This window comes from Morus notabilis, unplaced genomic scaffold (assembly GCF_000414095.1).
Source record: "Morus notabilis unplaced genomic scaffold, ASM41409v2 Scaffold1633, whole genome shotgun sequence".
In the NCBI taxonomy this organism is placed as follows: domain Eukaryota; kingdom Viridiplantae; phylum Streptophyta; class Magnoliopsida; order Rosales; family Moraceae; genus Morus; species Morus notabilis.
This window is the reverse complement of record NW_010357002.1, coordinates 146674-218508: the sequence shown is the minus strand read 5'-3', so window position 1 is coordinate 218508 and position 71835 is coordinate 146674. Positions and strand designations below refer to the sequence as shown.

The 71835-nt window shown below is 34.0% G+C and overlaps 7 protein-coding genes across 9 annotated transcripts; 6 read left to right on the top strand and 1 right to left on the bottom strand.

Annotated features, from left to right (window-relative positions):
* Positions 1 to 12010: 12010 nt before the first annotated feature.
* On the top strand, positions 12011 to 14799 carry LOC21392759 (subtilisin-like protease SBT1.7). The gene has a single exon (XM_010088991.2). The coding sequence runs from the start codon at positions 12228 to 12230 to the stop codon at positions 14484 to 14486; it is 2259 nt and encodes a 752-aa protein (XP_010087293.2). The 5' UTR covers positions 12011 to 12227; the 3' UTR covers positions 14487 to 14799.
* Positions 14800 to 21344: 6545 nt separating this feature from the next.
* LOC21392757 lies at positions 21345 to 21648 on the top strand. Its single transcript, XM_010088989.2, has one exon. The coding sequence runs from the start codon at positions 21359 to 21361 to the stop codon at positions 21644 to 21646; it is 288 nt and encodes a 95-aa protein (XP_010087291.1). The 5' UTR covers positions 21345 to 21358; the 3' UTR covers positions 21647 to 21648.
* Positions 21649 to 26132: 4484 nt separating this feature from the next.
* LOC21392756 (putative uncharacterized protein DDB_G0292292) lies at positions 26133 to 27403 on the top strand. The gene has a single exon (XM_010088988.2). It carries the CDS (start codon positions 26167 to 26169, stop codon positions 27391 to 27393), a length of 1227 nt encoding a protein of 408 aa, XP_010087290.2. The 5' UTR covers positions 26133 to 26166; the 3' UTR covers positions 27394 to 27403.
* A 4829-nt stretch (positions 27404 to 32232) lies between these two features.
* Positions 32233 to 35985, top strand: LOC21392755 (probable protein phosphatase 2C 63). The gene is made up of 4 exons (XM_010088987.2): positions 32233 to 32549; positions 32791 to 33161; positions 34642 to 34878; positions 35401 to 35985. The coding sequence occupies exons 1-4, from the start codon at positions 32288 to 32290 to the stop codon at positions 35665 to 35667; spliced, it is 1137 nt and encodes a 378-aa protein (XP_010087289.1). The 5' UTR covers positions 32233 to 32287; the 3' UTR covers positions 35668 to 35985.
* An 8087-nt stretch (positions 35986 to 44072) lies between these two features.
* On the top strand, positions 44073 to 46685 carry LOC21392754 (probable esterase KAI2). The gene is given in 3 exon segments (XM_024164028.1): positions 44073 to 44622; positions 45899 to 46057; positions 46059 to 46685. Coding segments are annotated over 3 exon segments (795 nt in total). The 5' UTR covers positions 44073 to 44233; the 3' UTR covers positions 46306 to 46685.
* Positions 46686 to 53709: 7024 nt separating this feature from the next.
* LOC21392753 (suppressor of RPS4-RLD 1) lies at positions 53710 to 63725 on the top strand. 3 transcript variants are annotated; one of them, XM_024163982.1, is made up of 24 exons: positions 53710 to 54071; positions 54180 to 54289; positions 55159 to 55802; positions 55891 to 55935; positions 56096 to 56197; positions 56286 to 56366; positions 56840 to 56906; positions 57350 to 57450; positions 57556 to 57663; positions 57843 to 57913; positions 58025 to 58081; positions 58720 to 58828; positions 58912 to 58992; positions 59206 to 59292; positions 59658 to 59864; positions 60123 to 60436; positions 60526 to 60612; positions 60740 to 60839; positions 61033 to 61124; positions 61297 to 61335; positions 61472 to 61562; positions 62450 to 62547; positions 62661 to 62969; positions 63450 to 63725. In XM_024163982.1, exons 1-23 carry the CDS (start codon positions 53950 to 53952, stop codon positions 62947 to 62949), a joined length of 3102 nt encoding a protein of 1033 aa, XP_024019750.1. In that variant the 5' UTR covers positions 53710 to 53949; the 3' UTR covers positions 62950 to 62969; positions 63450 to 63725. The 3 variants fall into 3 exon arrangements, with proteins under 3 accessions (XP_024019750.1, XP_024019755.1, XP_024019757.1); XM_024163987.1 differs by lacking the exon at positions 63450 to 63725 and having other exon boundaries at positions 62661 to 63243; XM_024163989.1 differs by lacking the exons at positions 62450 to 62547; positions 63450 to 63725 and having other exon boundaries at positions 62661 to 62823.
* A 1450-nt stretch (positions 63726 to 65175) lies between these two features.
* On the bottom strand, positions 65176 to 67776 carry LOC21392752. The gene is made up of 2 exons (XM_010088984.2): positions 65968 to 67776; positions 65176 to 65659 (listed from the first exon to the last, which is right to left on the bottom strand). The coding sequence occupies exons 1-2, from the start codon at positions 67718 to 67720 to the stop codon at positions 65484 to 65486; spliced, it is 1929 nt and encodes a 642-aa protein (XP_010087286.1). The 5' UTR covers positions 67721 to 67776; the 3' UTR covers positions 65176 to 65483.
* Between the last annotated feature and the right edge of the window lie 4059 nt (positions 67777 to 71835).

The following is a 71835-nucleotide window of genomic DNA, read 5'->3' as shown; positions in this document are numbered from 1 at the left end:
TGAACACACAATGGTCAGATGAAGTCCTAGTGTACCCGTGACTCATCATGAAAGAGTCAAACTTTTTATACCACTGTCTTGGTGCTTGTTTGAGCCCATACAAGCTATTCTTCAACTTGCACACAAGATGCTCTTTTCCCTTAACTTTGAACCCTTATGGTTGCTCCATAAAAATTTCCTCTTCTAAGTCACCGTGAAGGAACATAGTTTGCACATCAAGTTGCTCTACTTCTAAATTCAAGTGGGCAGCTAGACCAAGAAAAACTCTAATGGATGACTTCTTCACAACAAGAGAAAATATTTCTTCAAAGTCGACACCTTTCTTCTGACCGAACCGCTTCACAGCTAACCTTGCCTTGTACCTTAGTTGTGAGCTATTGTTCTCAGTTTTTAACCTGTAAACCCACTTGTTCTTAAGCACTTTCTTGCCTTAGGTAACTTCACCAAGTCATAACTGTGGTTTTCACACAAGGATCTCATCTCTTATTGCATGGCTTTAAACCATTCTTGCTTCTTCTCATATAAAACAGCTTCTTGGTAAGTTTTTGGCTCTCCCCCATCAGTGAGCATCACATACTCATTAGTAGTGTATCAACTAGGCGGACGATGCTCTCTTATAGATCTTCTCACCTGAGACTCAACTAGTGGTGCTGACAGTGCTTGTTAAACTGGCTCTACATCATCAACTGGATGGACTTCATCATTGACAGCATCACCACCATTTTCTTGGACATCTCCCCCTTGATTAGTATTCTCTACATGTGGAGAAATTGGATCCAAATTGATAGGAATTTCAGCAGAAGAACAAGGCTTTTCACCCTTGTTACCATCATCAATCACTTGGTCTTCAAGGAAGACAACATCTCTACTTCTGACAATTTTCTTGTTCACCGGATCCCATAATCTGTACCCAAACTCCTCGTGACCATAGCCTAAGAAAATACACGGTTTCGCCTTATCATCAAGCTTGGATCTCTCATCTTAAGGAATATGAACGAACACCTTGCAGCCAAAAACTCTCAAGTAATCATAAGAAACATCTTTCCCAGTCCAAACTCTATTTGGAACATCACTATCCAAGGCAACTGCTGGAGAAAGATTAATCAAATCGACTGCGGTTCTCATGGCTTCCTCCCAAAAGGACTTAGGAAGCTTTGCGTGAGAGAGCATGCACCTGATTCTTTCTTCAATTGTTCTGTTCATTCTCTCCGCTACACCATTAAGCTGAGATGTCTTAGCTGGAGTCTTCTCAAGCTTGATTCCATGGAGTTTGCAGTAATTCTCAAACGGTCCCCTCTACTCACCCCAATTATCAGCGTGAACTGATTTAAACTGTTTTTCTGTTTCTCTTTCAATCTTGGCATGAAATTCTTTAAAGACATCAAGCACCTGGTCTTTAGTTTTCAAAGAAGTAGCCCAGACCTTTCTTGAATGGTCATCAATGAAAGTCACAAAGTAGAATGCACCTCTAAGAGTTTTTACTTGCATAGAACAGACATTAGTATGAATCAAATCAAGAATATTTGATCTTCTAGATGGAGGGTGTGAATGAAATGCAACTCTATGTGTTTTTTCAGCTAAACAATCAACACAAGTTTTAAGAGGCATACCTTGCAAACTAGGCAGGAATTGCTTTCTAGCAAGATGTTGTAGTCCTTTCTCACTGACGTAGCCAAGCCTCTTATGCCATAGATCAATGCTTGCACCCTTCTGAACAACATTTATCTCTCCTTTGTGAAGCTTAGCTTGCATGACATAGAGTGTAATCATTTTCTTTCTTCTTGCAACCACTAGAGAACCTTTGGTAAGCTTCCACTTACTTTCACCAAAATAACTAGTAAAACCCTCATCATCAAGTTTGCCTATGGAGATCAAGTTTAGGCGAATATCCGAAATATGCCTAACATCCTTGAGTACCAACTTGCTTCCAATATTAGTTTCCAAGCAAATATCTCCAATGCCCACAATTTTAGAGGCACCACTGTTTCCCATTTTGTCATTGCCAAAATCACCGGTAGAGTAAGAAGTGAAGAAATCACCATGAGGAGTAACATGAAACGAGGCTCCAGAATCAATCACCCAATCACTTTCCAGGCACACAAGACTAACACAATTGTCATCACAAATGATGGTAACATCACCTTTGGCGGCTACTGTATTAGTCTCTTTCTCATCTTTATTTCCTTCACCCTGTTCTCTTTTCCAAATTCTACATTCTTTCTTCATGTGACCTATCTTGTTGCAGTGATAACATTTGACATTTTTCATGTTTTTAGATTTTCCCTTGAATGTATCCTTTTTGCCATGACCCTGAGGATGCCTACTTTTACTTCTTCCAAGCCTTTCTTGTTTTTCAGAAACAAGTGCCTCAGAAGAAGATTCACCATTTTCCTTTCTTATGGCTTCTTCACTCAACAAACTTTCTTTAACCATCTCCATGGTTAGCTTTCCTCCAGGCACTGAAGTGCTTAGTGATACCACTAACGTTTCCCAACTGTCAGGCAAGGAGCTAAGAAGTAACAATGCCTGCAACTCATCTTCAAGAGGCATTTTCATTGTGGCCAATTGGTTCACCAAGCCTTGGAAATCACTAGTATGCTCAATCATACTTTTTTTATCTTTGTACTTCAAATTCACAAGTCTTCTAATGATTGAGGCTTTATTTCTAGAGGTATTCTTCTCATACATAGCCTCTAATTTCTTCAAAAGTGCATCGGCTTTCATTTCTTCAGAAATGTGATTAAAAATATTAATATCAACCCATTGCCTAATCGTAGCAATAGCTTTCATGTGTAATATTTTCCAATCCTCATCACTTATTTTTTCTGGCTTTGACTTGCCCATAACAGACCCATACAAATCTTTAACAATAAGCAAATCTTGCATTTTGCGCTTCCAAATGGAATAATTCGATGAGGTTAATTTTATCATCCCATACGAATTTTGTTCTTCCATCTCAACACACAAGAATTAGCATCTAGCCAACCAAACGCTCTGATACCAGTTTGTTGGGAAAACTAATACTAACAATTGCGGAATAAAAGTCTTCCTTTTTGTGTGCTAAAATAGGATCTCAAACAAAATGTCAACAAGGCCAAACAACCAATACACCAATTAATCAAAATAATCAACCACAAATTAAACACTAATTTTTAGCGTGGAAAACCTCTCAAATTGAGAGTAAAAACCACGGGACCCTTAGGCCACTTAAATTTCTTCCACTATATTAACAATGGGATTACAAAGTTTCTCTCTAGAATCAAACTAGAGACTCACAACAATAATATAATCAAGAAACACTATTCTTGGTTCACCAACAATATAGACATCATCATCAAAGATGGATAACAATAATAACACCAAAGAAAAGGTTAGGTCTCACCAAATTAGGAGTACTCAAGAGAGGCTAAATGAGAAATCAAGTCTGGTAGATTGGAAAAGCTCGCCACAAGGATTCTCTAGGTCAAATTTGAGCCGAAACCGAGAATGTTTTGCCAACCAATCGAAACATAAACACCAAAACCCTACCCCTTTTCTCTTTCTCTCTCTCTTTTTCTCTGGTTTTTTTCGGCTGCTCCCTCTGCTGCCCGATTCTCCTTCTTCTTTTCTTTTCTATTTCTTCTGGTTTGCTGCCCACGTGAGCAGCGTGCCTATCTTTTATTTTTGTTGGCATTTGGCCTTGAAGCCCACTTGTTGTTCCAGCCCACAAATGGGGTGGAACCCAACACTTTTATATATAATAAAACTCAATAAATTTTTATATATTATATTTAAACAATCTCAACACTATATCTATAGGTTTGGACCTCTCTACGTCATAAACAAGCTTTGGTTAGCATCTTTAATCCGTAGGTCATAAACAAGCTTTGGTTAGCATCTTTAATATGTAGGTTAGATGTCCAATAGAAGATCGCGTTTTAGCTTAGGCGAATTAGACAATCACATTCGTTAGGTTATATTTAGTCAATGACAACAGCCCACACAAGGTTGTGAGTTGTGACTCGTAATGGACACTGGGGTCAAGTTTGCTGTCAAAGTTCTATTACATATACATACAAAACCATGTTTCTTTCGTCAATCAGAAAACCAATAAAAGCAATACTGAGTCATCTTTAGGAATAATAATTCATATAATCGTGACCCGGGTCCCTCTCCATGCATGTCTGTTTGCCAACAAACAATTAATAATTATTACTATTTTCATATCATATGATAATTATTTTCAGCGAAAACTAAACGCTAATAATATATACAATTATAGTAATAAAAGTTTCCCTTAATATATGTTAAAAGGAGTTTTTCTAGTATGATTGAAAAAATAAATTGTCAGTAGTTTTTTATTTTTTAATCGTTAAATTTGTATAAAAAATTACATGTTTTGTATATTTTTTTAATTTGATGAGATTTTGATAAAATCTAACGGTTAGAAACTAATCATACATATAAAGAAACTTATAAAAGAAAGTATTGTTCGTTTTTTTTTTCCTGCGATGACAAGTGATTATTACGATTTGTTTGCTTTGTTAATTGTTAATTGTTTTTTGTTTCAATGATATGAAATGACCCGGGCTAAAGCTAGGCATAAGCTTTGTGATCTCATCTCGAGAGAGTTGTTTAGGGATCTGCACAATGGTTCAGATTTCATTTTCTCTTTCTACTGTGATGAGCAAAGTGTCTGGAGTATGGCCTAGAATAGGAAGATTAAGTGCATGATTTTGCAACCTGTAAATGAGCTGATGATGAAGTGTAGCTATGTGTGAATACGAAATTTACTTTGCACTAGTGATTTGGAGTTGGGGGATTAGTTTTGTTATCTTCTGCTTCACTAGCCGAGAAAGTATACAAGAGACAATTAAGGCTTCATTTATTCCATCGATATGAGTTTTCAGTTTTAGGTTTTTACAGTTAAAAGTTCTTAAAAAATGTCACATTTAACTTTTTTACTATAATTAAAAACTCTCAAAAAATATCACATCTCAACTCAAATTGAAAACTTAAATCTGTGAAGCGAACGAGACTTAGAGTTTCCTTTATGATTCCTCCAAAAAAACAAACAAACAAACAAACAAACAAAAAAGCTTACGTCATTACATATGATATGATATACAGACGAGTTTTGAACTCTTATGCCTTCGAAGTATAGTTAATTTTAAGTTTATTACATACGATACAGACGAGTTTTGAAAAAAAAAAAAACAAAAAAACTTGCGTCATTACATACGATATAATATACAGACGAGGTTTGAACTGTTATGATTTCGTAGACGAGAGTTTTGAGTTGTGCCCTTGAGCCTAAGGCAGATTGCCCCTGGTAATCGACAACCAGCCAACAATGACGACGATACTATTAGCAATGACACTCTCTTATCAACCTTTCGCGATCACTCACGAAACAAATTTAGCAAAGGACCTTTGCTAAAAACTATTTAACAACTATACGTTTTCTTTATTATTATTTTAATTAACTCGTTGTGTTGAAAACCCTATTTCTTGTAGTGGTTTTCTGTGTAATTTTCTCTTGAAAATATTATACCCAAATTCTGATTAGATTTTCTGTGGAGAGCAAATAAGAAAGATTTTTGTGTGGTGGGATATATATATATTGATATGAAATTGTTTTCTTAATCTAATAGATCAATGTCACAATTGCCGAGCTAGATTTGGCAGGAAATTGTGGCAGGGATGAGTTAATGTCCCCAGTTAGTGTCATCTGTTTTGTCCAATCTACTGGAGACAGTTGAGATATAAAGTCAGGAAAATATCGTACCTATCACGCTTACACTTTTTTTTGAAAAAAAAAATGAAAATCAGGCTTATTCTATTGAATTATATTGAAGTTTATCCAGTGTTATATTAGTTAAAAACGCGAATTCCGCGCGCGTGATACATTTAAACAGCAATTATACAAATTGCTAAAAAAAAGGGACATAAAGACATAGAGACAAAAATGGGTTAAGCAAGAGATAGAAAAAAAACCTAAAAAAAAAAAAAAAAAAAAAAAAGTTTCAGCTTGTAGTGGGGAAAAAACCTCCTCATGTGCAAAACGTTTTACAACATCTAAAGTGATGTGCGAGGACGTTTGGTTAAAGGATTCAAATCATGTGATTTAAATTATTTTCAATTTACGTGTATTTTTTATGAGAAAAAATACTGTAGCGAACTATGAATCATGATTCGAATCAGGGAACGAATCCCTCTACCAAACATAATGTTTTTAATTGATTTAGGATCATTATTTGTAGTTCTATTACAGTTTTTTTACTTATAAAAAATTTAAATTTTAAAATTTTGAATCATGAACCATGAACCATGATTCTAAATTTATGAATCAAACGTCACTTTAGATTATGCCTAGTGCATCCCACAAGGCGCTAGCATTGGTATAAACCCAAACGGTCATTTGAAATTTTTTTACCTAATTTAAGAGAATAAACAAATAAGGAGATATCTGTAGTAGTTGGAAAGAAAAACAAATCTCTTTAACATGCGTATGATGAAATTTTGATTATTTAAAACGGCAAAGTATTTGTTATACACCACCACACAATTTTTCAACAAATAAATATGAGCACTTTTTTTTTTAAGAAAGAAAGTCATATTGGCAATGGAGTAAACTAGTTTCAGCTATATTTTTGCATATCCTGTTTGATTAAAATAACTAATTGAGTACTTATAATTAATTAGAAAATTTTATGTTAGTTGATTTGATAAAGCAATTTAATTCAATTCGTTAAAAGTGAGCTTTTAGTTACTAACTTTAAGATGATTGATAAATCACATAAGAAAAAGGTGAAATAGACATGATTTAAAATTAGCAAGTAGTCCATCCATAACATTGATTTTTCTGTCAGCTTTTTTATTATGATGATAAAAATGTGTGTAAAGTTCACGCATCATACATTCATCCTGTGATAATTGATTACAAGAAACTTGTCATAGTTGGGTAGCACTAATGTTTTTCCTTGTTGGCAGAAAAATATGTAAAGTTCGAATCCGTTTTATAACTCCCTCGAGTTTGAAGCATACGCAATTTACCACCACAATGAAAATAGAAATTTGTACAAAAATAGAAGAGTTTCAGTCTGATAGTATAAACTCCGTTTTTTTCGCTGATTCAAGTTTAAAATTTGAGTTTTGCTATAGTAAATAATTTTCAGAAACAGTCACGTTTAACTTTTTTGTTACAGTAAAAAGCTCTCACACAACATCACATCTCAACTTGAATTAAAAACTCGAATTAACGAACCGAACAGACATATTTATTAATGTTGCGGCATTTAGAATTTCAAACAACACGTCATAATTTTTATGAGTGAGAGCTAATAAAGAGAGAATTAATAATTACAACAAGAATTTAAAAGGTATAAAATTATAGTTTAATTTTTCAGAGGGAGTTTTGTTCAATTTTTTAAAAATATTCTTATTTAAATATAGAAAAAAAAGGAAAGAAAAAAGAGTCACTTTAATTATATCAGAGTTACGTTCTTGATAACATGTACCCATTAGAAATTTCTTTTATATTCTTCAATAAAATAAAAGAAAAATAGCACATTGTGTCATAACATAACTACGTCACTGACAACACGTACCTGTTAGAAATTTCTTTCATATTCTTTAAAAAAAAAAAAAAAAAAGAGCCCCTCTAGTGATAACATAACTACGTTCTTGACAACACGTACTCATTAGAAATTTCTTTCATATTCTTCAAGAAAATGAAAGAAAAAATAGCCCCTCATGTCATAACATAGCTACGTCCCTGACAACACGTACCCATTAGAAATTTCTTTCATATTTTTCAAAAAAAAGGAAAGAAAAAAGAGCATCTCTAGTCATAACATAACTACGTCCCTGACAACACGTATTCGTTAAAAATTTCTTTCATATTCTTCAAGGAAAAAAAAAAAGAAAAAATAGCCCTTCTAGTCATAACATAGTTGCGTCTCTGACAACACACACTCGTTAGAAATTTCTATCATATTCTTCAAAAAAATGAAAGAAAAAAGAGCATCTCTAATCATAACATAGCTACGTTCTTGATAATACGTACCCGTTAGAAATTTCTTTTATATTCTTTAAGAAAAGAAAAGAAAAAAAAGTCTCTCTAATTATAACATAGCTACATCCCTAACAATACATACCCGTTTGAAATTTCTTGCATATTCTTCAAGAAATTCTCATAAATTAGAAAAAGTTTGTTGATGAAGGTCTCATTTATTTTACTAATTTAAGTTTTTAATTTTAATTTTATTATAGTTAAAAACTCTCATAAAAAATTATATTTTATTTTTTATTACAATAAAAAATTTTCATATAAAATTATATTTTAACTCAAATTAAAAATTTAAATTTATAAATTGAATCAGGCCGAAATAGGACTGTTCATGGGTTGGGTTGGTGCGGGGTAGGATTTTTTGTTCTCCGCCCCAAAGGGTGCAGGTTGCACATATTTAGCCCCAACGATGCTAGAAAAATTTCACAACCCAACGATGTTCGGGTTGGGTTGGGGCAGTGCGGGGTGGGTTGGGTGGTCGGTTTCAACATTCAAAAAATTAAAGACTTAAAGTTCAATATAATATTCAAATTTCATCATTAAATAGAAATAGCAACCATCTTTATCAGTCCATATAACATCAAACATGAAGCAAAATAGTCCATCCAACATCAAATACAAAGCAAACATAAATTAGTCTACACTTATAAATTAGTCTTAACATAAAACAAATAGCTTAAGCAAAGCAAACATAGAGGCTTAAATATTAATTCAAATCCATCCAAAGCAAACATTGCAACATCAACCATCTTTATCAATCCACACTCATAGGCTCCTCAATGGTTGTAGTAGGACATGAAGTTGAGTTATCTACAAGAGAAATGAAAATAGTTTAAGTAATAATTTAGATAGTTTAGAGTTCATATAATAAAATAGATTAAGATACATACAAATTATTGTCTTACCTAGAGATGTCTTACCTAATGTCAGCGAGCCTAGGGTAGAACTTGGGCAGGTTGGACTTAGGCCAAAAGCTTGGAGGTATGTTGTGCGGGTTGAGTTGGAAATTACGAATTGTTATGGGCCTAACCCGCAATCCGCCCCAAACACTTCAAGTCAGAGATATAATAAGCCAAAAATTTAAAAATAATAATGCATATTACTTTTTTTAACTTGAGTTGAGACGAGATGAGTTAAATTTACAAATTAAATTTACAAATTATTCGGGTTTATAAATAGTCCTAGCCGAAAGCATGTGATGACTTACAAGAGCATCATTTTTTTATAATAAGTAGACAAATTTGAGGCTTTGCATTTATCCATTTGCTAATAATTCCAATCTCACCCTTTCCAATGGATGCATGTGATCTCTGGTCCCACCGCCGCATACCATTCAAAACGTAATCCTTGTGTCGTCTCAACTCAACATTGGAAACTTGTTTTTGTTAAAAAAACAAAGCCATGAGATTTTTTATACAGATTAAAAAAATACGTAAAATAAGGAAATTCTTTTTCGTGTTCATTATTTTTTTTAATAGCTATTAAAGAAGGAAATTCTTTACAAGGAAATTCTTTACCGTATAAACTCATAAGTACTCTATTGATAGAGTAGTCTTTTATTATTAAATTATTTTTTAACAGTTAAATTTATAATAAAATGATTATGTATAATTTATTGTAAATTTTAATATGAATATGTGTGAATTTTATCATTAAAAAATTAATCTAACAATAAAAGATAGTGTTTCATCAGTGGAACACTTATTAAGGTTCCACAGTAAATAATCCTATTAAAGAAGAGAGTTTTTTTATAGGACTAAAAAAATAAATTATTAATAATTTTTTATTTTTAGTGATTAAAACTATATAAAAATTGTATATTATATATCTTTTTTAATATGATATCATTTTAATAAAATTTAACATCAGAAATTGACCTTACTAATACGGAGGGCTTATTGCAAAAAGTTCCACTAAAGAAATTCCATTCTTTTTTAATAGAGAAAAAGGAGACAAACCCTTTAATATATACAAGTTTAATATCTTTTTGATCAAATAATTATATTATTTTAAAATATATATTAATAAAAATAAATGATAAAAATTTAGATTCATCGGCTACTAAGTTTAACAATTGTCTCTTTTTTATCCCTTTGCTAAATATTAAACCCGTGAGATTACTTGGCCCGTTTATTACGGTGGGAAGAGAAAAATATTGCAAGATAGGTTGGTTGGTAGGTAGAACATCCTCGTCCCATATCATCACTCACCCACTCTTTATAATTAGAGTTAAAAATCACAAGGGACACACACCCGTGAGTGTGATTAAAAAAACGCGTAGCATTCAAGGCTTTTCACGTAGAGATATTGTTTTGTTTTAATTTTTATTGACGGTGTTTTTCCGTCAACTCGTGATTATCTCTCCAGAAACAACGCGCGTTGACACTCACGGTATACTTAAAGATTAAGACTGAAGAACAATGTAGAGAATACAACAATTTTATAGTGGTTCGGCAATAATTCTTTGCCTAATCCACTTGTGCATGCACTAATCTTTTAATCGGTTACAAGCTCTCTTTCTTTAATAATGAAATGGTCTCTAATCCTTTTTTGGGTTCTTTTCGCTCTATTTATAGGCAGTTACAAACAACTAAGCCTTCTCCGTTCCCAAGGAGGAAGCCATCTCACATTCTCGATATTCGGGAGGGTAAGTGAGTTTTAATGATGACAACCTCAGGAAATGCGGCTGACCCCTCTCATCTGCCGCACGATCCACTGACTCCTGCAGTAACCGTTGGATTGATGCTTTCTTCCCTGAGTTGACAAGACGGCTGACGGGCTTGACTCGGCGGGATGCCTCGACGCTGTGGCTCATGAAGGTCAAGTCTCTATCCTCGGCGACTGTCTCCACGTCTCATCTCTCGGCGTAGAGGGAACCTTAGCTACAACCACTCCTCCGACCCAAGCGGTCGATTCAGAACGGGGAGTCCTCGGCGCCTAGTATCGAGAGTGTGGTCGATTCTTCGACCATGGTGTAACAATTTTTTTTAATTATTTTTAAATATATCTAAGCTTTCCGCAATTAGTTAGCCATCACTGCAATGTTTAATTATAATAAATTATTTTGTGTAGTGTTAGAGACACCAATTTTAATTCTAATTACTTTATACCAATTTATGTAATATAGAGTTAGTCATTACTATTTTGTACTAACTTAGTGATATACAGTTATTATTCTTTTTTCTGATAGATATAGTTGACATGATAATCTTTTAAACAATTAATAATAAAATTGATATTAAATCGATGAAAGTTATTTGAATTTGATTGGAAACGTTTTCATATATAAGCTCGTTTGACTTGATCTAGGGAAAAAAGGCTCGTTTGAAGGAGAATTTTAACATCATTTACATGCAATATTTCATTAATTAAAAGAGTAATTACCACGCTTAAAAAAATTTAAAGACAATTTGTCAACTTAAACAAAATCTAAGAGATAAAAGTGTCAAAAGACTCAAAAAATATTCACTGGTAATCTAAGATAAAACTTGGAAGTTATTACTTTGTCAGATGGTAGACCGGTGAGAGGATTTTGGTTCGCAGTTTGGGCAATGACTAAGGAAATTCTTGTCAAGTGGATCCCACAAGAGAATTAATTGGGCATTAAAAAGTGCAAAAATAAAAAAATTATCACACAACACCTCTAAGAAAAGAGGTAAAGGATTGGCACATCTTTCGGTTCTGATGAAACTGAGCAAGATGTTCACAAGGACCAAAAAGAGAGAAGTTTTAGCTAGCCAACGAATCTGAGAAGACTGAAGACAGAAAAGGGTTAAAAGAAAAAGCCTGGAACGCACGTGACTAAAGTTAATCAAGCCCTCAATTGGGGTCTCACTCTTTTTGTCATAACGCAATCATTCTAAAAATAGTTTTTTTTTTTTTTTTTTTTTTTTTTTTTGAGAAACAAAAGCAAATGAGCTCTATAAGGCATAAGCAGCTAGCTCCGCATCATCTCACACTTCCAGCTATACACTCTCATTCAATTGAAAGACAACCTCACTCTTTTCTTTTTATCCTTTTTTTTTTTTCTATCAATTAATTTATTTTTCCTTTTTTATGTGGTGTCTAACTTTTAAAAAAGAAAAAAAGAAAAAACGTTTCTATATATCTCAACTCACTAGAGCAAACACAGAGGAACTGATCAGATTTCAGATCAAGACCATTACACTAAACAGACATGTTTAATCTCTTACTGATTTTTTTCATGCTTCTGGGCATATCCCACGCCCAGAATGAGAAAACGACATACGTCGTCCGCATGGCGAGCCACCAAATGCCGAAGGCCTTCGAGCGCCACGCCCACTGGTACGCCGCGTCGCTCAAATCGGTTTCCCCATCGGCCGATATGCTCTACACCTACAACAATGTCGTGCACGGCTTCTCCACCAGACTGACCGACGACGAGGCCCGATCTCTCCAGGGCCAGCCCGGAGTCATCTCCGTCTGGCCGGAGCTCAAGTACGAGCTCCACACCACTCGGACGCCGGAGTTCCTCGGACTCGGCAAGAGCACCGACGCGCTCTTCCCCGAGACCGACTCGGTCAGTGACGTAGTCGTCGGAGTACTCGACACCGGCGTTTGGCCGGAAAGCCACAGCTTCGCCGACGACGGGCTCGGCCCGGTTCCGGCCAGCTGGAAGGGATTCTGCGAGGAAGGGACGAACTTCACTTCCTCGCATTGCAATCGGAAGCTCATCGGAGCGAGATTCTTCTCCAGAGGCTACGAGGCGACGCTGGGCCCCATCGACGCTTCTCGCGAGTCGAAGTCGCCTCGGGACGACGACGGCCATGGGACCCACACGGCGAGCACGGCGGCGGGATCTGTCGTGGAGGGAGCCAGCTTGTTCGGGTTCGCTGCCGGGACGGCGCGTGGGATGGCCACGCGCGCGAGAGTGGCCGTGTACAAGGTCTGCTGGCTCGGTGGCTGTTTCAGCTCCGACATATTGAAGGGATTAGACCAAGCCGTGGAGGACAACGTTAATGTTTTGTCCATGTCTCTCGGCGGCGGAATGTCCGAGTACTACAGAGACAGCGTGGCGGTCGGAGCTTTCGCGGCGATGCAGAAGGGGATATTTATATCCTCCTCCGCCGGTAATGCGGGTCCCAGCGATTTTAGTTTATCAAACGTGGCGCCGTGGATCACTACGGTAGGCGCGGGCACACTGGATCGGGACTTCCCGGCTTACGTCAGCCTCGGCAGCGGGCAAAACTACTCAGGCGTGTCGCTGTACAAAGGTGACGCATTGCCCCACGGGATGTTGCCTCTTATCTACGCCGGTAACGCCAGCAATGCCACGAACGGAAATCTTTGCATGATGGGGACGCTGATTCCAGAGAAAGTCGCCGGAAAAATGGTGCTCTGCGATCGAGGACTCAACGCCAGAGTCCAGAAAGGCGCGGTGGTCAAAGCCGCCGGCGGACTGGGGATGGTCTTGGCTAACACCGCCTCCAATGGCGAAGAGCTCGTTGCCGACGCCCACCTTTTGCCGGCGAGCTGCGTCGGCGAGAAATCCGGTAACGCCATAAAGAAGTACCTTTTCTCCGATACGAACCCGACGGTGACGATTCTCTTCGAGGGGACGAAGGTCGGGGTCCAGCCGTCGCCGGTAGTGGCGGCGTTCAGCTCGAGGGGGCCGAACTTGATCACGCCACAGATTCTCAAGCCCGATATCATCGCGCCAGGTGTCAACATCATAGCGGGATGGTCGGGGAAGCTGGGTCCCACCGGGCTGGCCATCGATTCACGACGCGTGGCGTTCAACATCATCTCCGGGACGTCGATGTCGTGCCCTCACGTCAGCGGTCTCGCGGCGCTTCTCAAAGGGGCCCACCCGGAGTGGAGCCCAGCCGCGATCCGCTCGGCTCTTATGACCACGGCGTACTCGTCGTACAAGGACGGCCAGATATTGCTCGACATTGCCACCGGGAAGCCGTCCACGCCGTTCGATCACGGTGCCGGACACGCGGATCCCGTGGCGGCCCTTGATCCCGGTTTGGTATACGACTTAACCGTCGACGATTACTTGGATTTCCTCTGCGCTTTAAACTACACCGATGATCAAATAAGTGGGCTTACGAGGAAAGAGTTCTCCTGCGACGCGAAGAAAAAATACAGTGTGACCGATCTTAACTACCCTTCATTTGCCGTAAATTTTCAGAGCAATGGAGGATCTAGCGTGTATAATTACAGTCGTACACTGACTAATGTGGGCCCAGCGGGGACGTACAAGTTGTCGTTGAAATCGGAGACCCAATCGGTAAAGATCTCGGTTGAGCCCGAAACGCTGTCGTTTAGTCACGCGAATGAGAAGAAAAGCTATACGGTGACGTTTACTGCGGTCGGTTCGATGTCGCCGGACTCGAAAAGTTTTGGTCGTATCGAGTGGTCGGACGGTAAGCACATTGTTGGCAGTCCAATTGCGTTTAGCTGGAGCTGACAAGAGGAAGAATTAGGAGAAGCTAATTAAGGTTTAATAATCAATACTAATTCATCCCACTCAAAGAGGGGTTTGATCGCTTTTCCAAAGTTATATCTATGATGTTCTTTCCTGCTTATTATTTATTATAATGGAAGCTGCATAACACATTTTAGGTTTTTGTCTTAAGAGAGAAAAACAAGGAAAATCATGAAAAGAGGTGGTGGGGTGTTATTGTTGCTTTTTATTTTAGTGTATATTGTTCTTGGGCAAAGCCCACGTATACATATAATGTGTACACATATGCCTAGTTGAAAATTAAATGAAGCCTTATATTTATTTGCTTCCTTGTTTCTATTCTATGCCGTTCTTTGTTTTTGTTTTTTTTTTTTTCTTTTTGCCCCTTGCGCATTCCTAAGCATTTCATACGTTGGATATTTTTTTGGACAAATTTTATAAATTCTCTCTAAATTTTGTTACTTGTGTTAACATGTCATTTTTAACTTTAAAATGTGTATATTGTGTCCTTAAATTTTGTCACGTGTCAATATGTCAGATGAAGTTAATTTTGTTAAGTTTTTTAATAGAAATGTTAATAAATGCCTCCTGAATTTTATCACTTGTGTCAATATGTCTCTTGAATTTTAAAATGTACTTATTTTATCTCCCGAACTATGATATGTCTTCAATTTCTTTTCTCTAACTTGATTCTATTAGTTTTTTGAATGAAAATATTAATATGATTATTAAATTCATAATTATTTATAGTATTTGAGGTTTGTTGAGTACCATCTCCTCTAAAAATGTTAGTTAAGCACAAATTCTCAAAACATTAGTTGATTAGAGATAATAAAAAAGGAAAAAATGAAAGAGCAAATATGTATAATGTAATGAATTTTGTTAGTATTTTTTTAATATTTCACCTATATAGAAGTGATTGACATAAAACATGTTTACGCTTTATACATATATAACATTTTTAAATTTGAATGCGTTCAGGTCATTTATTTTATTGTACATTTAAAAAAATCAACACAAATCTTAAGAAATCCATTAACTTAACAAACTTTAATGGTCAAATATCATAAATAATTAGCAATTTAATTGTTATATCAAAATTTTCGTTCAAAAAATTGATAGAATTAAGATGTAGGGAGAAAAGTTGGAGACATATAATAGTTATGGGGGAAAAATAAGTACATTTTAAAGTTCATGGGTGTTTATAAGCATTTCCGTTAAAAAAACTTAACGGAGTTAACCTTAGGAGCATAACATACACATTTTAAAATTCAGAGGACATGTACACAAGTGACAAAGTTCAAGAGCAAAACATACACATTTTAAAGTACAATGGGCATGTACATATTGACACAAATGACAGTTCAGAGAGAATTTATAAAATTTATCCTTTTTTTGTAAGAAACTTTAGATAACTTATACCACTTCGAGCAACTAATAATCATATTAGTTGGATAATAAAGGCCTTATTCATTTCATGACTCAAATTATGATTCAAGTCATATTGTTATAGTGTTTTCTCTTATAAAAATTTAAATTTAAGGGTAATTTGCACAGATGGTCTCCAAACTCTTTAGTAAGTGACAGTTTGGTCCCTAATCTTTTTTTTAACAAAACGACCCCTAATCTCTTTAAAAGGTGACAGTTTTGTCCTTTTCATCAAATTCCATTAAATTTTTAACAGAACATGTCACGTGACTATTTTTTCAATAAAATGACTTAAATGCCCCATTAGAAGAAGACTTTTCTAATGGAGGCATTTAAGTCATTTTACTGAAAAAATGAGTCACGTGATGGGTCACGTAACATATTCTGTTAAAAATTTAATAGAATTTGACGAAAATGACTAAACTGTCACCTTTTAAAGAGGTTAGGAGTCGTTTTACAAAAAAAAAAAAAAAGATTATAGACCAAACTATTACTTACTAAAAAATTTAGAGACCGTCTATACAAATTATCTTAAATTTAATTTTTTTATTACAATATTTGTTTCTCATATACACACCTCAAAACTCAAATTGTAATTCAAGTTACTTGCATTAAGATGATTGTGCATGCTACTAATAACCTCGGATGCGCTTTTCTTGCTTTATGAGAAATCTTTTCTTATGAAGTACTTTTTTCCTTTTTTCAGTTTAAATGAGAAATAGCTTTTTGCTTGTTATTTGTTGTCCCCCTTTTCCACCTACTATGTCCACTAACAAACTTTTACTCGGTACATTTGAGAGATTTCCAACGAGTTTTTAGTTTAGACTTCTAATTTTGCAATTTGCATCTTTATAATTAGAATATTTCTTTCTTTTCATTTACAACTTTTTGCGTATTTAAGTAGGATTTTCCTTTCCTCACATTTTGCCTTCGTTCATATGAATTTATTTGCAAATTACAAGTTAACAGCTCTCAAGAGTAATTGTGTACAGAGTGCAGCGGTGCTTTCATTCAGTACCACTACCATTATTGCCGTTAGTTGGGAGAATGTTTGAAATTATAATGCTAAATCTAACTCCCTTACATATTCAAATTGCATCATAATGAGCATGAAATCGTGGTCAAAAGACATTTTTACTTGTCCCTTCCATTTAGAGCTATATTACACAGTATAGCTAGCAAGGGTGAATACAGGATTGCTATGTTGGGCAAAGTACTTATTGAAGTTGTAAAAGTAATCTTAAGCACATCCACACCTAGGGCTGTTTATAAACCCGTAAAATCCGCAGGTTCAATCTACCACACTCCAACCTAATTTGAAAAATGTAATTTTTAGTATTAAAATTTTTTTTTTTCGGCCCATTCAATGTTTGGCCCGAAGTTTTTGGGCGGGGTGTGGGTTGGGCCTATAATGGCCCACACACTCCAACCCAACCCACGTTCCAACTTGCCTCCTCTAATATCTAACTCTAGACAGACAACTCATTTCTATTCTCTAGTTTCTTCATGTTTGATTAAGTCTTATGTTTGCTTTATGTTAAGAGTAATTTATGAGTGTAGACTAATTTATGTTTATTTTATGTTTGATGTTGGATGAACTACTTTACTTCATGTTTGATGTTGGATTGAACTTTGAATTTCTATCTGTTTGAATGTTGAAATTATTATTTCTATTTGATGATGAACTTTGAATGTTATATTGAACTTTGATTCGTTAATTATTCGAATGTTGAAACCGACCACCTAACCCACCCCGCACCGTGCCAACCCAACCCAAACATCATTGAGTTGTGAAATTTTTCTAACATCGTTAGAGCCAAATATGTGCAACCCGCACCCTTTGGGGCGGGGGAAGAAAAAGTCATATCCCGCACCGACCCAACCCATGAACAGCTCTACACACACCCATAGTGTGGTGTAAATATGAGCCGGGCTTGGCAGGTCAGTATGTGGCTTACCTCTTCGGCCCAGTACTTGGCCCGACTGATAATCTAGACTGGTCTACACCTAGTTTTTTGTTCCACGGCCCATTGCCCTATAACTTTTTCATTTTTTGAAATGTTTCTCTGTTAAATATACGGGTCATCTCATTTCGTATGGAGCAGGCAAGCTCTGCTCCACCCGTTCCCGTTGGTTGGTCGGTTGTTGTTTTTTTTTATGGCCATCTATTTATCAGTTAGACTACAACACAAATTAATTTTGGGTTTAACACAACCAATTATGGGGTCGCATTTCCAATTAATTCACCTTTAAAAAATTTAAGTGGACGTCTTGGTATTAAGAAAAAACATTTCATGTACAGTTATTTTTACTAGGAGTTTTGAATTTATTTGTATCCATTTATATATTAAGAAATCTCTTTATTTTCTGAGTTTGATAGTCTTTGTAACTTGTATGATTCTGCAATTGTAATTTGTATTTATATAGCGCCTATTGATAGTGTTTTTTATTAGAGAATTTTCTCTCTTATCATAGTTCATAGATTAGACAAATTGTTGAACCACAATAAATATTTATATGTTTTCTTCTTCCTATTAGTTTCTTCTTAATAAATTTTTATTTTTTTTAGGTCCCTACCAACCACAAAGCCTCCAACCACTCGTACTTCTATTGCATCGTTAACACGTTTTATCATCCAAATTAATTAGGTTTGAAATATACGGCTTTGCTCCCTCTATTAGTAAAATTGTTTATTTTCTGAAACACGAGGATGACACGTGTAGCTTTAGAAAGAAAAAATAAACAAAAATAAAAATTTGAAATAAAAAACCAAATTGTGTCACCCATTTTTTTTCTTTTGGAATTATTTTGTTAGATCTGCTTGTATTTTTAATCATTATTTTATCCTAATTAAGATTCTCACGTGTCTCTTTTGACTACATTTTATCTGAAAATGGACAATTTATCAATAACGAGATCAAAACTATATATTTCAAACTTTCAACAACAACAAAAAAACAACATATTTCAAAACTTGAGGTAGCTAAACCTAAAAAAGTTGGGTGCTATTCTCATGAGTTATTTAATGAAAATAAGTAAACAATCCAAACAGAACATAATAACATATTTTTCTTGTTTGGATAAAACCTGCCCCGTTTATATACGTGAATCTGAACCTCACCCCACCCTTCTGGATCAGGGGTTTGGACCTCATCATGGGTCCAATTCAAACCACCAAATTATTTTCGGATATATGGACGTCTGCGACAGAAATTTAAGAGAGAAATACAGAAATGCCATTTAGAAAAAATCATTTTTACATTTATGTCACACAATTCGCAAGAAAATATCATAATAGAGTAATATAAAAATGTACTAGTTAGTCGATTATATTTTCTTCTCGATAAAGATGATCGGATATTTTCAAAGAATATTCCGATAGATCATTAAAATCAACAAATTAAAATGTTAAAATTTTTCTCATTTCTCAAAACCCCGATCCCGAGTATTCCCTACTCAGATCCCCAAGACCTCATTCCGATCGCTTGAATAGTTGAATTCCCACAATTTGAACCATATTTTACAGTAAAACCGGATTTTAATGGTTATTGCATCAGGATATATGTGCAGGATTACACGTTCCCCTCAGGCAGTTATAATCGGAAAAAAAATAATAATAATTCTTAGTCGTTTCGTGGATAATTTGCAAATAAAATTTTTTAACAAATTATTTTACTAATAAAAATTTCCTATTAAGTCATTTTTAAAAGGAATCAGTTAAATAGGTTAGTTCTATGAGTTAACAATAGTCTTAAAAAGTTAAGTCTTCAGTTAAAATAAAAATAAAAATAAAAATAAATAAAATAAAAAAAACAGAAAAAGTTTTTTCTGTTATACATGGGCAGAAATCTCTCCTAAAAATTTGATCAAACTTTCACAAAATATTAGCGTCATTTTTTTTGTTATTCTCTTTTTTTATATTTATTATTTAACACATAAATTTTATTAATATGATAATTATTATTTAAAAAAATAATAATAAAATTCACGTGTGAAATAAATATAAAAATTGACAAAGGAAGAAAGATAATCAAATACATCCTAACTGGCAGGCCAACACCATTAATGTATAACCCGCATGCATGTCTTTTGTTCCGGACACGTAGAGCATACAACTCGTATAACAAAGCCACGAATTCCTCGTACGTGGCAACACCATTATAAATTGCTAACGAAAAGGTCATGAATTACGTACCAATCATGATAGAGATAACTATAGCTGTAGATAATCAATCAATCATGGAGAATTACAAGGATCAGATTCAGAGAAAGGGGAAGCCCGATAATGACAAGGAAACTTTGGAAGAAAGCCTTCCAAAGGAGGACAGTCCGTACCTCCAAAACAAAGACTTGGAGGACTACAAGAAAAAGGGATATGGCACACAAGGCCATCTCGAACCGAAGCCCGGCCGCAGCGCCGGCGGTGCCTCCACAGATGCTCCGACTCTTTCCGGCGGCTCCGTCACTTCCGACGCTGAAGTCTCCGCCACCGAGACCATCAACCGCCAAGGAGTCCCTTAGATATTCTCATTTGCGTGTGCATGTCTTTATGAAATGGATCTGTGATCTATCTAGTAATTACAATTACTTCGTTTTGCATTGGAACAAAAAGAAATAATTAGCCCCAAGAATTTTTTTAATAAGAATAATGATCAGATTAAGTGAATGTATTAAAAATGCTTTTTTTTTTTTTGGGGTCATTGTAATTTGTGTCTCGTTTGTTTGGCAAGTTTGCCAAAATGACTCTTCTTGGTACCAGTAGCGGAGCCAAAGATCTTTTTCCAGTGGGGGCGTGTGTAAAATCTAAGTTTTAAATTAAAATAATAGAACAATTAATATAATTTTAATTTTTTGCATATTTTTTAATTAATCTGAATGAATCACGTTTTTAATCGAGTATAATTTGACTTCTTAAAGTCTACAATCTACAAAATTAATTGTGAACTTATATAGTAATTTTATTAATTATACCCTTATTTAAGAATTTCGATTTGAAATATGAGATATTAAAAGTTAAATTTAGGGTATGTTTGAATTCTTTTGAGAATTTTCATTCAAATATCGCGAGGATAAGAGGAAAAAAATGTAAAAAGTAATTTGATCGAGTAAAATTAAAGGGACTATCTTGAATCTCCCCTAAAAGTCGGGTTTTGATTAATCCACCTTCCACGGTTTCAAGTTTGACCGAGGAAAAAAAGAAGAGCATATATAAATATATATATATATATATATATATAGCTCCTTGATGACACGTAGAGCATGCAACTCATAGGAGGAAGACACGTATACCCCCACGTGGCAAAAGAACCATAGACCAAAATGGAAAGGTCATAACATGATATAAAACGTAGACGCAAAGGAATTGCTTAATTCAAAGCCTTTTCTGATCTCTTTGTATTATTATTTACATTGCACTAATATTATTGAATAATCGATCAATATCAAGCATGGATCAGAATAAGATTGGGAGGGAGAGAGAGCCAGAGAAGAGCAATATTGACAAACATGATTATAATGAGAAGGAGAAGTTAGAAGAAGGGCTTCCAATGAAGGACAGTCCGTACCTCCAATATGAAGACTTGGAAGATTACAAGAAGAAGGGTTACGGCGCTGAAGGCCATCTCCAACCCAAGCCCGGCCGCGGTGCCGGCGCCTCCACCGATGCGCCGACTCTCTCCGGCGGCTCCGTCACCTCCGAGGCTGAAGCCTTGGCTAAAGAAGCAATCAAACGCTGATTAAGGACTAGTACTATATATATAATTTTTTTTTTTTTTCTAGTTTTCAATATTGCACTATATCTATATTATGCTTGTGTTATGGAGATAACATGATCAAAATACCTAGCTGATTAGAATAACTTTTGTTGATTATGAATAATATTCGGATATAAATGATTAAGGACTAGTACTATATATATAATTTTTTCTTGGGGTACGATCATTGACTATTGGGATAACTCTCGGTATACATATGTGATATATATGCAAAATCTGCAAATTTTTTTTTTTTTTTTTTGAATAATGTGTTTGCCTGTTTATTTAATCTAATAATCTGCATCGTGATAATTAACAAAATAACAATCCGACTTTCACCTGAAAAAAATATACTTTTGTTATTTGTGATGGGGAACTAATTGGAACGGTGTTTGATTTTATTTTATCAAAAGATTACTTTAATGGTAGTTTTTTTTTTTTTTTTTTTTCTTGAATGTGGAGGTGGATCAAAATAAACCAAAGTTGAGAACTTTTTGCAGAATCTAGAACCAACTGTGTAATCAGTGAACATAAATTTGCAATCGTTTTAAGTACTGACCAAAAATTAAATTGCTAATGCTTCTGACCATTAATATAATACAGTACACGAGCTCAATGGCTCGAATTTTTTTTTTTTTTTTTTTTTTCAGGATGGCGATTATCGCGTGGGTTAAACTAACAAGATTAATTCTTTTCAAATGATCAATAAATACCATTCTCCAGTTCATAATAAAAAAAAGGAGGTATTTCATAAAAAAAATAAATAAATAAAAGGGGTATTATTTGAGGCTGGAGTAGTAAATGCTGTTGAGAACGTTGTTGCAGTATTATTGTTTCTGAATCAAATCTCTGTTGATGTCACCGTTTTGTACTGTACCGTGCGTCATTAAAATCACAGGATAAGAAAAATGTACAAACTTTGCGAATACAACTATATAATTAATTAATTTCAGCACACAATTTTGGTCATCAAGTGCCCGTCTAGTGGCAAATACTGTGTAATGTGTCAGATCGTCTTTTTTTTTATCGAAAAAATGAAAATAAATATATATATATATAGTCATAAACATGAGCATTTTCTTTTGATTCATTAACTTTTTTATGTATTTTTTTAAATAAATATCTTTTTATTAATATAATTATTTAACTAAAAAAGTTATGAATCTTGATAAATATTTTTTAAATTAATTTAATTATTTAATTAAAAAATTATAAATTAAAAATAAAGAGTAAAAATCTTAATTCATATACTCTTAAAAAAGAAGAGCATTTGTTAAGATTATTATTATTTTTTCAAAAATAGTAGAAAATAACCCAATATAAAAAGCTTAAGAAAGTATATAGGTCAATTTTTAGTTATAGAAATTAATAGGTCATAGCTTGTCAAGTTATGGTTCATAACCAGATAAGTTATAGACAAATTTGTCAAGTTATGGTTCATACTCAGACAAGTTATGGACAAAAATCGTGAATTATGGACAATAACTTGTCAAGTTATGGTTCATAACTAGATAAATTATGGATAAAAACAGTAATTTAATCTATTTATTAACTTATGTAAACTATTAACTTATTAATTTTAATTCATTATACCTATTTTTCTCTTTCTCCCTTATTTTTTTTATCTGTATATTGTCAGGCCTAGCGACGGCCAGGGTACAGATGATGAAGAAGTCAGGCCCAAAATTTGTTTAAGGGGCTTTAATTAGGTCCAATTGAGAGACTCGCGCGGAAGTCTAAACAAAACTAAAAGGAAAAAGGAACAAATACATGTACGAGTCTTAAATTTTTTCCTTTCACTCGATTAATATCTTAAATTTTTTCCTTACACTCCATTAATATCTTTTAGTTAAAAATTATATTAATTAAAAAATATTAATTAAGAATAAATGATAAAAATATTAAAACAATGCATTCAAATGGTGAGTTAATTAATTTTCTCAAAATTAGAATAAATAAAAAAGTAGTTTTAATTAAATTTTTTTTAATATTTTGGTGGATAAAATACTGTCACATTTTAAGGACATATTTTACATGAAAAAAATCTAATTGTAATAATATTGCACCGCTATAATAAGTTCCAATTGCATATGTACTATTCACTGTTCTATTAAGTAATTAACTCAAATAAACCCCTTTAAAAAAAATTTAACTCAATAACATATTATAATCTGACATGTTCATAATAATAATAATAATAATAATTATTATTATTATTATTATTATTATTATTATAATAAAGATATATTCCATGTTTACAAGAAGACAAAAGTGCTAAATATGATTATTAGAATATTGCACCACTCTATTTGAACAAATCTTACACGACAAATGTTCATAATCTCTCAATCACCAATTAGTTAATAGTTAATAGTCAACTTATCAACAATATGAAAGGGCACAGCTTTTGCAGATATATAGAAAGCCACATCGATACTCGTCATGTAGGTACAAAGTTCACCGTTAAAATAAATAAGTGAAAAGAAGGAATTTTTCAAACCGAAATAAATATTTGCTATTTGACTTGCCAAGTTACCGATTTCTTCTATTTTTAAATAATTGTATTAATATGTTGTTTAAATAATTGGACCTTCCTATTAGGCAAAGATCAATCTGGGTTTTCAAGCAATGCATAAGAGTTTCTATTAGGCAAAAAACAATCTGGGTTTAACCGTACATTTTTAAATTTCATACTTACACATGAAGATATACAAATGTAATGTACCTAAATGTGTACTAATTAATGGAGCTAAATTTGTGGGACTCGTTTAATTTTCATGTCAATTTCGTCTGAAATGTGTAATTCATATAATAAACAAGTCATCTGTTTCTAATATAAGAAAAAAGAAAATTGTGTTCAGATCATATGTTCTTCTATATTAGTTGGTATATATGGAGATGTGAAAAATTAAGGTCCTAGGTTGAATTTAGCTCTAATTAGTAATGAGTTTGTGTCAATTTTGAACAACTTTTATTCTTTTTCACTAATTAGGTTAATTGGATAATAAATGGTTAATCTATCAAGATTCATTTATTAAACGTGTTCACATGTTGTATTGTATTAGGTTTTTGAGACGTGCATAACTCTATTGTGTTTGTGGTGAGACCTAATTGTATTTCAACAAATTCGTGTCAGTTCAAGCACAGTTCAGAAGATATACAGTTGTATATTTTATCTTATTTTAAGTTACTACTCTCTAGCTATGAATACCTTCCTCAAACAAATAATAAAAACAAAAAAAACTTGAAATAACCATGAAATGGCCACCATTTCTCTTGAAAAGCTTATTAATCGCCAGACGTATAAAGATAATATTCACTCGTTTACGCATACATGTATGTTTTCGCAATCAATTAGAATTTTGAAAGTAACGAGTAACGAAAAAGGGGGGACCAATCAATAATTTGTTGGAAGGGATTTGCCCCTTTGCAGTGAAACAACGGTACAGCGGCTTCTGTAAATTAAAATCCAACATCAACATCTCTCTTTTTCTTTTTCTTTTTCTTTTTCTTTTTATTTTTATTTATTTATTTATTTTACCAAAAGCCAACGACATCAAAACTTTTGATCTCGAGAAAATGCTAAAGAGAAAAGATAAATAAGAGCTCACTTTCCATGAGAGAACAACCTTGGCTTACATAATAAAACTCACCAGACTCTCTTTAATTATTTCTGAGAGCCTCTCTATCCGGCGCCCCTCAAGAAAACAAGAAGAAAAAAAACAATTTTTTTTTTTTTTTTTTTTTTTTTTTTTTTTTACCCTTTATTCCTTTCATCAAATCTTTTTTTATTAATACCCATTCGATAATCCAAAAGTGGCTCACACAATATTTCGCATTCCATTAATCCATCAACATTCACGTAATTTACAGATCAGCCCCGACCCTTGCTGCAAAGAGATAAATAAAACATGAGTAATCTGGCAAATATAATATTTTTAAGAAAAAATTAGAAGTCTTGCCGTCCTAAAAAAATATTATTTATGTGACTCTAATCAATAAAAAAACATAATGTCACGTATCTAATTATTTAAAATGATATAAATAATATGTTTACACTGAATCATAATAAATTATGTATTTTTTAAAAATTTTTTTTTTTTTGTATTTACATGTAGCACGGTTCCTTGATATGTGTACCACTCAATTTGTCTTGGTGTAATATTATTTAATAAATATAATCCCTAAAAAAACCAGGCCATCAAAAAGCACAATAGTATTGAAAGCGAGAGCTCAGAGACATTAGTCGCTTAGCTAGTGGCTGGCCCTCAGAAACGAACAGTTGTTTTCTACACTCCCAAACGAGCCAAAAAGTCGCACTATTTGCTATTAACTTCTTCAAAGCTTTTCCTCACTTAGCTTTTGGCTTCTTCTTTATATACCACCTCTCTCTCTCTCTCTCTCTCTCTCTCTCTCTCTCTCTCTCTCTCTCTCTCTCTCTCATATTCAAATATCTAGGTCTCTATAACGTATCATCTTTTATTCTTCTACTGATCCTGTGTATGTACTATAATTATCGAAAACCACTTCTTGAGTACTTTTTTTTTTTTTTGGTTTTGGAGAGAGAGATCATGGAAAGAAGAGATAATAGTCATGAGGAAGACGCGGAAGACGTCTCGCTCTGCGATCTTCCGGTGCTCAGTTTGCTCAAAAAAGATCAAGAAGAGAAGAGAACGCAACGTCCGGACGACGACGGCGGCGGCGGCGGCAACAACGACAACGAAGAAGCTAAAAACAACGTCCTGTTTGAAGCCCATGAGGAATTCGCCTTCGGCTCCGTAACCGGTGGCTCTCTCTCAACAGCCGCGGAAATGTGCGCCGCCGATGAGGTCTTCTTCCGCGGCCAAATTCTACCCCTACGCCTCTCGGTCAGCTCCGACGCTTACACGACCCGGCTCGACCCGGCCCGGGATTCCCGATCGGAGTCCATGGACCGCGGCTCGGTTGTCGGGTTCAGGAGCATCAGCAGCAGGAGCAGCAGCTGTAGCAGCAGAAGCACACAGAACTCGTCGTCAGTTACAAGCGGGACGTTTATAACCATCACAAGAATTGCTTCGGAACCAAGGCTCCGAACCCGAAACCAGTTCGGTTCTCACCCGAGCCCGAAACCGCAGATCCGGGTCTCGAGCGCTCGAGGGCTGGAGAGAGTAAGTAGTGCTGGACGGAAGCAGAAATCATCGATGTGGGACTTCTTCCGGCTCGGTTTGGTTCGCACACCCGACATCGAATTGCAAGAGATTAAGGCAAATCTCCGCGGTAATAGCGGTAACAAATGCACTAATTACTCAGTTACACGGAGCAGCAGTGTTAATAACAATAATAATAACAACAATTATAGTACTAGTTGCGGAGAAAATTCGAATAATATTGCGGAAAAGCAGAAGAGAAGAAATTTCTTAAGTGGATGCAAGTGTTCGGCAGAGGCAGTTGCTTTCAATGCTATAGTTGCTAAGAGCAAAGGTAATTGTGTTGCCACTACAAATGGTGACGTTAATGACGGAATTAATGGTACTACAAAGCATGTTTCAGGGACGAAAGAGAAGGCAGAACTGAAGTCGAATGGCGATGTAACGACGTCGTCGAAGATGAAGAGTGTTAGGCAAAGTGATCGTGATCATGATCAAAACAAAAGGCAAGAGGGATCATCAAGAAAGCAAGCCGTGTCACATCACCGAACGTATGAATGGCTAAAGCAGCTTTCGCATGCAAATCCTCCTATGCATGTCTAAAGAGAAGAAGATGGACAAAAAAAAAAAAAAAAAAAAAAAAAGGGAAAAAAAAAAAAAAAAAAAAAAAAAAAAGTAGTGGTCGTGGTGGGGTTGGAGATGAGAGTAGTGAAAAAGATCTTAGCAATTTTCATAAAAGAAAAAAAAAAGACAAGGAAAAAAAAAAGTACTTTGTATTTTATTTTATTGTATGTATATGCATGCCATGGACTTTTGGATGATGAAGCCTTTGGAAACAATAAGCTCAAGAGCATGCTTAATGGTTCCTTTTTTTTTTTTTTGTTTTTTTGTTTTTTTGCTTTTTGGCTTTTTTTTTATTGTCCTTGAATTTGAATGAATATATTAGTATTGCATGAGTCGATGGGGCTCTATTTTCAAGATTTTCTCTTTCCCCCCTTCTAGTGATGAATGGTGGAATATAGACGTATATGTATTGACTAAGGCCGGTGTGTGTTATAACTCTTTTAGTTGTGGATTTCGTTTTCATTGGTGAATTTGAATTTTTTTTTTTCTGAGAATAAATAAATTAATGATCGAGAATTGGAGCCGTGATGGGTGGGGAAATTATAAGGCACAGAAGAGGTGGTGGCGGTGAAGGAGGGGGTGATGGTGCTTCTCATGATTAAAGTGTGAACTTTTTTGGTGCTTTATTGGTGGTTGACAATGTGTGGGGTGTCAAAAATGGCATCACAAATGCACGAGAGAAAGACATATCATATATAAATATATATATATATATATAATATTAATATAAACACATATATGTATATATGTGTGTGGGAAAAGCTGCCGAAAGGCAGGAAATGAGGAAACAAAGAGACTAGTCTACTGAACAATATGGGAAAAAAGATAAAAAAAAATAATTGATGAATTCCAACTATTGAGAAGAAAAAAGTGAGTACTTGGAAGAGTTTGAAATGTTTCATGATTTTGAAAGTGTTAATGCGCCTCTTGTCTTTTCCTTTTGCCAAGTTGACCCGAGTGTGAGTGATTTTTATTTTTCATTTTTATTCGCTTGCTCTAGATAAGTTAAAAACTTAAAAATGAAACGAATTTTTGCTTATAATAATGGTTTTGGCACTTGGCCGGATTGGCACTTGTTACGTCACGTAAAAGATTTTGTCCAAAGTCCAATATTTAACAAGCTAATGGTATTCCGGCAAAGAAAAGATATCTAACAAGCTTGTATGTAGAGATATAAATCTATCTAACAAGGTTCAAATTAGTATGTTAACTAAATACTTTTGCCATTTAGCAAATAAATAAAAAAACTAAATATTTTTGCCAAAGAAAACATGTATGTGTTAGATTTTCTTTCTTTTTTTTCTTTTTTGATAATCAGCTAGATTTTCTTTCTTTTCTCCCACTCCTTTTACTTTTGACTTTTTCCTCGGCAATGGGCTAGGCCGAAGCAAAGTTTGGAAATTGGTAGGGCCAGGCCTGCTGATAAACATTATCGTGGTTCCAGAATTTGGACACCAAAAGTTTCTAATAATAAAGCCAGTTCTTTCCTTCCCGTCCTAGCCCATGGCAACTTCCAGACACAGAAAGAAACACTGTGGATACGAGAGATGAACATTGAAATGTCGGCTTTCTTTTGGGGAAGAATATTTTAGACTTTTGAGAAAGCAAATAATGAGAATAACTGAAAAGAACCTTTAAACATCACAAAGACAGGTAAAAAGAAAGGCAACTTCTTCAGTAGCACCCGTTGCTGTTTTAATTATTAGGTTGAGATTTTAAATGTATGATTTGTTAAAATCACATATCACAATGTTAAAAGGATAATCTAATTGTTAGGTTAACGGTAATTATCCGCAGTTAAAAAACACGAATCATATTAGAGAAATTCCATTAGAAAGTGTAGTTATAGATATAGTCTTAACGCTAATTATACACATGATTACACCACAAAGTTTAGAGTTTGAATTCACTCATTCTCAAATTTTGTTTTATAAAAAGGACATGTAAAAAGAAAAGGTTCCAATCACATGACGGACAACGCGTTAAACGTTACTGTTCAAAAATTTGACGCCAAGACAAGAAATCCATGGCCTTCTCTTGGAAATTTGTTGCTTTTTAACAATCTTGCTTAGTAGCTACGAGGCTTCTAAGATTCCAAATTTTCTAAAAGTATGTTCGGTCAAATTCGTATTATTGTGTGAAATAATAAATATTCTGCTTTTGTGTGGTATTAGCTGATTAATGCACAGTTAATTGTACTGATCTTTGCCTCACAGTCCTTGAATTATTGCATTTTGTTTGGTCATTTCCTGATAGTTTCCAATAGATGGGGGGGAGAGAGATGTACGTAGGAATGATTACTTCCATCTTTCAAGCATAGGAGTTTTCACCAATCAATTATGATATAGACTATTGTTAGCATCCACTTGTGAGAGCTCTATTTGTCCAAGCGTTTTTCCTGTAAAATCAAGGAGTTAATTAGTGACACCCCCAGAAGAATCTTATTATGAATACGATGTCCTAATTATAAACTGCTTAGAGTAATAAAATTAAAGAAAAAATAAGTAAATAAGAATACGCAAGATTTATAGTGGTTCACGCTCAATATTAGAGCTACATCCACCTTTAACTTGATTTTGAGACAATAGAATTAATCACACCTTTAAGAGAAATCACTCTGTTTTCTCTTTTTTAATCCTAAAAACAACACCCCTCTATATAAAGTAAGAACTAAGACAATAGAATTTATAAGAACGATCGTTGTATTGTCTTTGCATCGGAGTAATAACTCCAACTAAACAGAACTATAACCCCCATTTAGACAAATTTTAATGCATTTATTGAGTAATTTTCTTTTTTTTTTTCTCAATAGCAAACAAGTGAATTAGTCACTGACTTTGAAATTCACATTTTTGGACTTAATAAAGTGTTTAAACTTTTATACAACATTATAAAAGAATTGAATTAGAAATGTAATTAATTGTGTTAATTCGACCAGTCGAGTTAAACATGACACACTTACTAATTGTGCTAATCACGCTTCATTCATACACAAATTCAAATAAATTAGTTCCTTTTTTGTGTCTATTATGTGTGATTATTTTTCTTAACGCTATTAATTGATTGTAACCATTGAAAACTCGTCCACGTATAGAAAGAAATTGGTTTGATATTTTACAAAAAATAGATTATCATTGTGTGATAATGCAAGCATCTGTTTTAGATTCGTACACAAAATATCTTAATAAGTTATATTACATGCACACATAGTTAAAAGCTCCTTTGAACACCAACTAATAGGATTTCTCTCTTTTTTTTTTTTTTTTTGTTTCTTTTCCCTTTCCTTTACTTGATTAAATGGTTTATATATTGTCCCCCCCATAAGGAAAAACTACTACATTTGTAAATTTGTTTGCGTAAGCATTGTAATATAAGTACAAATAAAAGCACATATTGCCGGCGAAACTGGGTGAGGAGGGGTTGACTTAGCTAGTCTTCTATGAAAAATTTTTCTTCCGTACAAAACGGGAGTATCATATTCCCATCCATCTATGCTTGACCACCGGGGAATAATCTTATCAAATTCCAAAATCAAGAGGAGAAGAAAATATTTCTTCAATTATTTATTGAATCTTTTGGTAGGTTGGTGATCGAAATAGTGATTGGTCAACAATAGAATAATCAACGCATTTTATATCAACATAAATTTAAGATCATAAGTTGTAATTCTTCATGAAAACTAATCAAGTTTTCTCTCTTGTGTTTTTTTTTTCTTTTTAATTTACATTGTCAATTCGTTATAGAAAGACAATTAAGGGAAAAAAAAATTAAAGAATAAAACAAAAAAGGACTAAAGATATTTGTGTAGAGGATGAAGAAAAAGAAAGAAGTTTTTTCATAGTTTGAGACTTTTTTTGGTAGAATTTTTTTATCGGTAGAGTCAACCGTATCAAAATTACATTAGATAAAAAAATATAAAATAAATAATTATTATACAAATTTAATACTTGAAAATAAAAAATTATCCATGGTTCATTTTAAAAACTCGCTTATAGTTTTTTTTTAAGGGGTTTTTTTTTTTTTTTTTTTTTTTTGGAAAAGACTATAAAGCAAAAGCTAATGACTTTGTATTAAAAGATACGCAGAGAGTTGCTTTCAGTATGAGCCTCGGATTCACAGACCAATTCAGGTCCAAAGGAATAGGATTCCCTATTTTATCTGACACAGCACCAGATAAGTTTTTCTCATCCCACGTCAACTCCACAATAGAACCGTTTACTTTGAACCATTTGTTCTTATTTCTTTACTCATGACCAAAATTTAATAATTAAACACAAAAATCTCATTCAGTTTTTCAATTTAAATTAATATTTAATTTAATTTTTTAATTTAAATTGATATGTAATTTTATATGAAAATTTTTAATTATATAAAAATAAATAAATATAACTTTTATAAGAATTTTAACCGTAACAAAATTAAAATTAAAAATTTAAATCTGTAAAATAAATAAGATTAAAATAAAAACGTTTCTTTTTGGTTTTTCTATCTTTTGATGCTGAACACTAAACAGAACTATTCTGATTGTTAATTCCATTTCAGTAACACTCGGCCCCCACTTTCCCACCTCTGACTTTGCTCTTCTAAATTCACATTAACAAACCACTCAAAAACAAAACAATAAAGAAAAAACAATTAACCAACCATAACATATATTTTTGTAATTAGTCTTTTCCTTAGTGCTTGGTCATCGTCTCCCCAACCCAAAGATTTTCCGAGAAAATCCTGCAATAAACGCGGCATTCCCACGTTTCCATCCAAATTTATTTTCCAAAAACAAAATTTAATTACCAAAATCATTTCTATACATACAAAAAAAAAAAAACCAAAAAAAAAAAAAAAAAAAAAAAAAAAAAAAAGAGACATAAGAAAGATGTTGGAGTTGTGTCGTCGGCCATTGGAGAAGTGCTTCGGAGGGGGCGACGGCCGTGGAGATGGACTGATGTGGCACATGGATCTCAAGCCCTACGCCTCCGGCGACTTCTCCATCGCCGTCGTCCAAGCCAACTCGTCTCTCGAGGACCAAGGACAGGTGTTCACCTCTCCTTCCGCCACGTATGTCGGTGTCTACGACGGCCATGGAGGTCCTGAAACCTCCCGATTCATCACCCGCCACCTCTTCCCTTTCCTCCAAAGTCAGTAATATTTTTTTTTTCTGGTTAATATTGGAGGAAGTTAGTTTTGCTTTAATTTCAAACATGAATTTGTAATTAGTTTTTTTCGGTGATAAAGTTGTAATTTAATTTGTTTGGTATATATAGGAGATTAGGCAACTCACTTAAATTTGAATTGAACTATGAATAGAAATATCATGTCATTATTCACAAACAATTGTTTATAGTAATTCGTTGTAAAATTCTTCGTTTTGATGACCAGAATTCTCGACGGAGCAAGGGGGGCTATCGGAGGAGGTGATAAAGAAGGCGTTCGACGCGACGGAGGAGGAGTTCCTGCACTTAGTGAAGCGATCGTGGCCGACGAGGCCTCAGATCGCGTCGGTGGGGTCGTGTTGCCTCGTCGGCGCCATATCCGGCGACGTTTTGTACGTCGCGAATCTCGGCGACTCGAGGGCGGTTCTCGGCCGGAGAGGCTCCGACAGCAACGGCACGGTCATCGCCGAGCGGCTCTCGACTGATCACAACGTGGCGGTTGAAGAAGTGAGGGAGGAGGTTAAGGAGCTTCACCCGGATGATTCCCACATTGTGGTGTACACGCGTGGGGTTTGGCGGATCAAGGGCATTATTCAGGTATTTTAGTTAAGAGGATCTTTTTTATTGATTGCCAAATGTTGGGGGTGATTTGCTTGGATTTTGGTGTTTTAAAGACTAATTGGTTGATTTGTTTTTCTTTATGCTTTAACTGTATTTCCAAGCGTTTGTAGATTGTTGTAGTGTGTGTTGTAGACAGGTTGGTAGAGAGTTTGGATATCTGTTTCCACTTTGTCTCTATACATGTATGTATATAGAATGTGTGATGTGAGATTTCCGGTAAAAAGGGAAAAAACAATGCAGTTACAATGGTGACTATTTTGTTAGTAAGAGGAAAAAAAAGGTAATTCTTTTGGTTACCTGTGATAATGAAGTAGTTAAAAGATAATCTTGATAAATACTTTTTAAAAGTGTATGCATCAGAATTTTTACTTTTTATTCTTAATTTATAACCTTTTTAGTCAAATAATTATACTAACAAAATGATATTTATCAAGAGTAAAAAGTAAATGTCCGGATTCATGTGCACTCTCAAAGATAAATTTTTTCTAGGTTTTAAATCATAAGGCTTCAAAGCTTAAAGCAGAGCAAGGCTTTTATTATTTGGCTAGCTTATGACCTATTTGAGATAGTTTGTGCTTGTGCGTTTAAGTAGTAGAAGAATATAAACATAAGTTTGAGCTTTTTTATTAGTGTTTGGATAATGCCTGAAAAATTGTTTTTATATTTAAGAAGAGCTTTTGAACATGTTTGGGTAAAAAAATCAAAAGCACTTATGTTATAAATATAAAGTAATGTAATAAAAAGGATATGAATAAAATATTTAATTTATTGTTCACAAATAAAATGTAAAAATGTAAATAAAAGAGCTTTTTATAAGCATCAAAAAGATGATTTATTCTAAAAGCGCTTAAAAAAGTCAAAAACACTTTAAAATTGTCCATCTAAATAAGTATAAATGTGGCTTTTAAACTAAATAAGTCAAAAATAACTTTTTTTAAGTGAATCCAAACACTTTTGGGAAACTATTTCATTTTAATTTGTTTAGAAATTGTCATAAGAGGGGTGCCCTTTTTGGTGATAGTACTGTGTACTACTTTTGAAGTATAGTTATTTACTTGTACTATATTTATGTGTAAATTAGACTTAAACGAATGCCAATTCTCTAAATACTATGAAGTTTCTCATTCGCAATTAACAACATTATCATAAGATTTATTTTTCCATCATTGTAGAAATCCCATAAAGCCCTACAAGATTTAAGGGATTTCTACTCAGTTCTTCTGATAATCGCGGAGCCTTAATTGTTGCATGATAGTTGCTATTTCTATATACACGCCTTTTTTTAATTAAAAAAAAAAAAAAAAAAAAAAAAAAAAAAAAAAAAACACGCATTTTACAAACTGTACAAGTGAGTGTATTGTTTGTTCTTCATAGCTACTAGGTAATTTTTTGTTTGTGTTCCTAATTAATCTTTGATATGGAGAAAAGGGTCTAATCTATACTTTTGCTTTCTCAGGTCTCGAGATCGATCGGAGATGTTTACTTGAAAAAACCCGAGTTCAACAGAGATCCTCTGTACCAGCAATTTGGCATTCCTATTCCATTAAAAAGGGCTGTAATGACAGCAGTACCTTCAATATTGGTTCGGAAATTGGGGCCTCAAGACATGTTTTTGATCTTTGCTTCAGATGGTCTCTGGGAGCATTTGAGTGACAAGGCTGCTGTTGAGATTGTCTTCAAAAATCCAAGAATCGTAAGGCTCTCCCAATACACCGCACTTTACACATTTAAAACGTGTACGAGAAATTTTACTTGATCAATATTAGTGATCATCATCACTGATTATAACCAATCGCATGTTCAAAATGTCTTAACCTGGAGATTTAAGAGCCAATGCGTAGTTTTACATGGCAACTTCTAACTGATAGAAAACTAATGATGATATTGATAGTGATAACATCTTTTTCGATTCAGATACACATATTTAAAATGTTTTAACTAAGTCAGGCGTAGTTTTACATGGCAACTTCTGACTGATTAAAAAATAAGGGATCGCGATAGCATCTTTTCGACCTTTTTTTTACACAAACTTAATGTTAACTATCAAGTTTCAAGATTTATGATATGGCGGAGAAACTAAGAGAGTGTTTGGTATGAGAATTTATGTCATGGTTCGTGAGTATTTTTTCTCATAAAAAACACACGTAAACTGAAAATAGTTCTAAATCCGTGTCCCAAACGTCTATTAAGTTATTTGTAAAACCTGACATCGCAGGGAATAGCAAAGCGATTGGTGAGAGCTGCCATTCAGGAGGCTGCAAAGAAAAGAGAAATGAGATATGACGACATAAAGAAGATTGAAAAAGGGATCAGACGCCATTTCCATGATGATATCACTGTGATTGTGATATACCTAGACCATTCACAAGCTTCTCTAAATGGAAGATTTAAAGATCATAGCGCTTTTGACTGCACTACTGTTCCTGTGGATATATTCTCCCTTAATTCTGATGAAGATGTCTCACTTCATGGAATTAACTGAAAATACATTTGGTCAAGGTTCTTGCTGCTTTCTTGTGTATATAATTATATATAATTTACATGCTTATAGTTCTATAAAAAAGTTATAGAGAGGTGCTTCTGGCTGGGCAAACAACAAGAGTTTCAAAATAATCGTTGTTATAGGAAGGGATTGTAAGTAATTTTATTTGTAAATGGAGAGATTACAAGGTAGGAGCTGCTGTTAATTCCTAGCTTTGGGTTTTGATTGTCTTTGAATAATTTTCCTTCTTTCTTTTCTTTTTTGTTTTGTTTTTTTTTTTCCTTTTCTGGTAAATAGTTGGCTCTTTTATTGTTCTTCATTTGTTGCAAACATGCATCTCTTTCACATGATTATGTCATGTTCTATTATCTTCGGTCTTGCATTCCTTTATTTAATTTAAGCTTTTCGTCATGGATATTCTCATTGCATGTTTTTGAATATTAAATCCAGTTAAAACCATATAAAAAAAAAAATGTGAATCCAACGGAACTTGATAATAATTTAAAACAAAATTTTATCGATGGAATGTATTTTCTTCACTCCCTTCCGTAGAATTCTATTTTGATTTTGTTGAAGTACTTTCTGGTGTTTAAACAAAGTCGTATTATCCCTATATTGTTATGACCAACTTTTGTTTCATATTTGATGACGGAGTCACGAAGACCTAAGCTCATTTCATTAAGCAAAGGCTATGTTCTACAGCTTTTGAGTTTTGACTGGCTTTGGTCAACATATTAGCTTGCTTGAATGGAATAATTTTTTCAAAGTGAAAATTGTTGAATTTTATAAGGTCTATGAGCTTTATTTTTACTTTTTATTTTTATTTTTAATTAATACTTTTTTTATTAATATAGTTATTTAATCATAAATAAATATTAATTTAAAAATAAAAATAAAAATTCAGATTCATTCACCCTAAAAAATATTTTATCTCTTTTTCTAGTACTAACAGAAAAGAGCACAACCGATGAACCGAACAACAAGGGATTATACATAGTGTAGCTATCAACCGTCACTTAAGGCTTATTTGAACGTAAAAACAGATTCATTTTACCGATTTAAATTTTATTACAATAAAAAATTTTCAGAAAAAATCACATTTAATTTTTTTACTATAATAAAAAATTTTAACATATCAATTACATCTCAACTCGAATTAAAAACTCAAATCAGTGAACTAAATGATCCCTTAAAAAGCATTGAATTTTGTTAGACCAATCTCTACAACTCTGGCCACCGTCCGTTCCATCTGAATGAGAGAACATAAAAAATCTCCTGGCACCGCCCAGGTTTTGAATGAAAGTTCTGAATAGTTCTAATGCCCAAAATCCAGTCATGGCCTTCTCTTGGGCCAATGTTTCTTTTTCTTTTTCTTTTTTTAACATCCATTATAGTGTTATCCTCTATTTTTAAAAGTTTTCATTTACTAACTTAAATTTTAAATTCGTCTCATTTAATTCCGTACTATACCTAAACAAAAGAATAAAAAAATAGGCGTTGCTTACAAATTTCCCCCCTAAAAAATAGGGGTGTCTTCATTTGCCCTCTACCATTTAAAATGGCACAAAATTGGTCCCCAAAAACTAATCAAAAATTACAATTTTGATACTTTTGTCAACGAAACGTCAACTTTTAAACAATTTAAAGAAAAAAATCGCAAATGCTTCCTCACTATAACCCTCATATCGTCTATTTTCCTCACTCAGAACCCCCACGGCCCACCCATCGTCATTTTCCTATAGCCTTTTATAATTGAGTTACGTGAGCCACGTGTATTAAAAGCTATTAAAAATGCTGAAAAAACACGTTGGATTAAAAATTCTAACATCTCAATTTAAATGTAACACAAAGTTTTTAATTCCTCAAGTTTTAACCCTTTAAGTTTAATAAAAAACTTAAGCAAATTTAGTAAAATGGAGCACATTGTAATAATTTTATAAATTCAGGAGGTTGATTATCAAAAATTAAAAATTTGTGAGCAATTTACTAAACGACGGCAAGTTCAAAAGGCAATCGGGCTAAGAACTCCAATTTAAATTATAAAAATAAAGTGAGACAACTCTACTCATCCGGATCCGGGGTTAAATTTAAAATTAACCCAATTTTGGTAATATTACCTAAACAACCATTAGTCACTATTAAAAAAAGATAAAACTCGAATTTCAATACTAAAAAATAAATAATCCGTACTTCAGAGCTTTGGAGCTGGGTTTTATGGTTTACGGGAGTTAAAATTCTTCTATTTCAATGGAATAAATTCTCAAAACTTCTCATTAACTCTTTTGTTTGTACTGTTTGTTTTTAAGCAGTATTCAAATGGAAATCGTTCAATGTGATTAATTTAAAGTTTAGAGATGTAAAGTTGAAATTTTCAAAATTAGAAACAAAGCGTGAAAATGAGTGTTTTACGGATGTAAATGGAAATCATTCAAAAGTAATATGTTTCCTCGTGTCCAAATAGATTTTAGATAAAAACATGATAAAAATCACTTTGATACTATGTATTTTTCAAGAAAATCACTTTGATATTCTGTATTTTTCTACAATATTAAAATTTTTCTACAATATTAAAATGGTTTCTTGGCCTTTTAAAATTATCATTTTTATACACTTAAACTTTGAAATGTAAAATGTCTCTTTTTACCTTTTTTTTCTCTTTCTTTCAATGGTCCCAAATTAGATTAAGAAAAGACTCAAAATACAAGTGAATATTACTCTTATGCTATATCAATAAATAATTTATCAGAATTTTTTTAACTTTTGAATAATTAAATAAAGAGGCGAAAATGGTATACAGACCTTTTTTATGTTCAAAAAATCAAAATAATATTTTTTAAAACATGAAAGTATTATTTTAATATTATTAAAGACACAAAGAATATTAGAGTGATCTCTTTTTTAAATGATGATAATGATGATGATGGTGATGATGATAATAGTAATAATAATAATAAATAAGAAATTTTTTTAGAATTAATATTTAAATTTTAATATGAAATTAATATTGCCTTATTTATTCAATATTTTCCTTTTTGTTTAAATTGTTTAAGTTGATCTATTTTAATAGAATGAAAGATATTATTAAGGGGGTCAATAATAGAAAGATTACCTTTATAAAAGGGCAATGTTAAACTTTTCCCATTAAAAAATAAGGCTTTTTTTTTTTTTTTTTTTTTTTTTTAATTTTAAAATTTTCCCTTAAAAAAAAAAGGTTTTTTTTTTTTTTTTTTTTTTTTTTTTGTATGGATACTCTCCCAACATTTGAATTTGGCAATTTGGTCTTATTTAATTTATTTTTTTATTTTTATTTTTTACAATTGACTCCTTTAGCTTAAAATCTTTGCGATTAAAGTCGAATCCCAAATAAAGTCAGTTTTTTGATAATTTTAAATAAGTGTATTTTAAGGACAATAAATGTCATTTATCAGCCTCAAAGCATCTGTTGAGGACAATAATCCTTAAAAATCAAGAGTTGTTTATCAGACTTGATTGTGTTCGGACACATTAGATGATTTTAAAATTAATATAACTGAATAAATAGAATGAAAAATGACCTTTGTTGCCCTTATCAGATGCTCAGTGCGTGTCACATGATCAGAGTCATCAAAAGATAGACGCCGTTTTTAATTGAACCTTAATTTTAAAAATTTAAAAATTAAAAGGGTCAATTACTAGAGAAAAAAAATGTCAGAACTAAATTGCTAAATTCAAAATCCGGGAAACTGACGTCTATGCATTCTACAAAGAGTACTACTCATGCGTGCGTGCAGGTAGAGCTCCTATCGGCATTGGGCTTTTGAGAAAACATGGCAACTTGATGCTGCACATGTCCTCTCCAAACGGGGAATTGATCAATCAGCCAACGATGCACGTGATGATTACGGTTGCTTCCGAGGAAAATTATGGCCCCCATGTGAAATTAATAGTGCCTCACAAATGCTTCCTTTTTTTTTTTTTAAGGGAAATATTTTAAATCAAATAAATATAAACAATATTATCAGTATGATACCTTTTTCATACGTTAGTATATTGATAAATCAGATTTTATGTCTTTTAAATATACATAAAATTATGTAAAAATTAAAAAATACATAAATTTAACAGTTAAAAAATTTAACATTCTGATACGCCTGACGTACTAAAAAATCTCCTTATTAATATGGACAATCAAGACCAAAATACAAAAGTACTATCAGTATACTCAATGAAAAGCTCAAAGAGAATAGACATGTACTGAACTCTAAAAACGGACACCAAAGTAAGTACATCAAAATCAAGCATACACATTACTTTTTAAACCTCTACAATCACTGAAAAATTTCAATCTCGACCGAAATAGAGAGACTCGTAGCTCCAAGATCACACAATACACAGCTAGAAAGCAAATATAACGAATTGAAACACAACATAACAATATAAAACAAGAGAAACACCGCCAAATTAAGGTGAAGACCATCACTATTACAAACCGCAATAGAGAGTAAAATCAAAGAAAATCTCCAACATTGTTGAAAAAACTTTACACTATGTTTGGTATGATAGAAAAGTGAAAGGAAGGAAGTGAGTAGAAAGATTATTATATGAAAAATGATAAAATTTGTTGTTTGGTAAGAAGGAAGAGAGGAGAGAAAGGAAAATATGATGGAAAAAAATTATAGTGGGGCCCACCATTTTTTATCTCTCTAATATTTGGAGGAAAACTCAAATCCACTCATTGATGATTAAATTTACTTTTGTGTCCCTATTTTAAAATCTAAATTAATATTAAACAATTGATAAAATAATCATTTAGGCTATTACATTATACCAAACACTATAAAGGAAAATCAACTTCACTCATTTTCTTCACATTTTCTTTTTTTTTTATGTATTTTCTTTTTATTTTTTTTTCTTTCCCTTCTTCTAAACAGAGTATTAGTGATGAGACGACTGATAAAAAAAGGAAAAAAAAGTACAACTTGAGAGACTTATGATGTAGTCTAAGGCCTCGTTCACTTCGCGGATCCAAGTTTTTAATTCGAGCTGAGATGTGATATTTTCTGATAGTTTTTTACTGTAAAAACCTAAAACTGAAAATTCGAATCGGTGAAATGAACGAGACCTAAGTTTCACCTGAACAGAGGCGTGTAAGCCCCACAAGCCACCACCAACGTGGTAAAAAAACCTCACAATATAACCACAGGAATTCCACTATTGCGTAGATTGAATCCTTGAAGGATTTTCGATCGTCGAGTGTTTGATGCGCCAATAATAAGCACTACAAACCAAGAGCCACGGACCTTTGCCCCATCTCTGGTTCGCCCAAGGAAAGCTTCACGCCACACATGGTCCCGTCACTATAAAGCCCGCCGTCCAACGAGTTTGGGACTTATATTTTAGGACCACGAACCCATCGACCCGCCTGAGTACTGGTTCTGGAACTTTGGTCATTCCACTTTCCTTCAATCCTCTACAGGTAGAATACTATGTTTTGACCAAAGTTCTCAAAAACGCGCTCTTGTTTATAAAATTATTCAATATTAGTCCTTACGTTCATCCAATGTCAAAATCTTGATAAAGCACATAAAATCTACATGTGTTTTTTTTTTTTACTTAAAATTTAATTTTATAATTTTACATCTTAAGGCATGACTGCTAAGAAAATAATCTTTTTTTTATCAGATTAATTTTAATAATTGAATGGATATAAAATAACTAATATACAACAATTTGGCACATCGATGACCTGTTGTGAAATGTTTTAAAAGTTGGGGACTAGAATGAAAAAAGTAAAAAGGGCCGGGTCTCAAAATATGTACCGGCCCGCTATTCTACCGAATCCAGGGAGTGATAGTTCAGTATTTCTTCCCTTAAAAAGACATAAATTTCAGAGGGATTTCTTTGAGTTCATCCCCATCCCATATTCCTTGAATCCGGAGGAAAACCAAAAGAAAAGTTAGGATAAGAGATAAACTGGAAAATGCGGTCCAACTTGGCGTGATCCACCGTGAAACTATACCTCTGAGCCACTAATTCTAAGTTTCACCGCTTCCATTATAACAAAACAAATAATAAAAGATGACAAAACAGGAACAAGTAATAAAAAAATCTTCCCTTTTTCTTTATATAAGACATATATATATATATATATATATTTATTTATTTATTTTTCTGTGCCTCTTCTCTTCACTAATCGATCTACCTCTTCTCACGCCCATTGAACTTGGTGAAGTCCTAATTTCAAAATGAACATTTGATAAGATTTTATATTTTCTGCTTTTGAACTTTACGTAACATATACGATCATGTTGGTCAACTTGTTGCGCTTGACGTCTTTTACTGATCTAGTGGTGTTGTTTTCGGGATGATCTTTGAACTTTTTGAAGGATTTATTTTTTCTAATTAATTTACTTTTTTTTTGTAAATGTTGATTGACATAATTTTGGCAAACTTAATTGATTGACATACATGCGACTTCTCTCACACTTTTATGGGTGTTTTCTTTTATCTCTCTCCCTCCCTCCCTCTGGTTTGTTGAATTAGGGAGTCTCTACATGAGACTCTTTAAAAAAAAATCGGCAGGTAGAATACTATGTTTTGACCGTTAGATTAAATTTTTAACGGTTAAATTTGTGCAGTTTTGTATTAAAAATTTACACTATGCCGCGCAGAACTACTATTTTTACAGATCTGACTGTTAAAAAAGTAATTTAAAATTAAAATAGGGTGTTCCACTAATAGTTTTTTTAGAGAGTTTCACTATAAAAAAAGCCATGAAATAAATAGTCAATTTAACTCGTGGAAATTTTTGTTATTTCTTCTTTGGTTGCTAAACATTTCTAATATTCTTCTTAACTTGTTAGTGATTAGCAACTATTCATTTTAATTTAATAGTTATTATGATAAAATTTTAATTGGGCTTATCATTATTGTCTAATATCCAATAAAAATAATATATAACGAATTTTAAGCCATTAATTTCACTATATATACGAACATATTTAGCTAGTTCATACCTCTTGGTAAGTAACATTTCTAATATTCTTCTTAACTTGCTAGTGATAAGCAACTATTCATTTTAATTTGCTAGTAATTACTAAACAAAGTTTTATTGGGCTTATCATTATGGTCTAATAGATATAAAAAAAGAATATATAACGAATTTTAAGCCATTTTACTGTATACATGAGCAGATTGCTCATTAGCTAGATATTTTTTTTTTCATGGTTGCTAAAATGCAATTTGGGTTTCTGCAATCCTTTTCATTATCTACGCATTGATTTCATGACACTATGACAGTCCTCATAATACCTGGCAAGGGCTTTTTTTTTCCTCTCTCCTTGATTACACACGTGTCACTCTATATCTAAGTAACCGCATATTATAACTTGATTTAAAAATTTTAAAATGCTTTTTTAGTAACTTATTGTGTTTTAAATTCATTAAATGACGTGACAAAATAGATATAGCAAATGAACATATAGCACTCGAAACAATAGTATATATTAGAACCAAAAAAAAAAACACAATGCACTACAATGCTGTTGGATTTAAACATTCCATAAGTAATGGTTATATTTTTTGTATTAAATAATCGTATTAGAATTAATATTTAATGTCTGATTATTATTGATTGGAATCTTTTTTTTTTTATTGAAATTATTTGGAAGTGCATGTCCAACTAATATCTTGCTTGTCAATCATTTTCTAGCACTTTGTGTTGGTATTGTGGAGAAGTTCCATTATACAGGTCTACCAATGACAGAAGTTGGAGAAGTATGCACTTTGGTGAAATGGAATGCCAGGTCCAATATACTCATATTCCACATATCTCCTCCTAACATTATTCCTTAATCATGAAAACTACAACCTCTAATTTTTTAACATTCTTCTCAAAAACCCACAAGAGAGAAATTAAAAAAAAAAAAAGAATTTTTCTAGTGAGTTAAAAAAAATAAACCATCAGTAGTTTTTTATTTTTAACTCTTTGATTTGTATTAAAAACTATATATTTAGCATAATTTTTAAAATAATATGATTTTAGTTAAATTCAGTTTTGTTTTTTTTAAAAAAAAAAATCACTGATCATTCATTTTTTTTTAGAACAGAAGCTCAAAAAAAAAAAAAAGAAGTCAATAAAGCACCAAACTCCTTAGCCCTTCTTAAACATGACCCCTCGACCAGTGCAAATTAATGCCAGTGCAAATTAATGCCAAAGTCGGTACATAACAATAAACTTCCCGTAAGTGACGTTAACCCTAAAACAAAAATATCTCCTTCTGAAAAACGAATCTACTCAGAACCGTTGGATTTAATGACCACAAGTTGACAGCACAACAGCGTTGACTCCATAAAAAAAAAAAAGTCTCAGTACACTGTCGGCTAGACAACAAAAACCCGCCCCCAAATCCTTACTTGTGCGGTGGCAGTTATCCCTCGTCTCCCTGAGAGAGAAAAAAAAAAAAAAAAAACGCTTCCAAGTTACAAGTCCAACAAAGAAACAAAGGAGACGACAGACAGACAAGACTCAAAACAGTCTAGCGGTTTTCACACGATAAAAAGAAAAAAAAAAAAAAAAAAGAAGAAGATGGGAATAGTGTCTGAAGCTCACAACGTGAAGGTTTTGGGCGGTGGGAATAACAATAATAACAACAATAATCAGACGATAGTTTTGGGGCATGGATTTGGGACGGACCAGTCGGTGTGGAAGCACCTTATACCGCACCTTGTGGACGAATTCCAGGTGATTCTGTACGACAACATGGGCGCGGGAACGACAAACCCCGAGTACTTTGACTTCGACAGGTACTCGTCGCTGGAAGGCTACGCCTACGATCTGATTTCCATACTGGACGAGCTCCAGGTCCACAGTTGCATCTTCGTCGGCCACTCCGTCTCGGGGATGGTCGGCGTCATCGCCTCCGTCACGCGGCCCGATCTCTTCTCCAAGCTCGTCATGATCGCCGCCTCCCCGAGGTAGATCTCAATATATATATCAAATATTTTCAATTTAATTATTAATCCCCTTTTGATTAGTATTTTATTTGGTTCAGGAGTCATTTTTTAGTTTATTATTATAGTTAGTTGGGAGTTTTTGTGGATTATTTTATGTAAGTTGGTAACACGGCGAATCAAATTAGTAATTGTTTTTTTTTTTTTTTAATTTGATTTTAAAGAAAAAAAAAGTAGGTCACATTTGCGTGTAGTCAAACCATATATTCTAGCGGCTTCTGAGTTCTGACCGGTAGCGAACAGTAATGGTATATAAATTTGCTAATTTATATGGTATTTTTGTTGGTCCCTTCTATTAGATGTTTTTTTTTTTTTTTTTGTCTATTATATGATCTTGGTGATTTTTTTTTTATCAACTTGTCTTTTTTTTTCTTGCTGAGAATCAAATTGTGTAGGTTTAACAAACTAAATCATCTCCATTACTCTAGTTTCTAAAGATAAATTCCAGCACATTTACATTTTTAACCTATCCATTATATGATCCAAAAGTGACTTTTTCTTCCTACTAAAGAGTCTAGGTTTAACAAGCTGAATCTGTTCTAGGACTCTTTTATGTTTTTATTATTATTATTATTATTTTTTTTCTAAAGATGAAACCCAGGACGCTATTGTAGAGTCGTCCATTATTTAGTGGCATATTACACTAGCTAATACAATTTGGCCATAATCATCTTTTTCTTTTTTCTATTTTCTGGATTTAATAAGTTAAACAATTTCTAGTTTATCGTAATTAATGTGTTCCAAATTATTCTTTTTTTTATGGCCCAAATTATTCTTTTTAGTTGCAAATCATCACTTGAATGCAATAACAAAATATACAATATATTAATAATCTCTTGAGAAGTACTTGACCTGGCAAAGAATTGTCGTACACCCTAGCATATGAAAATTGAGATTGTAATATTGTTTCAAAAAAATTGAGATTGTAATACAATATTTGTATTATATAAAATGGTTTGAACGGGTGTAATTCATGTACCTTACACCTCTTACTTCTATATGCTACTGTGGTATATATATCTCTCGTTTTTACATATATGTTACTGTTAAGTCTCTAAAGACTCCTTTTTTTTTTGGTATAAATTATTAATTTATCGCGCGGAGTTTTCTTCTTTTTTTTTTTTTTTTTTTTTGCTGAATTATCGCGCAGAGTTCAGAAACATTAATTAACATGAGCTGTTGTAGATTCCCTAGTTTATTTCATCCATTTTATTGGGGGGGTACTTGTACATGTGCGCAGGTATCTGAACGACGTGGATTACTTTGGAGGGTTCGAGCAGGAGGATCTGGACCAGCTGTTCGACGCAATGGGGAAGAACTACAAGGCCTGGTGCTCGGGTTTCGCCCCGCTCGCGGTGGGCGGCGACATGGACTCGGTGGCGGTGCAGGAGTTCAGCCGTGGGTCAGACCATTTTCCAAAGCGACATGAGGCAAATCCTCGGCCTAGTCTCCGTCCCTTGCCACATTCTCCAGAGTTTCAAGGACCTCGCCGTCCCCATCGTCATCTCCGAGTACCTCCACCAGCACCTCGGCGGCGAGTCCATCGTCGAGGTCATGTCGTCCGAAGGCCACTTGCCCCAGCTCAGCTCCCCGGACGTTGTCATCCCGGTGCTGCTCCGGCACATTAGATATGACATAGCAGCGTGACATGTAGTATTTCTGTGTGTACGTAATGTAATGTTGATTTGTAGGTTTAATTTGCTTTTTTATTTGTCTCTTTGTTATGATTCTGGCAGCTAGTTAATATCTTATCAACAATCGGTCGTTTTCGTTGTAATTTTAGCTAGTACTGATTGTTTATTAGGGTTGTTAGTTTAAAGGTCGATCGGCTGCAGTTATACTTTAATTGTGTGATAAAAGTCAACAAGCACCGATCAATAATAATGTCTTTATGGATCCAAAATGTGGGGTCGCCTCTTGGCTGTTAGTTGTCTAGTCCAAATAAGAGAAGTATAATTATTACTTCTCTTTCGAAAATTGTTATGATTTTGTGTTTGTGTAGGTTCCAGATAAAGATTGAATTGTCTGTTTTGATTTTCAATGCTTCAGGCTTTCGTTGATGCATGTTCATTGATATGTTGAAAAAGATTTTTTTTTTTAAATTTATTTTTCGTTTGTTGGCAAGAGTTGAAAAATAGAATTTGATCAGATCATCAGAAAAGATGAAGGATTGAAGAAGTTGACTGTGTTTTTTATAATGTTGGGCATGAGACTCAAGTTAATTGTTTCATGGTTCATTTTCATGTGGTCCGAGGAAAAATTGGGAGAAAGTGGGCCTCTTTTAAGGGGAAAAAAAAAAAAACAAAGAGAAAAATGAGAAAAAAGATAAGTAAAGGATGTGAAGAGGAGATTAAGACAAATTGTAGAGTTTGTGATTCTGAAAATAATTAAATTTTTACAATTTTCTTAAAATCTTTATTTTCTCTACATTACAGTTTATTTTTTATGGGGTGTGTTTTTTTCCGATACATAAGAATGAGCCTAAAACAGGAAAGATGAAGAAGTTTATTGTGTGTTTTATAAGAATTAACATAATAATAATGACGCTAGCGACCACTTATTGTTGGGTAGAGGAAAGCTCTTTACTATTAGAAGCGTAGGTCTTATTTATTTCACTAATTTGAGTTTTTTTAATTCCAGTTTTGCTACAGTTAAAAGCTCTCACAAAAAGTCACATCTAACTTTTTCTGCTATAGTGAAAAGCTCTCACATAAAATCACATCTCAGCTTGAATTGAAAATTCGAATCGGTGAAGTGAAGGGGCCTTAGTTTTGATTTTTGAACTTATGCCAAAACTCCTCAACAATGTAGAATGAGGGTTCTTACAAACGAAATTCTTCGGTGCTCAAGTCAGCAAGGTAATGAAATCAGAAAAATAATTATGAATTAGAAAATAAAAAAGCATACCTCTTCGCTCACACTTCTCCCTTATAGAGGCTCGAGATTACGTGAAAAATTAGGGTTTAAATTTTTAATCATGTAGTAATCCGCATCGATTTCGTTTCAACCCTTGATCAGATTTTGTCACGTCTTTTTAGTAATCGGGTCTTCCTCTTACTTATACATCGTTCTATACCCTTGATTAGATTTTATCACGTCTTTTCTGTAAATCGAGTCCTCCTCTTATTAATAAAGCGCTCTATTTTTTTATTTATTTTACAATCTGGTCATGCATTATCTATAGAGCCTTATTATGTATATTCTAACATATTAATTCTCGCAGTCTGCAAGCTAAGATTTTAAACGTATTTTGGCGATTTACTTGCTAGATGCTAATTTTAATATCAACTTTTATACTAACTTTGAATTGTTTTCTTTTTATTGTTATCTTTTTATTACTAAATGAAATAATAATTGATATAATAATGTTAGTTCACCGGTCCATCCTAAAAGTTTAAGTTATTAGAAAGTGGACAAATAATAATTTTATAATTTAACACTTCCCTTTATATGTGGGCTGAACAATGACCAATCGTGTGGGTAAATTAATTAGAAAGGCCAACACGTTAATATTTAAGCCCGATAAATATTAAAGACCCAACACATGTTGACAATTTAAATATAGATAAAAAGTGTAATTACGAAAATTTAAACTCAAGACCTCCTACTCTAATTTACCTCCGTCTTTCCAGCAGCGACTTTCGAAAGAGTTGCACAGCCACCGAGAGATACGTCCTCTTCCTTTCCTTTGATCATCTCTGTCGTGGACAGATCTATGCTTGCGAAATCCGGAGTTATAACAACATATCATTAGTCATCTTGTTTCTGTGATAGTAGTTATTATTATTATTATTATTATTATTTCTTGTAACTATTAACTACTCTGGTTTTAGTCTTTAGAACATATTTTCACCCTTTTGAACACATGCTATTTTTTATTTCTGAGAGAGTGTGAGAAAGAAGGAGGAGGAGAGAGAGAATTTGTAAATATATATATATATATATATGTGTGTGTGTGTGTGATTGATTTTTAATTTATATCGAGAAGAAAGTAACTATGAAAAAAAAACCTATCAAAATATGAAAAATAACTTATATGGTATGAAAGATAAGATATGAAAAATAAGTTAGATTATGAAAGATAATCTATTGACTATAAAAAGATAACCCATAAAATATGAAAAGATAATATATAAGATATTAGTGTCATAATATAAAATTTAAAAATAATGGCAGAAATAAAACAATATTTTATTTTTTATTGCATTTTTGAAAATTTCCCTTCAAAACTAGTACAAAAAATTAAAATTAATGTTAATGTCTCCATCAGCCTTTTATTAATCCGAAAACCGTTGAATATTGGATTAAGAAAAGAATATAATATAGTTTTTTGGGCAATTTATCCCGCGTGGGGTTTGGTTTAGCTTTTTTAATGTGAACATAGAAGGCACAACCTTCATTTTAAAACCACAATCGTTTATTCAAAGCAAAACAACATTGTTTTGTATATGTAAATGACATTGCTATTTTTAGAACATTTCGCAAAAATGAAACGACGCTTTTTTTTTTTTTTGGGGTCAAATTTAGGGGTCAGTGCTAAATAGTCCCTAACTTTACACCAAAACGCATATTAATTTGGCAAAATTATAGTCCTTATGTTGCATCTGCTTTAAAATGTAAACGAAATAGATAACTTGTTCATGTACCATATTTAAGTGTGAGTAAATTTAAACATTTTCAGTTGCTCTAAAGTAGGATTAACTCGTTAAAACAGAGTTTGGTAAGGTATTCATATTTTGCTTTGGACTATATTTATCTACTAAATTTTAAGGGCTTTTATAACCCACCACGCAAGATTTACTTATGTCTCGTTCACTTCGCAGATTCGAGTTTTCAATTCGAGCTGAGATGTGACATTTTATGAGAGCTTTTTACTGTAGCAAAAAAAGTTAGATGTGAAATTTTCTGAGAACTTTTTACTGTAAAAATCTAAAACTGAAAACTCAAATCGGTAAAATGAACGATGACTTTATGTTTTTATCTTATATTTTCAGTAAAAATAGTACTTCAGCAATGCAAATCTAAACTGAGCAGATGAATGACATTATTCAGAGGTAGGTAAATACAATCATGTTACTTAAATAAAAATATCTAAAAAAAATTAATATTAACAATTAACCAAAAAAAAAAAAAAAAAACCAAAACACCATAAACCCCCCCATCAAAAAAAAAAAAGCAAGAAAATTTTAAAAATTATGTGTGTTCTTTTGTATGACTTGAATTCTCATGGTACAGCAGTACAGGATAATTAAAGGCAAATTGTTTGTTATTTATTTAATATTAAAAAATGATGTATTGTCGGAAAAAAAATAGTCTTGTTTTTTTCTTTCTTGTGTGTAAATAAACATCTTCTTGTGTACATTTTCTTGCAGACTATCAATAGAAAACTCTGTTAATGAAGAAGACATGCGTCTCTTTTTGCTCTCAAAAAAATTTGTCTGCCCTTTACTTGTACAAACGGGAAAGCATATATACTTGCATTCTTTATGCACGCTATGCTGTTTCTGATTAATAACCACTGTTTTAGCAAAGCTTCAGAGTCCAATACCACTTAATTTATAGGGTAAATTGTACAAATAATCTCCAAATTCTATAAAATGTGACAGTTTAGTCATCAATTTCTTTTAACGAAACGAACCCCAAATTATTTAAAATGGTGCAATGTAGTCTTTTTCGTCAGATGTCATCCAAAAAATAACGGCATAATAACCTAAAAATGTGACATTATGATCACTTATTTCTTTATGGGGTGATTTTTTAGTCCCAATCGACTTTAATAAGTTAGGATTTAGTTTTTATTTTTAGACAATATTGTCTTTTTCGTCAGATGTCATCCAAAAAATAACGGCATAATAACCTAAAAAGGTGACATTATGATCACTTATTTCTTTATGGGGTGATTTTTTAGTCCCAATCGACTTTAATAGGTTAGGATTTAGTTTTTATTTTTAGACAATATTACACCCTTTTAAATAATTTAAGGCTCATTTTGTTAAAAAAAATTAAGAACTAAACTTTCACCTTTTGACAAATTTAGAAATCATTCGTGCCAATTACCCTAATTTATATTAAAACTTTCAATTGAAGATTGGTTATATATAACCATTGTTAATATCGGATAAAAGTTCACCAAAAAAAAAAAAAAAATAGAACACTTGCCAGTTGCCACGCCGGCAATAATTATTTGAGTTGAAAGAGACAAACCAGCTACAAAATTAATTTTTTCTTTTTAATTGATATGGATAGGAAACAGTTATTTGTTGACGAATTTTTCCTTCATATAATTAATATCACAAAATTTCCTAGCAATTCTGCCGGAGAAAAAAAAAAAGGAAAAAGAAAGGCATTAAACTTGTTACGCGCGTATTCAGGAAAGAAAAAGAAAAAAAAAACTTGTTACGCGCGCAAACGTCCGTGGTACGACAAGTATCCAAACAAGGGGCTTGGGCTGGACCCAGTTGGTGTCTCTCAATGAACACGGGAACATAGATTTATGCATTTCTTAAAGAGGAAACTTGAGCAGCTTCGCATTTCAACCCGCAAGAGGACAAGTGAAAGAGTTACAAAATATTATTTGTTAAAATTGTTCCCGCCCATTAAAAGATGATCTGCTAGATTATCATAGATAATTTACAACATTTCTCTTGAGCCATTAATTATTGGTTGTTGATCAACTGTCGTCAATGAGTAATCTACTAGATTACCACCGACGTCGTCGGAGACTAGTCATTGGTACTTTCAATTGCTTGTTTCATGCTTGGAAAGAGAATGATGTGTGGTTTATGGAAAATAGAAGCATGGCTGACGGTATTGCTATCTCCAATTCGAGTCATCGACAAACCGCGACAATCACTCTAGCTCTCCCTGTTGTATGCTCTAAAAAAAGGAAAAAATAAAACAAAATTCAAAGTTTAATGTGAAAATAAACAGAATTAGGTTGATTTTAAGGATCATGCAAGGACGTGTCATTAATGAATTGATACTTGCTAGGATTGGAGAAGGAGGTCGTATGAGGGAGCAAAGAGGGGTGGTTGCGGTGGAGACAACGGATGAAGAGAGGAAAAGAGGGGGAATGTGAGAGATAACTAGGGTTTCATCCAATAAGCAATTAAGATTAAACCGGTCATTTTAATAGCGAGTCAGAGTATAAAAAATGGTTAAAGTGACACAAATTCTAACTAGATAATCCGAATACATGGAGTTTGTTGCAAGCCGCCTAATATTATCTTCTTTAAATTCTTTTTTTCTCCCTCTTACATATTATTGTGGTGAAATAATTTCAAGAAAAAGGCGCAAAAGTGAAAAAAAAAACGGTGAGGAGGTTAGATTTCTTAATGTTGTTAATAGTGTAATTAGTGGTAACGTAAGTGGAGCATGTAAAGAGAAATTTATAATGCACCAATCCTTTTATAATTTTGTGATTCTTAAATTAATATATCTAAAGAATAACAATAAAGATAAAGAGTTCGTTTGGTTCATAGTTTGAATTAAAAAAAATTTAAACAGAAATTTAAATTTTATAAGAAAAGAATATTATAGTAAAAGATTTGAATAATAATTGAATATATACAACAAACACGTGAAATTTTTTTTATAATGTTGAAAAAGCATAATTTATTGTACTCCTGTACTGCAAGGATATTCATTTAGGTTTTCCAAACAAAAAATGTGCTTTTAGAGCAAGGATTCGTGTCATAGTTCAGATTATGATTCGTGACTCGTTACAGTATTTTATTTCATAAAAAATACATATAAACTGAGAATTAGGGCCGGCAATTTCGGACACGACACGATGAAACGACACGAAAACGACACGATATAAATGGGTTTAGACTGCACGATTATTAATTGGGTCGTTAACGGGCTGACACGAATAACACGAAAATAAACGGGTTGGATTCGTGCCAGCCCGTTTAACACGCTTAACCCATTTAGTTATACGGGCCGTAATCGAGCTAACATGACACGGCGCAGCCCGCCCGTTTATAATCCATATACAAAAATAAAAATTTATATTTTTTTAAGATAAAACCCTAGCTTCTCTAATTCTCTTTCTCTCATTCTCTGTCATTCTCTCATTCTCTCACAGCCCGTTTTATTTATATTCTCTTGTTTGCATGAAGGGTGTTTGATAAAAGGGTTAACTTAATTTAACACTCTAACTTTTAAATAAGTTATGGCATGTTGATAAAATTACAAAATGCCAATGGATTTGTAGATGGATGATTTGTAGATGGACTTGTAGATGGTTGATTACAAAATGCCAATGGATGATTTGTAATGGATAAACCTAAACTTTAAATATGTTTTATGCTTTATGTACTTAAATATGCCAATGGACTTATAGATGGTTGATTATATTTTATGCACTTAAATTTTCAAATATTTGGTTATGTTTTTAAACTTATTTAAATGTACTTGGTTATGTTTTCAAACTTCTTTAGATGTTTAGTAATTGGTATGTTTTGAAACATATGTCATAAGTGATGTTTTAGATATTTTAATGTGTGTTGGCTATTATGCATGAATTTAACTATAAGTGATATTAAGTAGTCAATTAATATAGTTTTGAATACAATATAAAATTCACTATTTTTGCTAGTTGGGTCATAAACGGGTCATAAACGTGTTTTATTCGTGTCGGTCCGTCACGACACGTTTAATAATCGTGTTCGCGTGTCGTGTCATGTTAACCGTGTTATTAGCGTGTCGTGTTCGTGTTTGGGTTTCTGACACGTTTATTAATCGTGTCGTGTTCGTGCTCACTATAATCGTGTTGTGCCGTAATCGTGTCGACCCGAACACGGCCCGCGAACACGAATTGCCAGCCCTACTAAGAATGATTCTGAATTTATGAACCAAACGTCATCTAAAAAAGAGATAAGAGATTAAATTTTAATAAACTGGTTAGAAAAAGAAAAAGAGAAAAAGAAAAAGAAAAAGACCATGAGATGGTTGACACGTGTGGTACGCACGTAGGAACAAGCTATCCCACGACGATTTCTCCAACACCCGGTTCCTCTCCTCTCCCCTTCTTCCTCGCCACTTCCCCCCACTGGGCACGGTTTCATTTCATCTCTCTTTTTCACTTTTTCTTCTCGTTTTTTACATTATTGCCCTCCGTCTTACACCGACCCACTTCACCACCAGAGCCGTTGAAACAAACAACACAACGAAATTGCTAGAGAGAGAAGGAGATACTCAATCGTTCCTCCATAGCTCCTTCCGATCCGTGCTTCCGAGTCAACTCGCTCGACTCACTCTATCTTTCTCTCTCTCTCTCTCTCTTCCATGGCTCCAGCTGCGTCTGAGAGAATGGAGCTCGCCAAGCTCTGCGGCTCCCGCGACTGGTCCAAGGCCATCCGAGTCCTCGACTCGTTGCTCTCCCAGTCTTGCGCCATCCAAGACCTCTGGTTCGTTTCCTTCTCTTCTCCGATCTTCAATCTGTTCCGACAATTTCTCGTTCGATTCGATGTTTATCCGCCGAATGTTGCTTCGTTTACTGTGTGATTTTGTTTCAGCAACCGAGCATTTTGCTATAGCCAATTGGAGCTTCACAAGCATGTGATTAAGGATTGCGACAGGGCGCTTCAGCTTGACCCTACGCTCCTCCAGGCTTACGTTCTTAAAGGTCTTTTTTTGGATCATTTCTTCAATTTGGCGTGCGATTCCATCGCGTACTTTGCAAATTTGAGCTCAATTATTGTATTCCACTTGCGTTCATTTGTTTTCACTGCTATTGATCATGAATTTTTGGATAATAGGGTTAATTAGGTTGGTTGAGAAGCCCAAGTAATGTTTCTTTGAGCTTCTCAGTTCGTCTCGGTCGTGAGATTATGAAGTTGGCTTGTGCAATCAGTTATTTTATGTCCTCTTTAATTGCATGACGTATTGGCATTGATTTCTTGTGCTGTGTAACCGAATTTGGTGAAAAATCTCAGGACTTATTGAGTCATGTCGAGATTTAAGGAAATGTCGATATTCTTTTCAGGATTTTTTTTTTTTGAATAAATAGGATGTTCCTTTTGTGCAGTATTTGATCTTATTTCCTGTGACCTGCATGCGATTTAGTTGGCTATAGCCTGTTCCTATAGTTAAAGGCTATTCTGTGTTTATTCGGCATAAGAAAGTACGTGATTAATAAGAGCCAATAGCACAGATTGACAACTCTTTTAATTTGTAATTCTGTTTTCATTTTTCCTTTTGTATGTTACTTTAAGCTTTATCATTATTAGGATATAACTAATATGAAAACTGATCTTGTTTGGACTCCTTCACCCATTAACTGTTGGTGGACAAAATGTTTCTGTACAATTAGTGTTTATACTCGGTGCGTTAAATGGTGATCGCATCTATTTTTTGATTGGGGTTTATACTATATGCTTTGAATGGTGATCCCATTATGAATGTTTACATTCTATGCTTTGGATGGTTCAGATTGATCAGATTTTTTCTAATGGTGTTTGTCAACTTAGAGTTCTAGTGATTTTTGTCATCTAGGCCGTGCATTTTCTGCTTTGGGGAGGCAAGACGATGCACTTTTGGTTTGGGAGCAAGGGTATGAGCATGCTGTGCGTCATTCTGCTGATCTAAAGCAATTGTTAGAACTGGAAGAGCTTTTGAAAGTTGCCAAAGAGGGGAAAAGTACAGGACGTGAAAACCATGATATAGAGTCAAAATCATCTACGCTTGTATCTGAATCAGGACCAGTTACCAATGAGAATTCAAGTGAAACTCATGAGACTACTAAAAATTTGAATGATCAGTCTAAATTAGGTGGCGAGTCCAGAGATTCCTCTGAGGTCAATGGTAAATCTCTGGATACTGTTGCCTCTAATGGAATAAGTAATAAAGATACAGGAAAGGAACAATTTGGTAGGCATGTGAATGGGAATCACGATGTTCATGATAAATTAAGTTATGAGTCTGAATCATGTGATGACTCAAGCGATGGATGTGGGAAATTGTCAGTAATTTGCAGCAACGGAATTGATTTAACTCAAAACCAATTAAAAGCTAAATTAGACGTACCGCGCAAGGAAGTAAGCGATGAATCGAACAAAAACAAAAAATTCTGTGTTACCAGAATTTCAAAGACCAAGTCAATAAGTGTGGACTTTCGTCTATCTAGGGGTATAGCAGAGGTAGCCATAATTCTTTTCCTCAGTGTAGTTACTGATTATGTGAATAGCCTACCCATATGTTCCATCTAACAGTTTTCCTCTTATACAGGTTAATGAAGGGAAATATGCTCACGCTATATCTATATTTGACCAGGTAACACTTTAGGGACATTTAGTTGCACTTGTCCTTGAAAAGAAAATATTACTTCCTTTTCTTTTCTTTTCTTTTCTTTTGTTTTTTTCCCTGTACTTTATTCTTTCTTCCTCTTCCCTAGCTTTCTACACATTGATTTTTCCTACCACAATATATACAGCTACTGAAAGAGGATCCTAATTATCCTGAGGCACTAATAGGGAGAGGGACAGCATATGCATTCCAACGAGAACTTGAAGCTGCAATAGCTGATTTTACAAAGGTATTCGATGACCAGTGTCTGGAAGATCTGGAAAACATAATTTTAACTCTTCAGAATTCAGATAACAGTTCATTTGATTATGTTTTAGGCCATACAATCAAATCCGTCAGCATGCGAGGCATGGAAACGGAGAGGGCAGGCCCGTGCTGCCTTAGGGGAATTCGTTGAGGTAAGACCTTGTTTTTTCCCTTGCTAAAGATATTTTTCCGTTTTATACTCCAGATAAACCTACGTTCACTGGCTGTTTTTTTATTTATTTATGTATTTATTACCTAATGAAGATTCACTAGCTGTGACTCGCATGTTTTCATGTGCAGAAGACTTTGATTTTGTTCTTATGCATGAAAAATTAGATTTTCCATCAAGAGGACTTTGTTAAGAGAAGTGGAAATATAGTTATTTCCACATACTCCAAAGTCTTCTTCTTATGCATGAAAAATTAGATTTTCCATCAAGAGGACTTCATTAAGAGAAGTGGAAATATAGTTATTTCCACATACTCCTGATATAATTGATTATTGAACACGAATTATAGTTATTCAGTACCTCCAAATCAGTTACTTCTGAAATAGTTTTAAGAATCTTTTTGTTTGTTACTACACTAGCTTGACGTATAGACATTCCTTGTTGAATTTCTTCTAGGCCATTGAAGATTTGTCGAAGGCATTAGAGTTTGAACCAAACTCGGCAGATATTCTGCATGAAAGGGGTAACTTTCTCCTAGCCTTTTAATTACGTTGTAGTTGAGCTATTATGAAAGGTTTTATGCTCATTTACTTAGGTTGATTCTAACTTCTATTATATGATTTAGAAAAACACAGATGACGCTTTATTGCATCTTCATACTGTGCATCATAATTGAGCACTCATGCACGTGATATGTTATGGTAATATGAGCAGATGTATGATTCCAAATATAAGTTTTAACATTTAATTGTTGGAATAGACTTACAAGGTTTAAGAAATGCTCACTATTATTTACCGGGTCTGTTGCGTGTTTTTTTTTAACCTTAAGTGAGTGAAGTAACATACATTGCCATACATATCATGAACTCTAATTCACACACTAAAGTTGGTACTCGAGCCAATAAGAATGTTTTGTCCCCCATCAAAAAAGGTGTGGAAGTGACTGATAGGATACTCTCTTTGTAGGAATTGTCAATTTCAAGTTCAAGGATTTCTACGCTGCTGTAGAAGACCTGTCTGCGTGTGTGAAGCTTGATAAGGATAACACATCCGCTTACACGTATTTGGTGAGTCTGCGATGAATTTGACTCGGAATCTGTTTTTGTACTTATTTGGTCTCCCTATCCCCGTCATATCTTTGAATCGTGATAGAGCAAATGTTGGCTTATTAGGGATTGGCCTTATCTTCAATTGGTGAATATAAAAAGGCCGAGGAGGCACATTTGAAATCAATTCAATTGGATCGAAATTTCCTCGAGGCATGGGGTCATCTAACTCAGGTATGACGGGAAACCACTTGGTTCACTAGTCTACTTGATGTCCTTGCTTAGCCTCAATAGCTTCGCCTTCTGTGAAATTTGCCGGTTCTTTGGTTTAGATGGTCAAACTCTGCTCTCAATATGATTGCTTATATATTATGGTTACATGTGAATCATTGTGGATGTGCTTTTTGCTGCAGTTTTATCAAGATATGGCAAACTCAACCAAGGCTCTGGAATGTCTTCATCAAGTTTTACAAATTGACACAAGGTGAGTGTTGTTGATCTAGATTTACTGATTCATAGTATTGATGGTTATGTTAATTTTCCTGATGATTGAAGCTCGCAATATTCTCCTAGTAGTCTTAACTCCTTTTGTTAGGTTTTCCAAGGCATATCACTTGCGTGGTTTATTGCTGCATGGAATGGGAGAGCACAGGTAAATTCTTATAGGGCAATTATCATTTTAGAAGGATCTGTAATAGATCTTTTGCCATTTCCTTTTCTTTCTTCCCCAACCGTACACCTTTTTGTTTTTGTGGTCTATTAGTGAGTAGTCATAAAATGGGCTCACGAATCTTTGTGAATTATGAATCAAGATTTGGAGAACTCAAAATGAGGTTTAGCATTAGTTATGACTTTTTTTTTTCTTTCTATTTTTTTTTTTTTTCTTTTTTTTTTTTTTTGGGGGGGGGGGGGGGGGGAATATTATAGTGGTTTGGCCCAAGAGAAAGATAATGGCCGTAAGTGTGTATGCAAGGAAAATTCACAAATAAAATCAATTTGCAGCATTGTAGGAAACTTATAGAGGACTTGGGTGGAGTCCTAGGAAGTCTATGGAGAGCACGATGGTTGTTATAATCGGAGATGTAGTTCATGGAGTAGATTGAATTTTAGGTGAGGTTTTTGTGAAAAGAAGTAAATAGTGAAGTTGGTTTGATAGGTGGCTCTTTGTAGTTTACGAGCTTAATTAGGTTGAAATACTTTTGGGAAGTGTTGGGCTCATGATTATTTTCACACTTCTAGTGCAGTTGTCTTTCTACTTTTGGTGTTTCTTAGCTAGCTTACCTATTGCAGGAAGGCAATTAAGGATTTGTCAACTGAGTTGAGCATTGACAGTGCAAATATTGAGTGTTTATATTTGCGAGCTTCCTGCTACCATGCTGTTGGAGAGTATAAGGAGGCGGTACTAATTTTTTTTAATCATCTGAGTTTCTTTTCCTGCTGGCTACCTGTTATTAGCTGTTAAATTAATTCGTTTTAGCACAGGTCAAGGATTATGACGCTGCACTTGATTTAGAACTAGACTCCATGGATAAGTTTGTCCTGCAATGCCTGGCCTTCTATCAGGTTAGCTTAATGTAGTGTATTATGGTTAACGTGACTTGTTTGTGAAGATGAAAAGAATACTTCCCTAGTTTCCTCCATTTATGGCTAAAACATCATGCTTAGAGGAGCGTTAAAAGTTAGCTTTCTTTCATCTGAGCAAGTTCTGGCCTCCATGGCACGTACGTAAATACATATTTATTAATTTTTGAATTCTTAATTTCTGGTATTTTTCAGAAAGAGATTGCTTTGTACACAGCATCCAAGATTAACAACGAATTTCATGAGTTCAATATTGATGGAGATATTGATCCCCTTTTTAAGGTAATGCACGTTAAAATTTACATTTCTTTTTATTGTAAAATTTCAGTTCTTTGCAATTTTGAATTTACCTTTAGTCTTAACCTTATTAACCGTAATGTATACTTAGAAAAAATGTAATACGAAATGGAGATTGTAAATACGATGGGAATGGTGAGAAGAATATAAAAAATCATGAGTTAGGTGATATTTGGTCAGGCTCTTGATTGGGCCACTACATGATAGAGCTAAGCCCAAACCGAGCCCTTTTTGCAGTTCCAGTCTTACCAAAGTTTTGTCAAATGCGAAGGCATTATTGTTATTTCTGTACAAACCTAGTCCCCTTGCCATTCTCCAATTCTAGCGTTGATTGCAAATTATTTTTTCAGGAGTACTGGTGCAAAAGGTTACACCCCAAAAATGTATGTGAAAAAGTTTACAGGCAGCCTCCACTACGTGAATCTTTGAAGAAGGGGAAGCTTAGAAAGCAAGATCGTGCTGTTACTAAGCACAAGACAACTCTTCTCCAGGCTGCGGATTCAATTGGGAAGAAAATCCAATATGATTGCCCTGGCTTCTTACCAAACAGGCGACAGGTGATTTTACAACAAGAATTAGATTAAAAGTTCACCCCTCTTTATAGCAAGAGCTTTTTCCTCTGTTATTCTTATTCCAACTAAGAATGTAGGTAGCTCTTGTTTTATAATTAAGTTTAACTTTAGGCATAATTTCAATCTAGCATCCAGTTTGAGGTATAAATCATGTCTATGTTTCTGTTATTTCTTACCCCTTAGAAGCTGAATTAGTCATTGAAAAGAAAAGAAAAAATCTGGTAGTTGTTGCATTTGTAACAGCATCGTATGGCGGGGTTTGCGGCTATTGAAATTGCCCAGAAGATTTCAAAAGCTTGGCGCAAATATTTAAATAGAAGCACATCAAAGCGTGGTAAGAAAGCACGGAGAAGGGAAAGAATCAATATGCCCTGCCAGAATAGAGGCGGTGCTGGCTGCAGTACAAGTGGTTATTCAGAGCCGACTTCATACAACACGCTGGAAGACAAATCATCTAGCAATTTCATGCTTTCATGGCAAGACGTTTACTCACTGGCTGTCAAATGGAGGCAAATTTCTGAACCTTGCGATCCCATTGTGTGGATTAACCAGTTGAGGTATTTCACTTTCATGTTGATTTGCCCATGTTATTTAAGAAATGAAGTACACAAATTTTAATTTGAATCTGGTCTTTTGTGGCCTTCAGTGAAGAGTTCAATGCTGGATTTGGATCTCATACACCAATGGTTCTTGGGCAAGCAAAGGTAGTCCGCTATTTCCCAAATTTTGAAAGGTAAATCACTAAATTATTCTATGCTAGTATTGAACAACCCAAACTCTTCTTATTTATTATTATTATTATTATTATTATTATATATTTTAAATTTGGAAACGATGGTCATTTCTTCTTGATGCTGCAGGACGTTAGAGGTCGCAAAGGGAGTTATGAAAGATAAACGTTATGTCTATAACAAGACAGATGGTGTCATTGATCTTTCTGGAGACGGGAAGTTGCAAGACGTGAGTTCTTTTCCATGCTGAGAGAGGCCCATACTTCTGGAATAGCAAGAAATTAAATTTATTGCGTGTTTACTTGTTTTAGCTTCCTACCTAATGATTATGATTTTATTATTTTGTAATTTTTATTGGTCTATGTCCGTTGAATATCAGTTTAAATATTTGTACTACTGGTAATATAACTATGTACATGCAGATTATGCAAGCAAAATCCTGCTCAGATTTGTACAGAGTTGTTGGTGAGGACTTTTGGTTGGCTACGTGGTGTAACAGTACTGCCTTTGAGGGGTAAGAATGCATTAACAATTTACAATGTAGTATCCTGGTGATTTCAAATTTATGTCTTGCTGTTGGAGTCCGAGTCAATTTCTGTTTTAACACAAAAACAACTACTTTGATCTTTCTCTCACTAAAACTCCCTCTCTCTCTCTCTTTGTCTACTTGTATACATTTGTTTCAGGAAGCGGCTTGAAGGCACAAGGATTACACTTGTCAAAATGTATACTCTTCATCTTTGCTGCGTTGCTTGCCACTTTCCTTCTGCTTGTTTTATTTTTTTTAGTTTCTGTTACAAATGTTTCCATTCTGTGTCTCAGTATGCCTATTGACTTGGAAAAATTACCTTATCCTTGCAGGGGAGAGAGAGGATTTGACTTTGCAATCAGAACACCGTGTACGCCGTCAAGATGGGATCAATTTGATGCAGAAATGACAATGGCATGGGAGGTATATTACCTGAAATCTCACATGAATAATCACTTTTGGTCCCACATGTACCCAAGTATAGAATGTGCGAAACCATATAAACTTGACAATTGACATTACCATAATTCAATGATACTATCGAGTGCTCAGGTCACTCAATAGTATCATGCTTTTTGTGAATTTTTGACACGTGATAATATTGTTTCCCAGACATACGTTATGTCTCCTTCCTGATTCAGTGATCCTGTCTATAGAAACACAATGTTAGGGTTGGAACACACCTGTTAAAATATGAAAAATGAGAAACGCATCTGGTATCTTCGTACTGCACCTTGGTTTTTGGAACACCTAGAATCTTTCCCACAGTTTTGGGGTCTGTATAAGTGCGTCCACCTTGACTTCTGGCTTAAAATGGCATCTTCGGAATGTGACATATCTGACGCAATGTTGCTAATCTCTATGAAGGAGATTGATGAGAATATATAATTCACTGATGATGACGGGAATTGTTCTTATGATCTCTTGCTTGGCCTCAACCTGATGTCATTCCCAGGAATTTCCTAAGAACCTTTCTAAATAAGAAAGACTTCCAGTCTAGAACTGCATAAAATATGTATACTTGTCCAAAACAAACTGAATTAACTATAAGCACAATCTAGTGTTAGAAACCTATTCTAAAACCTTGCTTACCTTATGCTGCTCCCACATTCTTTTAAGGCATTCTTTCGCATGTTCTATTATATTTGGAGCCAAAAATATAACCAAGTCTGAGCCATGATTTGGATCTGAATACTTTGGTTTGTTAGGTTATTTATCCTACAGTCTTTGTGCATCTTTGATGAAGTACTATTTTTCTTTTCCTGCACTCATTTTTTAAAGACGTCTATATCTCTAAATTGGACTGGCAGGCTATATGTAATGCTTATTGCAATGAGAACTTTGGATCTACTGATTTCGATGTGCTTGAAAATGTCAGAGGTGCAATTTTAAGGATGACATATTACTGGTATATCCCTATTCCCTAGGATTTTTCACGGATACTGGGTAGATGAGATTTGGTGGGCTTGAATTTTGAGACAGTGAACAGTTCTGTATAAACCAAAACCAAACTGCTTTCAGGTACAATTTCATGCCACTCTCAAGAGGCTCTGCTGTTGTTGGCTTTGTCGTTATGCTCGGATTGCTTCTTGCCGCTAATATGAGGTTCACAGGAAACATCCCAAAAGCGTTACAGGTGGATTGGGAAGCTATTCTAAACTTCGACCCAAACTCTTTTATAGATTCTATAAAAAGTTGGCTGTATCCGTGCCTTGAAGTAACTACATCTTGGAAAGAATATCCAGACGTGGCATCAACATTTTCAACGACAGGATCAGTTGTTGCTGCTCTGAGCTCCTACAGTGATTGAGTCTCTTTTATTGTTAAGAGGTAATTTATCTGCAGCAATAACTCTCTAGGAGTCTAGGACATATATAATTGCGGACCACTATGTGGCTCATGATAATAGCAAAATATGTTGGCGATGCAAACCAAGCTTTGTTAGTTCAGTTGTGACAGCTTGTTCTGATTAGGCTTGTTAGCTTTGAAAACTTGTTCGGTCAGCTTCTTTGTTTGTCACAGCTTGGGTTACTTGACCTTTTGCCATATAGTTATCATATCTGAAACTTGAAACAACTAATTTACGCATTGTATTAGACCGGTATATTCCAAGGCCAAGCATCGGTTTGTTGGCTACAAATACCAACACATGATCAGTGATATTAAAATAAGTGTGTAAATCGGTTTCAATTGGTGCCTAAACCAAAAAAATAAAAATAAAAATAAAATAGAGGGTTTCAAGTCGCGTTTTAACCGTGTTCTGTTTATCTGACCTCTGTGTGCTGATTTTTAAATTTGGCTCTATGGCAGCTGCCATCTGCGCAATGATGGTATTTTTTCGCTCAACAGGGTCGTCTGCTAATCTTGGACTGGAGGGAAAGTCGGTTAAAATGTATGCAAACATCCTTTATAAAATTTTAGTTTTTACAAAATTTGTTGTACAGTATGTTAGGACAATAAAACTACAAATTTAATTTTGCCTACAAGTTCTAACTGTCCAAAACGTGTCGTAGACTAGTAGATTTGCTTCGTGTGTGGTACTAGCAGTTCATAAGGGATATTGTCTCTTTTCAGCCATAGACGGGTTTCAACATGTTTGATAGAATTGGGTTGTGTGATTATCGATTCTCTACAAAATCAGAGTTTTGTTTGGTTGAATAATCTGTTTCACTAGCTAAAAAAAAAAGAATAATTTGCTCAAATTTTTTAGGACGATTGCCAAGTTATTATAAATTTGACTATCAAGAAAAAAGTTATTTTAGATATTAATTATCTTTTTTACGCTCTCTCTCTAAACCAAGTTCAGTGAGTAGGGTCAAGGGCTTTTAAATTAAGCTGTTGATTAGTTAAAAAGTTCTTCGAGAAGGTATTTTTACTTTGTCAAACAAATCTAATCACAGATATGCTGAGCGTTCCATACCTACTAAAAGATAGTTATAAGACCTAATTTCTTCAAGATATGACCAAGTACATCAATTATTTGTGTTAATTGCTTACGTAAAAGCGCAATTAGAGTGTTAGGTATGTTTTAATTCAAACCAAATCTAAGAAAAGATATCTTTAGGTTTTATGGTAAAGGATCATTAATCTTTGCCAGATAAGAGTGTCTTATATGTTGATCGACATTTGATGGAGGGCTCTAATGGGGCTCTGGTTTGGACCCCATTGCTTTCAATTTTTGTCTTATCAAAACTTCAGTTCTTTTGAAGTGCTGGCGAACAGCTATTACCTTTTGGCTTAAAAGGTTTCAATAACATTTTAAGTTAAAAGGGTATTAAAAGAGAATTATATTGCAGCGTGAGCCAAAAAAAAAATTGTGGGGCTTTGTTTTAAACTGCATTAGATTCTATTAATTTTACTTAGGTATCGTTCATTTTACCGATTTAAATTTTCAATTTCAATTTTGTTACAGTAAAAAATTCTCATATAAAGTCACATTTAACTTTTTCTGTTACAGTAAAAAGTTTTCATATAAAATTATATCTCAACTCAAATTAAAAACTCAAATCAACGAACTGAATGAGGTCTTATTTTTTTCATTTTGATATGATTTTGACAAGATTAATGTTCATAAACATGCATTACCGACAACGATAAAGGTACTTATCATAGAAAACTCCGTTATTATACTTAATAAGATTACAAATTTAGATGTAAAGAGATAATGGTTGAGACTTGCGAGTGAGTAAACATTAATGCCTCGTTCATTTTACCGATTTGAATTTTCAGTTTTAAGTTTTTACAAAAAAAATTCTCAAAAAATGTTACATCTATCTTTTTTTGCTACAGTAAAAAGTTCTCAAAAAATGTCACATCTCAGTTTAAATTAAAAATTTAAATCCGCGAAGTGAATGAATTTGAATTTTCAGTTTTAAGTTTTTACAAAAAAAATTCTCAAAAAATGTCACATCTATCTTTTTTTGCTACAGTAAAAAGTTCTTAAAAAATGTCACATCTCAGTTTAAATTAAAAATTTGAATCCGCGAAGTGAATGTGGCATAAATTTTTAAGTAGGGTTGACTTTGTGGTTATGGAATTTCCAAAGAGAGGGATTTCTAACATTGCTATCTTGAATTTGGCGTAATGGGTCCCTATCTTTATGGATGAAACTGAAGGCTTTTGTTCTGATATTTCTGAATTACATTGAAATGTACAGTATGTACGCGTGGAGGTTCCGTAAACCAGAATATGAATACATGTACTACATATACTGTACTCATCGTATCGTGGAGACGCTGGACCGCACGCTCATCAACAGTCAATATTCATTGATCAATCTTCATAGTCCAGTTGACGTTTGACCCGCATGCTAATGATCAACGGTCAATATTCATTGATCAATCTTCACAGTCCAACTCCTATATTGTGTCTCACAGCATTGATTGAGCTCTCTAGATTCTTACCTTTTTTCATGTGTGCCGAACTGCCAATCTGGTGATGACGGCGAAACTCTTTTCCACTACGTCCTACCATTTCTAGCTTTCTTCTCCTCCATGGCTTTTCCATATTGACGGACTCACCTGTAAAAGATGAGAAAACGACATAAAAACAATATCGTTACATTTCCGAAAAAAGTTTTTATGCAGGTGCAGCTTGTCCTGTCCCACAATATCATTGTTCATCACTTTTTTAATGTTATCACTTTTTGTTTTGTTTTTTGTTTTTTTGTTAATATAATGTTGTCAGTTGAAAAAAACTCAGTTAACAAAGTTTGATTATAATTTATAAGTCTCACATAACTAGGGTAATTGATTGCATTAGGAGTGAAGATAATACAATATTTATTAAGATCTTAACGCAATTAACATATTGAAAAAATGAGACTTACTTGGAAGACCGTTGATCTTTATCACCATGTTATCAACTTCATCACGGCCGTTGGTTTCACGTACTTTGTCGTCTTCTCCTTTGTTATGCGACCTTAACCTAGCCGCGGATGCGAAAATCCACGTGGCATTCATCTGCTTGTTCATCATACGCGCAGCGTAGTACGGTATCCTCTCACGTTTGGTCTTGTCAGACCTGATCCTGCCCTTGACAAACATCAAGCAGTCCATCAAGCTCTCTCGTGCCAACCCTTTCATATCGTAAGCCTGCGATCGCCTCCACAGGCTCTTACCATGAGGACTCACCTCACTGGATAGGCAAAGTGCTCTTGTTGCGTCACTAATGGCTGATTCCGGGTCTCTCAATAGTAAATGACACTGAACTCTATTGCTATGAAGCACAATTCTCTCTTTCCTCCTTTTCAATGGACACAAGTCCAAAGCTTTCGAGTACTTCATCACAGCCTTTTCTATGTCCCCTGACCAAAAGTATAGATTCCCTTGTTTTTTCAATTTCGCCGCCGACAATTTTCTCTCTCTAATCTCATGTTCACACAGTAACTTCTCTCTCCTCTTCCTATCAACCTTCAAATCCCATATCTCCCCCAACATTTTCTCCGCTTTCTCACTCCTCAACCTCATTTTCCCATACTTTATTTTGTGGTAATCTTGGAGAAGCGCCTGTGTGATTCTCTGACCAACTTTTGGCCTTCCTTCTCTACTTCCAAGCTCCACAAGATCGCCAAGAAACAAAACTGCAATGTCAATGACTTTATATCTGCTTTCTGGGTCTTTGAGAAGAAGCAAAAGGCAATCAATTCCCATCATCTGATAATCATCTGATGACCTTGAGACATTACATATTGCCTCTATAACTTCCTCCAAATCAGCCAAACTTTGTCTTCCGCTTTCGGTCTTGCACAAAGTTCTGATCAGTCCAATCCCAGCCGGTGATTTAGGATTAGTCAAACCGCCCCACATTTTACACACTTTTTTCAAGAACTCTTTATCACAAATCAAACTCAAAGACCTTTCTCTGCATGCAAAACAATTGAGAAGATACAATGACCAACACTGGAGCTGACTAGCCCATTCCTCGGCTTTTCTGTTCTCTGTCTCCAACACTCCAAGCCCTCTTGTGAGCAAATTACAATGGTAATTCAATCTCTTAAATTCCTTCACACAAGCAAACTCTTCATAAACCTCTTCCACGCAAGTAGAAGCTACTTCCATGGCTAATTCCACAATCTCACGTTCATGAAGCGCCGCAATGGCTTCAAAACTCGTGTCATGGCTAGCCATGTGCCCGAGAGCTCTAACCGCGACTCGCTTCTCGACCCAAGTGATCTTTCCCCTCAGAAGCTCCATCAATGGCAAAACCACCCCCGACTTCGCGGCCATGTCTGCGAACTCAGCCTTGTTCATTGTGTATGAGCCTATAACATGAGCTGCATAGTAAGGGATATAGATGTTTTGATCGTGGAGCAGCCATCTCTTGTCACTGACGGCTCTTTGGATTAGCCTTCCAAGGCATTCAAACACTCCGAGAGATGGGAATTCCGGGTCGTTGGGGTGCTTCATTGCGATGTTCCAAAGACCATTCAGCGCAAGAACATGTTCTTGGTCGTCTCTTAGAGGCATTTCTTTGAAGAAGTTGATGAGTTTTGATCTTCTGCGAGATGGGTTTGGCTCGCTCATGGCGCAGAAGAAACGAGAAGGGTTGGAGCAGCTAGTTTGCTGATCAATTCCAGACATGTTCCAATTGGAAAATCTCGATTGAGAGTTTGTGATATAGGTATGTTCTTTTTTCTTTCTGGGTTTTTTTTTTTTTTTTTTTTTTTTTTTTTTTTTTTTTTGGGTTTTTTTTTTTTTTTTTTTTTTTTTGCGTTGTGGGTGGATAATGGTTCGTCAGAAAGATGCTTAATTGGTTTGATAGGGGTCTGGTATGCTTTGTGCCAGGAGTGACACCTAGATGAACACGACGCGACTAATGAAAGAGAAAAAGTGTGAGTTACAGTGGAGAGAGACTAAACTATATATGTGTATATTATATTTAATTATGGCACTGGACAAATATTGGGGTACGTGTGTAGGTGTTCGTTCGTTCTTTTTCCTTATCACGTGAAATCATAAGAATAATTATTTTAACTGTTAGATTAATTTTTTAATAATTTAATTTATAAATATTTAAATTAAAAATTTACGGCGTTTGATATAAAACTATACCGTTCATAAATTAAACAGATAATAGTTAAAATAACAGTACTTACCCACAGTGAAAAGTACACAAAAAAAAACCGTCGCTACCACATAATTATCCTCTTTTTTATATTGTATAATACATTAATAACAACTTGTTTAAAGCTGTACTGACCAATAACTGGGCCGCATTATTGCCTCTCCAACATCAGATCCAAACACGAGGAGTTTCAGTTGTTTCAATGATATTATAGTATGAGGACTTTTGTTTTACACTTTTTATGGTTGTTTACGAAGAAGAGGATGATGACGACCATCAGCTTCCTATTAGCTATGACCAACTGAACATTAATCATTGATCACCAGGATGAGTATTTTTTTTTCTTACTCCTCACTTGGAAGTAATTACTTTTACGCTGATATATCATGGCAAAATGTACTTGGTTGGCTACATGAAGTCCATATGTTAGATTATATTAGCTGAATCCACGAGTGACTCGTGAAAAACTGGGAAATGGAGTAATGGACCACAATTATATTCAGGGCATAATTTGAAATAAGGGATATGAAATATTTTATACATATATGTAGATATATAGATACATGTATGTATATAATTGAACAGTATAGCAATGAAGAAAACCTGCAGGGGGTTAAACCTGCCATCATGTTACCCTATCTGCAATCTCATATTCCCTTCTAGATGAAGAAAAGACCTCTTCTGGTCCCCTCCATAAAAAGCCAATTTTAAATCGAACTTTGATTCAAAAAAATAAAATACTACTGCAAATAATATATACAGGATTTTATTATTATTATTATTGGAAGCCAGTTTAACTCGAAAAAGTGAAGCCGAAATGGCATAATATAATAAGTCTTGCAAGTACAACTGGGTTGGTCTCAAGAAACTGCGGCTTGATTACCAAATGCGAAATCCAATTACCCCATGAAAAGCAGACCTAAAGACAGTTATATTTTAGTCACTCTAACTTGGTTTAATAATGGCATTCTGCCTAAAACAAAGTGCCATTTTTGGAAGGTAAACTAGCTTTGATGATAGATTGATAATCAAGAAGGCATGTCCTAGTTTTAAGTTTGTCGTTCGGCGTGCACTAACCAAGAGTTCAAAAGCACATGATCTTGCAGATTGGCAACTCAGCATCACTTTCTTTCCCTTTTTTTTATTTTTTCCTTTCTTTTTTTTTTTTTCCTGCAGGGCGTGTTTTAAGAAGCATATTCTCCGGAGAAAAAGCTTTTTTAATTAGCATTTTTCATGCATGGATCTTACTTTTTATTCAAACGGATTTGTTAAGTGATTAGTTTTGACTATGAATGTGTGCGTGCATCGGTTTAGAAGTGAATTCTGAGGGTGCTTTTGAACAAGCACGAGTTCTTTGGTACAAGAATTGGATATGGGAAAAACATACTGAGTCCAAATCCTATAACATCCTTATAATTATCAATCAATTTCTTCACTCTTATCTCCAACTGATTACCAATGTCATAGTCGTATAATTAGAACTATTTGGTTCTGCAACTTCAGAATTTATGTATACAGTGGTTGGATAAAGAAACCATCTATGCAATAATGTTTTTATTCTAATATTTATGTCATTTCTAGAGTGAAACTAGCTAACAGTAAGCTAAAGAGTTCTCATTCTGAAAAACGTCAGCTAAAACGGAGCCCAACCTTTATAATAATAATTTTCTCTTTTCTTATCTCCCAATCAGTCATATCTCGAGTCTCTCTCTTTATATCTCCAATTAAGGTATGTTTGTTTTACAACTTAAGTTGAGAACTTAAGTTATGTATGTGAGAGAGAAACACTAGTAAAAAAATTAAATTTAAATTTTTTGTGAGAGAAAACACTATGACAATAGAACTTGAGTTGTGACTTGAGTTGTGAAAAGAATAAGTATTTCAATTGTAGTTTTTTTTAATGTGATTCGAGTCTAAAATAAAACCTTTTGTGTTGGTTATTGATGTAGAACAGTTAAGAATGAGAAGAATAGAGAAAGAAAGACGAGGGATAATTTAGAATTTAGAGATAGATAGAAGAGAACAAGAGAGACATTTGTTTTTTTTTCTTGGTTATATCTCATATTTGAAATTTTGGTGGGCTTGTTTTCATGATTTTGGTTGTTTTCTACTGGTTTTTGAATTTTTGAGTACATACCATATTTCTAGGTAAATACACTATTTACTAATCGCTAACACCAGTAGTAAGACATTTGAATAAATAATGTATTTTGAGATAATTACGGTGTCGGTGGCAGGATTTTCAAGAAAATACAATATTATCATATAAATACGATACTGAAGGGTAAATCCAGTATCTACCGGTCATCAGCCCCGGAGAGCAGATTTTTGGTAATTATGATATTTTCAGGTAAATAGAGAATTTACTAGTAAATACAATATTTACTGATAAATATGGTATTTAACGATCGTTGGCATTGGCGGTTGAATTTTTTAATAAATATGGTATTTATCAGTAAATACGGTATGTACCAGTCGTCAGCACTGGCGGTCAAATTTTCAAATTTTTTTGATAAAAATTATATTTATTGGTAAATACAATATTTACTAGTGAATACGATATTTAGCAGTCGCCGATGGCGGCGGCTAGAGTTTTAGATTTTCAGATAAATATAGTATTTGCAAGTAACTAAAAAATTTATTGATAAATACGGTATTTAATGGTAACCGGAGCCATGATCGGATTTTCATATTAATATGGTATTTACGAATAAATATGATATTTACTAGTAAATACGGTATTTAGTCGTAAATACTGGTTTAACGATCACTAGATTTTTGGATATGTATCGTATTTACAAGTAAATACAGTATTTACCAATAGCCGGTGTCGGCATCTGAATTTTCAGATATATGATATTTACTGATAAATAAGGTATTCACCAGTATGACAACACCGACGATCAGATTTTTAGAATTTCAGATAAATATGGTATTTACAAGTATATACGATATTTATTAGTAAATACAAATGCGTCAAAAGGGTCGTGCTGACCTTTCTGACTCCTAGCCCATAACAGGCCTAGGCCGTGCCTGGCATGGCCCTTTACAGTACAGAGTCGGGCCTCGGTCCGGCCTAAGGAGAGCCTTAACCCCGGCCCTTGTGTGAGGCCTCGGATCTACCGGGCCTCTTGATGCTAATTACTTCAAAACCCCTACTTAATTAGTTACAATGGAAAATGTACTTCTCAAATGCATACACTAATTGTTGTTATTCTGTGATGGTTATGACATATTAGATGTATTTTTAAATCCGATTTAAGGATTTTCTAGTACCGATTGACATAATTAGTCGTTATCAAACTTAAAAGATTAAGCATATCAGGAAATCCTAAATTCGAACATGATGAAAGATGGTGTTACTAATTGATTAAATTGACAAAAAGAAATGTTAATTAGAATCCCAAATGATTAGTTCAATCATGATTAGCATAAGCTTATTCATCAAAAGAAAATCCTATGCTTACCTTATTTTTATTTTAACTTAAGATTAAGATAAGTCACATCAAATAATCAAGGGTGAAGATCAAATCTCAAGATATCTATGGATGAGGTTTTGATACTTGAAATATTCTAAGAACCTTAGAATCAAGGGTGGAGATCGAATAGGGGAAAACAAGATCAATGGTGC

Coding starts and splice junctions, on each gene's coding strand:
- LOC21392759 (XM_010088991.2), top strand. CDS start 12,228: ATGTTTAATCTCTTACTGATTTTTTTCATGCTTCTGGGCATATCCCAC.
- LOC21392757 (XM_010088989.2), top strand. CDS start 21,359: ATGGATCAGAATAAGATTGGGAGGGAGAGAGAGCCAGAGAAGAGCAAT.
- LOC21392756 (XM_010088988.2), top strand. CDS start 26,167: ATGTACTATAATTATCGAAAACCACTTCTTGAGTACTTTTTTTTTTTT.
- LOC21392755 (XM_010088987.2), top strand. CDS start 32,288: ATGTTGGAGTTGTGTCGTCGGCCATTGGAGAAGTGCTTCGGAGGGGGC. Junction 33,162..34,641: donor GGATCAAGGGCATTATTCAG/GTATTTTAGTTA, acceptor TTGCTTTCTCAG/GTCTCGAGATCGATCGGAGA. Junction 34,879..35,400: donor TCTTCAAAAATCCAAGAATC/GTAAGGCTCTCC, acceptor CTGACATCGCAG/GGAATAGCAAAGCGATTGGT.
- LOC21392753 (XM_024163982.1), top strand. CDS start 53,950: ATGGCTCCAGCTGCGTCTGAGAGAATGGAGCTCGCCAAGCTCTGCGGC. Junction 57,451..57,555: donor CATCCGCTTACACGTATTTG/GTGAGTCTGCGA, acceptor TTGGCTTATTAG/GGATTGGCCTTATCTTCAAT. Junction 60,840..61,032: donor GAGACGGGAAGTTGCAAGAC/GTGAGTTCTTTT, acceptor ATGTACATGCAG/ATTATGCAAGCAAAATCCTG.
- LOC21392752 (XM_010088984.2), bottom strand. CDS start 67,720: ATGTCTGGAATTGATCAGCAAACTAGCTGCTCCAACCCTTCTCGTTTC. Junction 65,660..65,967: donor AAAGATCAACGGTCTTCCAA/GTAAGTCTCATT, acceptor CATCTTTTACAG/GTGAGTCCGTCAATATGGAA.